Here is a 72089-nt window from a genome sequence, read left to right as displayed (position 1 = left end):
TTAATATGTTTATACTCTTTAATTAAAATATGTTAAATTAATATAATTAAATTATATCTATTTTACTATTTATTATAAAAAATTTGTATAAAACTAATTTATTAATAATTTATATAATTAATTAATGTAAAAAATAAATTAATTAAACAATCAATTAAACCAAACAATTTAATTGATTAACTAAAGTTAAAGTTAACTAATTAATTTTTGCCGTCAAATTTACCGTATATATTAAGATAATATATATACCATAACATTAATTATATTAACAATATAGATTTAGTACAAATTTTTAAATGTATATCTGATGTCAATAGATCGAACATTATGTGTTTTTAAAAAAATACAGATAGGTATAAATTATATTAACAATGATACATGCTCATTTTAAAATATCAATCCTCTTTTGTGATTTAAAACTTTTGTGTTACATCAATTTTACATGTACTTAATTTTTAAAATTGATTGTTTACACTGTGTGTTTCAGGTGTATGTAAGGCTCTACGATGACACAACCCAGTTCAGCCTATTTTAACTAATATATATTATCATATTCATTTAAATATAAAGAGGAGTTAAGATTTAAAAAATGACTCCAACAAAATTCAAGAACGTATTAGAATGAAACATAACCTTCACTAATTACTATTGCTGTATCTTTGCAATGTATTTTATTTTTTGTGTTTTGCTAAAAAAACTCTAACATATTAATTTTTTTTATTTTATTTTCATACTAATGTCAAAATTATTTTTAGTTTGAGATTATAAGTAACCGTCATTTAATTTTCATAATATCATGTACAATAATAAGATTCAAATTATTCTTAAAATCTAAATTACATTAAAAATAAGAAGTGAAATTATATTTCCACTTAACCTGATTTTATCTTAAATTAAATATATTCTTTCTTAATTCAACTCTTACATTATTTACTTCATTCAAGCTTATAGAGAAGTTAAGCTCTAAAATTTGACCCAATTAAATTTAGAGGTAGATTTAGTTCAAAAATAATTTGCCAAATTTCTCTCAATCAAACATGTTGCAAGTGTTAGAACTTATTCCCATTGCACAAATGATGATTATATAGTATTTGCATATACCATGTTATTGAATAAAGCACTTTGAAAATTGATGACTATTGGATATGAAAAGCACTAGTACAATTGAAGAGAGAGAAGATTGTCTTAGAACATTGAGAAACTAAAAAGATGGGAACTGAATGTCTGAGCCACATTTGCCCTTGGGGAACACAGTGCACTCAATCAAGTTTGAGCCAGAAGTGTCCACACAAAGGTAAACTTGGTATAGCTGGCTGTTACCGGATGTGTCCACATTGCACTCAATGAAAGGAGTGAACCCAATTGCATCCTTTATAGCCCCTTTGATGCTGCTCAAGCTGTAGGATTGGCCATCTGGTTGTATTCCTGTCACAAAAAATATGCACACAAAACATGAGTCTAATTTAGTCATACAAAACTATGCATACCATACCTTATTTATGTGTATATTTATGAAAACATTAACCAGTTTAAATATGTATACCTGCACTGTTAAGAGCTTTGAGGAGGTTGGTTTTTTCCCTAAGGCTGAGACCTGCTTGAAAATAGTCATGTTGCTTAAGGACAGACTCAGAACATGTGCCATGTTTATCCCATTCATGGGTCCAGAACTGTATGCCATCGCCACTTGGACAGGCCAGTGTGGGCCAATTACTTTGCAAACTGCTTTTGAGATCAGATATCTGTCATCATGTGTAAAGACAAATTAGTGGCAAATTAATCATCATGCACACACAACACTTTTCATGATTAAAATATATTAATTGAGATTAGGATTTGAGGTTTGGAAGAAGTGTTTTTTTTTATTATTATTTATGCTTTTCTCTACGTAGCAGTTATGGCATGACCATCTAATTTGAACATTACAATAAACTAAAGTTTCCATCAACACATAGTGAATGATGGACACCCTTTTTCTGTTTCTCAATGTGAAAATGACATTTCAAAAAATATTAATAAATAAGATAAAGTTTGTTTTTTTTTTAGAGATCACAATTCTCTTATTAAAAATAATCTTTTTAGATATATAGAGCTAATGAGTCGTAAATTGTTTAAAATATTTAACACAGTATCGATTAAACTGATTAAGCTGTAGTAATTTGTTCTAGTTAATCCACCTATTTAATGATAATTTTATATAATATTTTCTTTAAAAAGAGAAAAAAATCTAATCACTTGTATTTCCTTGATTGAAGGGAAAGACAACAAGAAAGAGAATAAAGAGATAATTTCACACACATGAAATTATAACTGTCAAAATCTTGTTTCAAAGAAAGTTATGACATCTTATTGTTCAACATAGTTGAACATCAGAAAACGTTTTTCTTGTGAGGGGACAAAAGGCAAACATATTTTATGACTTTTAAATTGGATACAATGATTATGGGGCCAAACCAAAAGTCCTTTTGATTCAAATGTAACATACAGAAGAAATTAAAGATAGAAAAAGCACCCTAGCAACTTACATATTATTTATTATATGCATATCAATTAACAAATCCTGGACAAGCTTCATGATGCAGTTTGTCCATTCATTTGAGTAGCAAACAATGTAGAGATATGATAATGACAAGGTTAACAAAATGACAATTTTGGAGGCTACAATACAAGATCAAATGAAAAAATGCAATTGGTGCCGAATGAAGTACCTCAGATTCCTGGAAAGGGTTGTTAGGATCACAATTAGAAGGGTATGATCCATCATTGTAATTAGGCCACAGACCATGAATGCCAAAATCTGCATCAGGTTTACCAGTTGTGGGGTAGCAACAAGTCTTCTGTGTGTCACAGTATGATCCTGGCCACTGCAAAACGCAAAAATTCAAAGTGTTATTTTATTAAAAAAAACTCTTAAAAAGTGATTTTGAAATCTAACTTAATCTTACAAAATTGATTTATAAAATAAAAATTATTCTTCAATTATATACATTATTTTGATCATCATACTAGTCGATGTAGAATTTCTGAAATTTATAACTCAAATCATGAGTGCATGAGCATGATCTTTGAATGAAATTTTACATTACCTGCTGAACAAAGTAGAAGAAATCAAAATCCTCTGAAGCACATAGAACCAAGGAAATGTTTAGCAGCAACAGAAGCTTGGTCAAAGTGGATCCCTTAGACTCCATTTTTCACCTCTGTTTACAAAAGAATTGATGGATAACTGACTAAGGGGTTTGGCTTTTGTAAGTTTCTCTTTTGGATTCTACAATTATGAAACAATATCGTGCATTGATGAATTTATAGACACAAATGGAAGGTAACAAACCAAAAAGGGAGAGTATCAGAGAAGTATATACTTATTCTCTTAATGTCTTACTCGTCTATGATATTGTTTATGTGTGAAACTGCTGCAGAATATTAGTGAAATGTCGGCCACTTCTATCGTTTTATTTTAGAGTTAATCTTTCTATACTGTTAGTTTAAAATTTTTTACATCGACAACTAATCATATCTTTTAAAATTATTTATTTTATTATTATTTCATTAAATAAACAATTGACATGTCACTATTAAAAAAATATAATTGATTATCAGTGTAAAAAAACTTTACACGAACAGTATATAGGTAATTAACTATTTATTTTATTACATTTTAAGAAATGATGTTACATCTTCTTTTCACATCAGTCTTTAATAAATAATGGGTTCTCAATTAATTATTGGAAATCTTTTTGATTCTTGTTGGGAAAAAAAAATATCAATCAATTGAAAGTTAATTCAACTAAAGAGCTGGATATAAATGATTAATATCTTAAACTTAAGATTGAATTATTTAAATAGTATTTAAATTTAATTTCTGATAAAAATAATTTTTAGTCAAACTTTATTTTACCTTTCGTCCAGATTAGTCTAAAGCGAAAAAAAAATGGAAAGATATTTTTCATGATACCACTCTGGTATTATATCAAAATCTTCATTCATAAATGTCATCTTATTTTTGGTAAGGAAGAAGTTTTACTATTTTTTAACATTTAAGTTTAAATTTGTCTAAATTTTACTTTAGTTCCTTGAAGCATTCAATTCGTAATTTTTGCCTCACAATTTCGTAAAATGTATAATTCCGGTTTCACAATTTTATAAAATGTGTAATTTTATTTTAATTTTTAACTGCCAATTTTGAAACACTGCGTATATTATGTCCGTGAATCAAAACACAATGTTTATCTCAACATTAAAATTATAATATTAACTGATATTATATAAATGATGTAATAATAATTAATATTTAATAAAGTAAGCTAAATTTTATTTTGAGTAAATTACACTTTCATATCCTAAGAGATACAATATTACATTGCCTTTTGCTCTTTAAGTTTAAAATTACAGTTTTTTCTCTCAAGAAATTCTAATATATAACACTTTATCCTTTTTAAAAAAAAATTGTTAAAATTTCATTAACTTTCATTAAAAAAAATTTATTATCAAAATACTCTTTATACTAACATCCTCTCACACATATAAATATTAAATAAGCTAAAATAAACATTTTCAACCTTAACAAATTCAAATATAAATATGTTACACTTTAATAATTTATCTCTTAAATTATATATTTAATTATCATTTTAAAAATTTTATTCATTTTTATAAATTAATTATATATCTAAAATATATTTTTCATTATTAATTTAACAAAATATGTTAAAGTTATATATCAAAATAAAAATAATATATATATAAGTATAATAAAATCAAAGACAAATATTAAAATAATATTTAATTAATGTAGTTAATTTCATGTTTTATAAAAATTTAAATAAATAATACTTTTATTATATAGTATTAATTATATATATTCAAAGTAACATATAAGTATTAAGGTATTATTTAATTGATGTTTCTAATAAAATATTTTACAATATCTAAATAAATTAGTGATAAAGTATTATTTATTATATTTAATTAATATAATGATAAAATATGTATATTAAATATATAATTTTTAAATGAATATTTTTATATTAAAAACCTATCATTAAATAAATATAATTATTAAAATTTAATACATAAATATATATATTTGTGTGTCTGTGTCTGTGCGTGTGTGTCTGTGTGTGTGTATGAGTCTGTGTGTATGTGTGTGTGTTTGTGTCTGTGTATGTCTGTGTGTCCATGTTTGTGTGCGTGTTTGCTTCGGCTTTTGGACGTGAAAATTCACGTTCATGAGAAGCAAAAAATTGTAACTTCCACGTAAATTTGTTTCAAAACGTGGAGAGAGTGAAAAATTACGTTTATAAATTCAAACCAAACACACAGTGTGTGCATGTGTGTGCGTGTGTGTGTGTGCGTGTGTGTGTGCGCGTGTGTGTTAATTTATATTATATATAAGTATATATATAATTTACTTTATAGTTTCTATTTTATTTATTATTTTAATAAATTAATTTAAATTTAATTATATATTTAATAATTTTTTAATTAAATGAATGAATGATAATCAACTAAAAATATTTTTAAAATATATTTTAACTAAAAGTATATTTTTTAATGAATGATTAAAATAAAAGAATATTTTATGAATAATTAAATTAAAAAAAATATTACAATGATTATTCTTTTGTGATGTTAAGTTTAATACTCTAAATTAACATAATAGGAGGGTGGTAGTATAATACTTTCATCTTTAAGGGGAAAAATGTAACTTATTTGATATTTTAACGTGTGAAGAATGAACAGTATAATACTTACATCTATTAAGAGAGAAGAGGATAATTTACTTTAAAGACATAAGTTAAATGGACTAAATTGTGTATTTTAATATAAGGAAGTATGTCGTAATATTCTCATATTTCAAGGAAGGGTAGCCTAATTTATTCTTGTATTTTTAGTCCAAGTTTTTATATCATAAAAATAAATAGATAAATTTGGATAAAAATTATGAATTAAAAGTATGATTTCACTTAAATATTATTAAATACTAATTTTTATGTTATTTACTTAATATTAAATCATGGTCAATATTACAATTCCAACTGTTAATTGCCGGATTGAAATTGTAAATTAAATTTGTAAATTTAAAAATTGGAAGCAGACTAAAATTGATGATCGAATATTGTTGAGACCAAAAGTGAAATTTATTCTTTAAATTTTTAAAAGTTAAAATTATTAATTACTTTTAAAAATTATTTCACATTAGGATTTTTTATTATCAAATATCTCAACTTTTAATACTTTTATTAAAATTTTCTATTCAAAATTATATATTAAATTTAAGAATTAAGGAGGTTAAACTCAATGTAATACTATGCATTTTTATTAATTATTTTTGATTTTATTAATTTATGTGTTGTGGTGATTTGTTATTTATTTGATGAGAAACTCTAAGAATTAAGGAATTTCTAATGAGTTTTAGTTAGAAGTTTCTCTGAGTAGAGGTTAAATTTGACTTATTGGAAAAAGATATATAAGATTTTCTTTAATACTTAGAGTTTTATAAGTTCATTATTAAGAAAACTTATAAGAGAAGTTAGAGAGAGAAACTATAAAATTCTTTTTTCTTATTTCTAGCTTTCCTGAGAGTGTAAAAGATTATTGTAGAGTTGTTGAGTAGAGATTTGTAACGCCTAATTATATAATATTAAATATATATTTTCTTATATGTTATTATCACAATTATATCATTAATAATATTTTACATAAAAGACAAAGAAAATTTTGTGAAATTGTTTACAAATAGTTAGCTTATAATTACATTACATACTATTCAAAAAATATTTACAACATCATATTATTTTACACATTATTTATTTCTTCCACTTCTATTACAATAGTTATATTGGTGGTGGAAATAAATTTACAATTGGATTAGTACGGTTGGCGGATGATAAAAAAATACTATAATAAGTCCATTAATAATAGTGAAGTTTTCTTGGTAAAAAAAATGAAGATAATCATATGCCTTGGAACATAACAGAGTTGGAAACAGCTTCCACATTCCAATTCCCTCCAAGGAAGACAGCCGTAATAACAATTGGAAAAAGACCTGGAATCGCAGGTAGATCCATCTATTTTGTAATATATTTAATTTTAAAAATAAAAAAATAAGGAGTGAGAATAAATATCCAATAAATACAAATAATTCAATAGAATACATAATTATTTATAACTAATATTAAATATATATATATATATATATATATGTATATATTTATACATATAAATATATTTTAGACTGTCTTGTTATAATAAAATTTGAATTATTTTAGTAATGACTAGTCAGGATAAATGAGCATAATAATATCAACCAACAAAAGGATATTTCACCTTATGTCCTTACTCATTTAAATCCCAAATGTTAAACCTCCAACTACAAATTAATTCAAACTTCAATTCTTATGGCTATAAAATAACATTTATCTTTATAATGTATGAAGAAATAACAACAAGATGAGCTTAGGATATTTTAACATAATTATATTATAGTTAACATTAATATAAAAATAATTAAGTTAAATAAGTTTGAGTATTTTTAATTATTTAAAGTTTAATATAATATAGTTTACATAAATGGAATGTATTTAAAGAATATTAATCAAGTAAATGGTAGTGATAAATATCATAAAATAATTAAATAACATAAAGTAATAACTCCTTATTAATTATTTAGAGTAAAAAATATCATAGATTAAGCAAGTAAATGAGATTAGGGAAATCTCACTAAGTAAATACACATAGATATAACATAAAATAGATAAACATAATAGTATATAGAATTTAAAAGGATAAAGGTCTTCTCCCCCTTACCTTAGTAGAAAAATGAAATGACTTGGAAGTACTCTAAAATTGTATATTTCTTTTCTCTTTTCTCTCTTTTCTTTTTTTCTATTCCTTCTTAATATTCTTTCTCTCCGTAAGTTCTCTCTTCTCAAATTTTTTTAGTTCTATATTCCCCCACCACATGGCTTATTTATAGCAAATTTGGTAATGATTACTTAGTTTGCATGTAATGACATGTTTTTCCTTTTTGGTTGATTTCCAACCATTGTTTACTTGTAGATAGAATCTTTTTACTAATGGATATGTTTCACTACACAATCTTATCCATACATTTAATGTAGATTAGCTATTTTTTTTTAACTTCTTTTTTTTTCTTCTATAATATATATATATATACATAAATTTAAAATAATTATTTATATTAAACACTTAACAATTTTAAATATTTATTTTTCATAATAGTAATTAAAATATTATTCTAAAAAATATTATAAATAGGATTTTAAAATTTTATAATGTCATTATTGTTGAGCACCGAGGGGATTACCACACATATACACATGTCTCCACATTGGTGAGATATTGTCCGCTTCGGGCCCAAGCCCTCACGGTTTTGTTTTTGGACATCACTCAAAAGGCCTTTTAACCAATAGAGATAATTGTGTGCATATAAACCCATGTTTATTCTCTTGTTTAAACGATGTGGGACTTTGTTTGTATCCCAACAATTATATTTTATATATTTCTATTTTAGTTTACTGAAAATTTGGTAATAAAAATTTTAATGTATTATAATTATATAAAATATTGTACTTATTCTCTATTTGTTTTTAAAATATAATAACTAAAAATTTAGACTACTATTTTAAGAATAGTATAATAATAATAAAATTGAGAATATTATATATGAAAGTTAGGATATTACAAGATTCAAACTCGGAGAGCTTTGATTCAAAAGACCTTGGAGGGTTGGTGTAGAGTTCTTCAGAAGGTCTCAACTTTCTTCTTCCATCTCCTTTTTTCTCTTGGATTCTAGAGGTAAGAAAAGCTAGAATCTTAATTCTTGATAAATTGAACCCCAATTTAGTGGAACACAGTGTGATCATGACAAAAATTTTCTATCTAAATGACGTCAGGTGCTAGTGGAGTAACACTGGGCGTGAGTCAGGCAAAGTCTATTTTCCTGAAATGAGGTAGGACATGGGTTTAGCCATGCTAAGTGTGATTGTCACAAAGGCTCTTTGTCTCATTCACCCCGAGCATCGAAAGATTAGTGTCAGACATGGGTTGTCTAATGAAAAAAATGTGTTATTTTTGGCTAAGTTTTGAATATCGTATAAGTAAGAATGCTCACACGTTATATGTTGTTGTATGATACTAATTCTTTATACATTGATTTGGGATAGTGTATATTGATGATTAAGCAATTGAGATGTTGAGGTGGTTGTGTTGAGAATGCTTAAAGCATTAAGTTGTGTGCTGATTGATTTAGGACTAGAGGAGAGGTTGTTTTAAAAGTTGAATATTTCATTATGAGGATATGGTGTATTGGTGCTCCAAGTGCTTAGTTGCCGACAACCCTTCTTAAAATGTTGACTTTTGAAGTGGATTGTTGGATATTTTCTAAGACATTAGTTGATGTGGTATGGGGGTTAGGTTAGGTCATATTGTCTATAAGTGACTGCAATATAAGGGTTAGGTCGAGTTATAATGATTATAAAGCAGCCAAATGTTGATTCATATGAGGGCCAAGTCAAACCATAAGTATATAAAGTGACCAAACCGAGTAAAGTACAAGGTCGGAGGCCAAAATCCCTAACTAAATCTTAGAAGGGTGTAGTATTTAGAAGGTAATTGATAATGTTATTTTTTACTTACATTCTAGTACCAAATTTGTTAACACATTCAACTCTTTCCTAACTTTCGACTTATGTAATCCTCAATTTAACTTCTCTTTTGTAAGTAAAGACACTTTGGTTACACATACAGGATTATACATATTTAATCCCCATTTTTTGTGCTTTTTTGGATAGGTAATCATGTCGGAAGAAGCCATGTCAAAGAGAATAAGTTTGATTGGACTCCAACGAAGCAAGCTGGCACTTTCAGTAGACCCGCGCTGAGCCCATATCTCAGCTCGCTCAGCGCACTGGATCAGGCTGAGTTGATGGAGATTTGGCATCGTGCTGGGCATGTTCAATCACGCGCCCGGTGCGCCTTCCGTCACGCGCCAAGCGCGTATAGTATAGCGCTGAACGCGTCACTTAAAGAGTTGCATAGATTAATATAATTCTTGGCTGAGCGCGAGAAACGGGAGGCGAAAAAAGAGAACCAAAACGAGAGTAGCAGGCAGGTCTGAAAGGGAGAAGCTAGGGTTCACCTCTTCACCATTGTTTCTCATTGGGTTTCTTCCATTCTCACTCATTTGATGTATCTTGCTAATCTCATGGAAATGAGTTGCTAAAACCCCTTTGTTGGGGTTAGATGTAGCCAACTTGACTCTCATGTAACTTGTTTGAATATATATATATATATATATATATATATATATATATATATATATATATATATATTCTTCATTCAAATGTTAGTATCATGTTTTTGTGCTTAATGCTTGTATAGAATGATCAACTATTAGATGATTGGTGATTAATTTTGGTGTGGAAAAATATCATTGGTATTCTTGTTTGGGAATGTGGTACCTAGTAAACTTGTGTCTAGGAATGGAACATGAGTTACTTGTTGTTTGGAGTCCTTAAATTTAATGCAAGTGAATTTATTGAAGTATTCAAGGGATTGATACTTGGTAATGAAACTTAGGCTCTTTTAACCAAGGAATTGGGACTTGAGAAAATTAGTGGGCTAGCATTAATGTTTGAATGAGAAATAAGGTTTTTGATGCATGAGATTAAAGTTGGTGAAGTCTAGCCCTAACATTTCATTCATATAAGTCAATCTCCAAAACCGCATTTCAAGTGTTTGATGAAAGTCCACTTTAGTTCATTTTGCCTTTTTTAGCTTAAAAATTACAATCCACCAAATATGGAATCATTCTTTAGTCTGTATTAGCTTAAATTCCACATATTGCCATTGTATTACTCAAGTCCTTTGAGAAGAACGATTATTACCTCTACTTACTACTTGTGCGATTGGTTCACTTGCCATATTTGAAGAAAACATTTAACATTAATCAGTGGACTAATCCCATAAAAGGCTTAGTTATGCATGCTAAGGTTGTGGTAGGCTTATACCCAAACTATTCTACCTTAATAGGAAGTTATTAGGTGTAATTTGTGTTTCATGGATGTGATTTTATGACCTGATCTATATTTTGAACGTGTGTTCAAACACACACTAAGTTGTAAGTCAATTGATAATGAATAATAAGATTCAAATAGTTATACTCTAAAGTTAAATATATCACAGGCTTTTTATATAGTAATAGTCTTTTTATAATGAGCTTTTATCACAGGTATTTTATATAGTAACCAACATTTTACAATACATCTTGGTCATTTTGTAATTTGAACATGGCACCTTAATATTTTTTAATGAAAGTGATTATTTGTTTGCTAACCAAAATAAAAAAAAGGTAATGATTTTTTTATAATATTTTTTTTATTCATCAAAATTACAATAATGATATCAAATTTATAAATTTTTGAATATATATTATCCTAACCTCTTCTACCATTAAGCTAATCCTAATGATTTTACAATGTACATTTAAATAATATGAAGTTTTCATCAAATTGAGTTTTTTTTTTTATGATGTATTTTATTTTAGATTAAATTACAATTCTGGTCCTTTTATTTTTATCAACTTGTAATTTTAGTTTTTCTATTTTAAAATAGAGATATTTAATCTTCCTATTTATAAAAATATGAAAATTTGATCTTACTATAAATTTGATGTTAATTAATTATTAAATTTTGACATTTTTTTTATTAACTTATCACCATTTAAGTAGTGTGTTATTTAGTGTTATAATATATAAGAATAAATAATTAAAATAACATATAAAATATCTTTATTTATATATATTTTAATGAGTGATTAATATTTATTTTATTAATACATCTTAGGTGTATGTTTTACTTTTAGTTTTTAATTTTATTTTTAAATGTTAATTCTACTAAATTTTACATCACTTAAGTACATGTAAACATTAAAATTTAATAATTAATAAATATAAATTTAATAAGAGGATCAAAATTATGTATTTTTAAAATTAGAGAGACTAAATATCTATATATTGGACAAAAATTACAAATTAAGAAAAATAAAGAGACAAAAAAAATTAATTTATCCTTTATTTTAGTCAATTTTCTCAATGATTCTAAATGGTGATGCTAAATAAATAAATAAATAAAAATTCACAAAAGAAGTTTAAGATAGGGTGATCCTTTTATTTTATTTTATTTAAAAATAAATAAATAAATTTGTGTGTGGGTCTTTTCATTTAGGGGTGAATAAGGTTGGCAGAATGTGGCGTGGATAACGGTTTGTTTATTGTTTATACTTTGTTTGTTTGGAGTTGATCGCCGAAACCAAGGCAAGAACCAACTTTGTTCATACTGAGAAGTTTCTAAAATTAAACTAATGTATTGATGCTTATTTGTTTCTGTACGGGATGGGAACCTCGTTGACTCGGTCAAAGGCCGAATACGACAAAACCAATCACACCCCTTCGTATGAAGACAAAACTGGGAGCCCCCAAACACCTTCTCGGCCATGGACCTGGCCGAACACTATCTCGGCCATGGACCAGGCCGAACACCAACTCCAGAGGTCAAACGGGGTACCTCCTAAACCCAATCGCTACTAGGCACCACCTCGGCCATGGACCAGGCCGAAGCCATGAACCGAGCCGAACACCTTCTCGGCCATGGACCTGGCCGATCAGTATCTCGGCCATGAACCAGGCCGAACACCAACTCCAGAGGTCAAATAGAGTACCTCCTAAACCCAATCGCTACTAAGCACCACCTCAGCCATGGACCAGGCCGAACACCATCCCGGCCAAGGATCAGGCCGAATAACTCGTCGGCTTCAGGACCGACCGATGGACTTGACAAGAGGGTAATCCACTCAAGACACGTGGTAAATTAAATACCTGTTATGCAACGCATCAACCTTGATTAAAGGAAGCTTAAGGCTAACTAAAATATTACCCATCTCCCAAGAAAGAAGGCCCACCAGGCCCAAACATGTCATTATAAATACACAGGTGATGGGACATAAGTAGGTACGATTTATTCTGTATAAATACATTTATAGCTCTATACCGAACACTTACTTGATCGTCGGAGTACCTTTGCAGGTACCCTCCCCACACTTCCGAGACAACATCTGATCGGGACCGAAGACTCAGAAGCCCAAGAACCTAGAAGAGTAGGTAGAGTTAAGAGGCTAAAAGGAGAGAAGAAGGAAGAACTATCAGAGGAACTATCAGAGGAGTGTTTCTTCGCAGGAACATTTTGGCGCCCACCGTGGGGCCGAAACTATAACGGTTCTCGACCCCGGAAGCAAGATGGTAACTACGAGAAGTCAGCAAGAGAACGCAACCGACTACCCATTCGGGATGCCTCAAGGTACTCCTGTACGCCGGAACGAGGATGTGATGGAGGAGTCGTATGTAGACAGGTCCCAGCAACCTAACCCATCGTCGGCTATCGAACAGCTCAAGGCCGAAATGATGGAACTTAAAAGACTTAGAGAAAAGGACGCTCACGAGTTATCCGCCCTGAAAAGAGAAAACGCAGAACTCCGAAGCGATAACCGAACATGGCACCCGTCGCATGATAAGCCTAATCAGTCAACTAGGGACCAAGGCGAATCATCCGGATGGTACCAGGAAGCTAGCATCCCCCGACCTTCGGGTGTACCAACCATAACGACACAGGATCAACAACGACGGCAAGGAAGGACGCCGTTTACCCCAGACATTGCCGGGACTCGTTTGCCCGACAACTGGAAAAACTTAACTTTGGAGAAGTATGACGGAACCGCCGACCCGGAAGAACATCTAGATGCTTTCGTCACCCAAGTCGGCCTATACACAGATGAAGATGCCATTCTTTGCAAGGTTTTCCCCACCTCGCTTAAGGGGCCGGCACTCAGCTGGTTTACTAGGCTCCAACCAGGGTCGGTCGACTCGTTCCCGACTTTATCCTCTCGTTTCGTGATACAGTTCGCCACAAGCCGGCCTCATCAGCTCACATCCATTGCGTTGGTTAACATACGTCAAGGAAAGAAAGAACCCGAGAGCTTTCATGGAGAGGTTCGGAAAGATGACATTGTCTATTCGGAACTTGGACCCGGCTGTAGCGATGCATCACCTAACCACGGCCCTGCGACCCGGGCCGTTTGTCAATAGCTTATGCAAGAAACCACCCCGTGATCTAGACGAACTGCGGCAGAGGGCTACTAAGTACATGCAGATGGAGGAATTAGCCGAGTTCCGCAATCAAAGTCGGTCTGACCTATTTCTCGCTAAGAGAGAGAATGACAAGGAGCCACCCAGGTCTCGTCCTAGAGAAACAAACGATCGTGAGAAAAACGGTAGCAGAGGTCCGAGGTACATGCAATATACACCGCTCAACACCAGCAGGGCTAAGGTGTTGGAGCAAGCTCTCGCTACGGAAGTCTTAGCCGTTCCTCGAAGAGCCATGACACCCCCACGTGCCGACAAATCAAAAGTATGTCATTTTCACCGAAACAGGGGACATACCACCGAAGAATGCTCGGCCCTTCGCAATCGCATTGAGGATCTCGTCAAAGCGGGACACCTCCAGGGCTTTGTCCAAACAACAAACAACCCCAGACAGGAGAATCGTCCTCTCAGGGGCGAATATAGGAGAGAAAATCAGGAGCGGGCTTCGCGGCGGAATCGATCTCGCGAACGTAGCAGGTCCCGAGACAGAAGCGATCAGCGGGAGCAAAACCAACCCAGACGTGTCATAAACACTATATCCGGAGGTTTCGCAGGAGGAAGAAGTTCCTCTTCGCCCGAAAGAGGCATCTGAGGGCCCTCGGATCAGTCAATGTAGTAGGGCGACCATCCCCCATTCGCATGCCTCCTATAACATTCACTGATCGAGACTTCCAGGGCATTGATCCAGTGCAGGATGATCCCATGGTCATCAGTGTAGAAATTAATAATTGCATTGTGAAGAAGACGCTGATTGATCAGGGGAGCTCGGCAGACATCTTGTATTGGAAAACCTTTGAGCAATTGGGCATTCCCGAACAAGAGTTGACACCATACGATGAGCCGTTGGTGGGGTTTTCGGGCGAACGGGTGGATACTCGAGGAACGATAGACTTGTATACCTACTTCGGAGAGCACCAACGCAGGCGTATCAAAGTACGCTACGTGGTCGTAAACGTCAATACCTCGTATAATATTCTAATGGGCAGGCCTTCTCTGAACAAGCTCCGAGCTATTGTGTCCACCCCGCACTTAGCCATGAAATTCCCGTCAGAAGAAGGAACAGTCATCACCATTCACGCCGATCAGAAAACAGCCCGTGAATGTTATTTCGCCAGTCTGAGGATACAACCAACTCCAAAGCCAACGCGAGATGTCAACGTTATTGCTGATACCCCTCGGCAGACGGCAATCGAAGGTCTAGAGCTTGACCCAAGAGTGGAAGCCGAAGATAGGGTTGAACCTATTGAGACAACCACTCCTTTCCAACTTGGAAAAGATGAAGAACAGGTAACCTTTCTGAGTTCTCAGCTATCCGTAGCGGATGCAAGAGACATTCAGAAGGTGTTACGGGAATATTCAGACCTGTTCGCTTGGACGGCAGCCGACATGCCGGGCATTGACCCAGATTTTCACTGTCATCGACTTTCGGTTTGCCGAGATGCCAGGCCCATCGCTCAAAAGAAGAGAAAGATGGGCGGTGAAAGGGCCCAGGCGATAAAGGAAGAAACCACCAAGCTGCTTCAGGCAAAATTCATAAGGGAGGTCAAGTACTCGACTTGGTTGGCTAACGTGGTCATGGTTAAAAAACCAAACGGAAAGTGGCGGATGTGTACAGATTACACGGACTTGAACAAAGCGTGCCCAAAAGACGCTTACCCTCTGCCTCACATTGACACATTGGTCGACGGAGCGGCTGGCCATCAAAGATTGAGTTTCTTGGACGCTTACTCGGGGTATAATCAAATACCCATGTACCCCCCGGACGAAGAAAAAACCGCGTTCATTACCGATTCGGCCAATTTTTGTTACAGGGTAATGCCTTTCGGCTTGCGGAATGCAGGGGCAACTTATCAACGCCTCATGGATAAGATTTTTCGTTGACAGATCGGGACGTGTTTGGAAGTTTACGTGGACGATATGGTAATCAAGTCCAACACCGCCGAGGACCACTTAAAAGACTTTTGCACAATTTTCAGCGAGATAAGGAGACACCGCATGCGGTTGAACCCCGCCAAATGCACCTTCGGGGTAGCGGGAGGAAAATTCTTGGGTTTCATGCTGTCACAAAGAGGTATAGAAGCCAACCCCGACAAATGCCAAGCCATCATAAATATGAAAAGCCCTAGCAGCGTAAAGGAAGTGCAGCGCTTAGCCGGGCGCATCGCATCACTAGCTCGTTTTCTGCCGTGTATGGCGGATAAATCCAGACCCATTATGTCTTTGCTAAAGAAAGCCACCAAATTCAAATGGAATGAGGAGTGTGAAGCGGCTTTCCAAAGTTTCAAAACAATGCTGGCAACTCCACCCTTGCTTGCCAAACCAGACCCTCGTTTGGATATGATAATATACCTTTCGGCTTCGGACAAAGCCATCAGTACAGTGTTGGTACAAGAGAAAGCAGAAATGCAGCCAGTATACTTCATCAGTCGGGCCTTGCAAGAGGCTGAGTCGAGATATCAATATCTCGAGAAAACTGTTCTCGCCCTCGTGCACACGGCTAGGCGCCTTCGACATTACTTTCAGAGTCACAAGATCCTTGTCCGAACAGATAGTCCCATTGTCAAGGTATTGCGGAAGCCGGAATTGGCGGGAAGAATGGTCGCTTGGTCCATCGAACTGTCGCAATTTGATGTTCGTTTTGAGCCTAGGGGACCAATCAAAGCGCAAAGCATGGCCGACTTCGTTAATGAGTTCACACCGTCAATAATTCCCGAGCCACCAATTTGGAAGCTACATGTAGACGGATCGTCAAATAAACAAGGTAGTGGTGCCGTCATTATTCTGGAAGGCCCCGGCAAAATGGTTATAGAACAGTCGTTGCAGTTCGGATTCAAAGCCTCTAATAACCAAGCGGAGTACGAGGCCCTTCTCGCAGGGCTTCGGTTAGCAGCCGATCTTGGCATCACTAAAGTCCAGTGCTTCAGTGATTCGCAAGTAGTAACGGAGCAAGTCAACGGCAATTTCCAGATCAAAGAGCCTACGTTACTGCTATACTTTCATGCTTTCCAGAAGTTAAAAAACGGCTTTGAAACGGTCCAAGTCAACCACACTCCAAGAGAGCATAACACCAGAGCCGACCGATTGGCCAAACTGGCAAGTAGCAAGAAAACCAGCCATTTGCGCAGCATGATACAACAGGAGCTACCAAGCCCGAGTGTAGATGAAACTGAATGTATGCAAATTGATCAAGGCAATCCCTGCTGGATGGATCCCATAGTTAACCACCTTCAAACTGGGGAATTGCCCGAAGATCCACTCAAGGCCAAGAGAATAAGGATCACCGCGGCAAGGTACATACTAATTGCCGGAGAGCTGTACAAACGGGGCATTTCGTCACCACTATTGAAATGCCTCGCCCCTGAAGAGGTGTTAAGTCTCAATTTTACCTCTTTTTGACGAGACTTATTGAACAAATTCCACTCATCCTTTGAACCATTGCAATATAATTGTTCTCTTTTTGGTTCATTTTGTATGCAGATATAACTAACCCAAATTCATCTAACAATACCTTAATCCACCTCATTTTTTGTACAGGTATTGAGCTAGAGATTTGAGGATTGAAGATCTTTTGGATTGGAAACATAAGGAGCCAAGGAGCAGAGCAGAGTGTCTGCGCCGGGCGTAAGATGACGCTGCGCCGGGCGTGATCGAGGCAGAGAGTACCTCAATACTCTCTGGAACGAATTGCGCCGGGCTTAATAGAGAATTGCGCCGGGCTCGCTCTAAGGCAGAGAATGCTTGAAAGTCTCTGGAAGACACTGCGCCGGGCGTAAAAAGTAATTGCGCCGGGCTTATAACGAGGCAGAAAGTGCTCAGAAGACTATGCGCCGGGCGCGACAACTTATGCGCCGGGCGCAGAACCCTAATCTGACCTCCCAGGCTCGTATTTGAAGCCATTTTCGAGGGTTTCTCCCTCATTCACACATTGGGCACCTCCAGGAGCTGCGGAAGGGATTCCCGGAGCTTGGAGCCGTTCGTGTGTGGGTCTTTCCTTCGGTTCTTCATTTCTCCTTTCATCTCTATTTTGTATTTACCCTCTTTATTGAGTGGTTTCACCCATTTTTGTGGGGTTAGATGTAACCAACGAATTCTATTGTAATCCTTACGGTTTTTATGATATATATACATGTTGTTTCATTCATTGTTGTTTATGTTTCTATTCTTAATGCTTGCTTTGGATTTAATCTCATTGCATGATATAGGTTCCATTGGGTATTGGAAAATAACCCTTGAGACCAGCTCTGAAACAAATGCCTAGTGGGAAATGTATCTAGGAATGGAGCTTAGCCCATTAGTAGTCTTAAACCCTAGCCCGTAATGCGGATGTAGATATTGGGTACTCAAGGGATTGATATTCAATATCCACATCTAGGCTCTTGCTCTAAGGGATTAGGTTTGAGTAAACTATTGGGTTGACTAAGCAATGAATTTAACAAGAGATTAAGGATTCATTAGTTTGACGTTTGGTGAAATCTGACCCCACAATCTCACAAAACCATAAAATCATTTCTACCCTTTCCACTCACAAACCAATATTTATTTACAGCTTTCATTCCAATAGTCTTAACCTTGAATTCACATGACAAATTATGAAATTGGAATTATTTTTTAGTCACGAATAGTCAATAAATGCTTATTTTACCTTCTAATCCCTGTGGATACGATATTTTTACTACTTGAATGGCCGGTATACTTGCCGTGTTTGAGACCGTTGATAGAATTAAACTAAATTTCAATTATAACAAAAGTACTTCAACGGAAATCTCAACAACAGGCACATTACGTTCTCCGGGAAATTCATGAAGGCATATGCGGAACTCACTCGGGAAGCCGAACCCTTGCAGCCAAGGTCGTTCGAGCTGGGTACTATTGGCCAACCATGGTCGCTGACTGCGCTGAATTTGTTCAACAATGCAAACCATGCCAACAATTCGGACCAATAACACACCAGCCTCCCGAAGAATTGCACTCCATCACGGTCCCGTGGCCGTTCTCCATATGGGGAATGGATATACTAGGACCTTTCCCGCCAGCCAAGGCACAAGTAAAGTTCCTCATTGTGGCAGTGGATCACTTCACCAAGTGGATCGAGGCGGAAGCAGTAGCCACAATAACTGCTAGCAATGTCCAAAGGTTCTTTTGGAAGAATGTGATCACGCGCTTCGGGATCCCCTACGCACTAATCACCGACAACGGCTTGCAGTTCACCGATCGGCGTTTCAACGACTTCCTTTCCGGATTGGGCATCAAGCACAAAATGACCTCAGTCGAACACCCTCAATCCAATGGGCAAGCTGAAGCAGCGAATAAGGTCATTCTTAAAGAATTAAAGCGGCGGCTCGCCATGGCTAAAGGTTCATGGCCAGATCACCTTCCAGAAATTTTATGGGCATATCGTTGCACTCCACAAAGTTCTACTAAAGAGACCCCGTTCCGGCTGGCATACGGAACGGATGCCATGATTCCTGTAGAAGTCGGAGAACCCTCACTACGACGACAGCAATTCAATGAAGCCACCAACAGGGAAGCACTCAATATTGAACTAGACATGATTGATGAAATACGAGAGCGGGCCCTCGTCAACATGGAGGCTTGCCGAACCAGGGCAGCTAGAAAAATCCGGACGAAGATAAAACCTCGTCGGTTTCTACCAGGGGACCTAGTATGGAGAGTTACGGGTGAAGCGCGCAAGGACAAAGCTCAGGGAAAATTAGCACCTAATTGGGACGGCCCCTATCGGATACAGCATAGCTTAGAGAATGGAGCTTACAAATTAGAAGAACTCAACGGGAAGACCATACCACGCACTTGGAATGCAACACATTTAAAGCATTACTTTAGCTAGGCATACTCATGTAATTTGTTTCGGAGCACTCTTTTCCTTTCTCAGGTTTTTTCCTCTTTGTAAAATTGTGAAAGAGGTTTTACTGACGAAAGGTTTTTAACGAGGCTCCACGTCAATGAAACAATTCGTTAACAAAATTTCGTATGTTCCCCCGAATACCCATGACTCCCTCCCGAGCATCCCCGCTCGGCTAAGGTTGAGAGAAACGAACTCCCTCCCGAGCACCCTCGTTCGGCCAAGGTTGAGAAAAACACCTTCCCGAGCACCCTTGCTCGGCTAAGGTTGAGAAAAACGAACTCCCTCCCGAGCACCCTCGTTCGGCCAAGGTTGAGAAAAACACCTTCCCGAGCATCCCCGCTCGGCTAAGGTTGAGAAAAACGAACTCCCTCCCGAGCACCCCCGTTCGGCTAAGGTTGAGAGAAACGAACTCCCTCCCGAGCACCCTCGTTCGGCCAAGGTTGAGAAAGACACTCCTTCCCGAGCACTCTCGCTAGGCCAAGGTTGAGAGAAACGAACTCCCTCCCGAGCACCCCCGCTCGGCCAAAGTTGAGAGAAACGAACTCCCTCCCGAACACCCTCGCTCGGCCAAGGTTGAGAAAAACAAACTCCCTCACGATCACCTTCACCGGCCCAAAACTGATCAGGCCAATACCGTCCGATCCAATACCCCCATTCGGCCGGAGCCGATCACGATCAAACCCGACAAGTTGGCCGCTCATTTGATATCATTATTTTTACTTAAGATTTTAGAAGACTTCAGCAAAGTAAAATCCGGATTGACAACAAACATACTTCATTAAGGGCTCTTTGGCCAAAAAATGGCTCTAATGGCCGAAGAGTACAACGAATTCAAGGCCCAAATGGCCGACAACGATCAAAAGAAAGGCAAAAAGTATACCCTATATACATCATAACAAAACAGATGTATAAGCAAAAAACAAAGATCCGAAGCACCCCTCAATCGGCGTTGGTGGTGTGCTCGGTCTCCTCATCATTCACAGTGGTGCCGGGGTCTTCGGGCGCAGCCGATCGGGGAGGCGCCACCGAATCAGGCTCAGCGTCGGCATCGGCATCGGCAAAGTCGAGCAACTGACCTTGGAAAAAATCCTTGCCCAAATCAAAAGAGAAGCCGGGGGGGAAAGACCCGAAATGAGTAGCCTGTCGGACGGCATGCCAAAACCCTTCCTCGTGCTCCTTAATAACATGATTCTCGCACGCGGTCCGGACGGCCACCAAAGTAGCGTCAGCGTCGGCTTTAGCTTGCTCCTCCCGAGCAATGGCCTCTTCAACCTCCCGGGCCCTTGCCCGTTCAGCATCTTCGGCCGCAATAGCCCGGCCTTCCCACTCTCCCAAGGCCTCCTTCAAACGGGCCACCTCGGTTTCCAACGCGAACTTCTCGTTGGACGTCGCCTCGTGAGCCTCAACCGACTGTTGGAAGGCCGACTTCGTCTCCGCCAGATCCTTTTGAAGCTTGTGGACGTCGGCCATCGGTTCCAAAGCCAGTTTCCTAAGTATGGCCATTGTCCTGACCTGCAATTCGCAGGCCATGGCCCACTTGGCCGAAGGGCTCGCTGAGTCCAGCATCCGGTGCCCCTGCTCCGACAGAAGGTCCGAAGACATCATCCTAGACGGTCTGATCTCTCCGGATAAAAAGTCTTTGGCAACAATGGCCGAGGGGATCGCTATCTCAGTGGAGGGGGATTCGGTCCGGCGTTGCCTTGGCCGATTACCTTCACCCGGGGCCTCGTCAGCTTTCCTTTTTCCCTTGTCCCTTCTCTTCTTGGCATTAGGATCCGGAAGGGCTATGACAGGGGGGGAGGAGGCGGTGCAACCATGGTGGCCGGTGGTTGGTCAACGACCACTGTCCTGTGAGCCTCGGCAGACGAGCCCGCAGGTGCACGGTTCCGCATGAGTTGCCGATAAGAGGCGCCGGCGCCGTGCTGAGCCATCCAACCTGTCAAAAAACAGGATTCACACATCAACTTAACAAGAACAGAGAAAAGAGCAAATATGGAACATACCCTCTAATTCAAATCGGGGCCGAGGCAATTTGGGTAATAAGACTAAGAACCGAGCCGGTATCCCCCGGGGCAAACCGTTTAGGATTCGCGAGGCCGACACCTCGGCCTCGGTTAGCATCTCCAACGGATATTCGTCGTACTTTCGCGCCTGCCTCGTCCAATATAGAGGAAACAAAGGCTTCTGCTCGGCATCAAAGAAATAATTCCGACCGACCATCGGATCAATGGACGGCCTCATCAATGGACGGTCGGCATGCCGAATTAGGGACAACCACTTCATATGCTTATTTGAAGGGCGAGTACAAAAATAGTGCAAAAATAAACCTACACTAGGCTCTATGTAATGGTATTTACAAAGCACCCGGAATGCCTGCATATACGCCCACCCGTTCGGATGCAACTGGGTCGGCGCCACATTCAACACTCTAAGTACTCCCATCTGAAAGTCGTCCAGTGGGAGTGACACACCCAGTTCCTGGAAAAGGCACTCATACATATAAAAATATTCTCCCTCGTCCCCCCGCTTCGCAAGGAAAACAAGATCTAGTGGTCCAGGGCTTTCGGCCCGGCACCGACGCAACTTGACCGGATAGGGTTCTAAATCGTCCCACCGAGCCAATGTACAAATACTAAGAAGGTGCTTCACGGCACTCCTCGCATGGAAACGAGAAAAATAGGCGGCTACTTCGCCGTCGACCCACTCGTATCCCGGAACGTCGCAAGGAGGAAACTTTTGCCTATAATCCTTACGACACATCTCGGCGTCCGGAATATCCGAACCGGATGAACTGCCCGACGTTTTACTATCACTATGCCCTACCTCAAGGGAACTCTCCGCGTCGACCTCGACGTTGAATGCCAACACCTCGGCCTCGATATCACCCGACAATACCCTAACATTTGAGGACGACCCAGAGGACAAGTCAACCGGCTCGGTTGCCATTAGAGAAGAACCAAAATCTACCTTTTCAAACAAACTGCTCGGGGGGCTGGACGATTAAGATCTCGAGACAGACAAATTCAACAAGATACGCGTAATAGCAACTTGGTCCTACCACCGCTTATATAGGCCAGCCCCCCCCCCGGAATCCAAAAGGTCTCATTAATGAGCCTATATCTGAAAAGACGCAAGCTAAATGGCTCGAAACCCTAGGGCGGCTACGCATGCAACGGTCGCTATCACCAACAGTCACGGCCCCCTAGACGTGTACGGAAACCCTAAAAATCCACAAACCCCTTCGTCTTTCATCCTTGGGCTTGGGGGGGCAGTGTACGGGATGGGAACCTCGTTGACTCGGTCAAAGGCCGAATACGACAAAACCAATCACACCCCTTCGTATGAAGACAAAACTGGGAGCCCCCAAACACCTTCTCGGCCATGGACCTGGCCGAACACTATCTCGGCCATGGACCAGGCCGAACACCAACTCCAGAGGTCAAACGGGGTACCTCCTAAACCCAATCGCTACTAGGCACCACCTCGGCCATGGACCAGGCCGAAGCCATGAACCGAGCCGAACACCTTCTCGGCCATGGACCTGGCCGATCAGTATCTCGGCCATGAACCAGGCCGAACACCAACTCTAGAGGTCAAATAGAGTACCTCCTAAACCCAATCGCTACTAAGCACCACCTCGGCCATGGACCAGGCCGAACACCATCCCGGCCAAGGATCAGGCCGAATAACTCGTCGGCTTCAGGACCGACCGATGGACTTGACAAGAGGGTAATCCACTCAAGACACGTGGTAAATTAAATACCTGTTATGCAACGCATCAACCTTGATTAAAGGAAGCTTAAGGCTAACTAAAATATTACCCATCTCCCAAGAAAGAAGGCCCACCAGGCCCAAACATGTCATTATAAATACACAGGTGATGGGACATAAGTAGGTACGATTTATTCTGTATAAATACATTTATAGCTCTATACCGAACACTTACTTGATCGTCGGAGTACCTTTGCAGGTACCCTCCCCACACTTCCGAGACAACATCTGATCGGGACCGAAGACTCAGAAGCCCAAGAACCTAGAAGAGTAGGTAGAGTTAAGAGGCTAAAAGGAGAGAAGAAGGAAGAACTATCAGAGGAACTATCAGAGGAGTGTTTCTTCGCAGGAACAGTTTCCATTCAATTTTTTAATTATGCATTCATGTTCATTTGTAAATGTGTTCACATGGAAAATCGATGCCATTAAAGACTCTAACCTACTCTCACTAAAAAAAAGAAGGATTTGCTTTTTTTTTTCTTTTACCATATAAATTTGAGTTTTTATTTTTAAATGAGAGAATAGTTTAATTGTTTTATTTCTCTTATAAAACATGATTTTATTATTATTTAATACTATAATTTATTTCTTACATTGTAAAATATAACTGTTTATTTTTATATAATTAAAATTAACAATAAATAAATGTCTTGCAATATATAAATTATATTGCAAATTTATAATAAACAATTTTTTGTCAAAGAAAAAAAATTAAAACTGTGTAAAATTAGATACTTCATATAAAAAAAAATTGTTACATAATCTAACATTAACGGCTACAAGTATTTGAATGAATGAATATCATGATATATGCCTTTACTTTGTTAACTAATGGATAAATAAAATATTTACATGTATTACTTGTAAATATTAATTAAAGTTACTTTTCTCATATTTTATATATATTTTTTCAAAAAAGATAAAAAAGATTATAAATATAGTTACAATAAATATTAAATCTATGTCTCCATTCTTTTATATTTAACCCGTCCCCTCCAATCCAATCACTATCCCTAGTGGTTTAGGTTCTATTAAATATGTTTTTTAATGTGAAATTTTTTTTCTTATATGTATTTTTTATTTTCTGGATATATCAAGTTTTTCATTTATTTTCCTCATTTTCTAAGTCTTACTTAGTTCTCCCAAAAATAAATATGTCTAATCTAATTCTTTTCTTTTCTATTTATTTTGTCCATTAAATATTTTTATCAAAAATGTAATATGATCCGCACAAAATTTATCAATAGAAACAACAAGATTACCTCATGGTTCTTAAGACCATGAGAAAAATGTTATAAAATGTTGTGAAGAACATAACTTTTTAACAATTAAGAACTACTTGATTATGTGAAGAACATAATAACCACTTAGAGTTAAGTGAAAAAACAAAAAGTGACAAAATTATGTGAAGAATATAACTTTTTAACAATTAAGAACTACTTGATTATGTGAAGAACATAATAACCACTTGGGGCTTAGTAAAAAAAAAGTGACAAAATTATGTGAAGAACATTATTTTATAAGTTAGAGTTATGTTGAGAACATAACAATCTAAAAACAAATGAAGAACATAACAATTTAAGCTCTACTTCGTTATGCTTGTTATATAAATATCATAACCATCTTAATGTAACAACATTATGTGAAGAGTATGACTTTCTAAGCTCTACTTTTTAATTGTGTGAAGAACATAGCCAACTAGGATCGCATGAAGAAAGTGACAAAGTTGTATGAAACAAACATGTCCAAACCAAACTCGCAGAAATCTACTAATGAAATTCTACACGTCTGAGGAAGAAATGCCAATACTACATGATGATTTCTTACATTAAGTATATACCTGATGTTTGTATAATGTTTATATAGCTAACAATTCCCAAATACATCACATGCAAAAGAAAAGATATTATTACAACAATAATAGACAAAAAAAAAAAAAAACCTGTTCTATTAATGAAAAGGACTACAGCGATGAAGCAAAATTATAAGTGCAAAAAGAAAAAAGAAACAATAGGAAAAAGAGCATCTAGGCCACAACTTGGAGATCAAAATTTTATATAAACTATATTGATACAATTTTATTTATCTATAATTACAAGGTTAAACGTACATTTTTTTTATTTACATAAACAAACTTCATCAGCAAAAATACATGAAAATGAACCAGAACCTTCCAAGGTAATAATTTATACAAACGTGTATTATGCACCTCAGGTTACTAATTATCCGAATTTGCCAATCATGAGAATTACCCATGCCCAACATTTCAGGAACAAGCCTTTTGTTTTCTTTCGGGTGGCATACAGTGGCTATTCATTCCAAACAAAAATAATAGGACTTAATCCTGTGTCAATAAATAGACCAGTTTTTTTTTAAAAAATTTTATTAAAAAAAAAATGAATCTTGGCTCAACAACCTCCACTACCAGTAATCCCCACAGGAGCATTTCCCATCTTTGAAATGATGAAATCGCTGGATATCTCTCAGAATTATTTGCCTACCAAAGATCAGTGATATAAATTTAGCAGCATTATGGCAATCCACACATACTCTAAGGTTCTTAACCACACGAATTGTTGTTCCAGGGGGAGTATTCAGAAGACCATAAGTAATGGCCAATTTCTCACTGTGATATCTAAGAACAATTTCTTTCTCTTCATCTTTTATGTCTGCATAATAGACCAGAGATGTGTCAGGTACATACCCAGCCAGCTTCAACTCCTGTACCAATTCATCAAGTGCATGGTGCAATACGGTAGAAGTGGAATGAACTCCATCCCCGGAGAAGAATTCATGCACAACATTGTTCACCTCTATTGAGCTACAGCCAGGGACTTTCATTGCTCCTTTGTCTACCATCATCTTCTTTAAATAATTCACATCATCCCATCTTCCATTTCTTGCACACAAATTTGACAAAATCACATAATCCCCCCCATGGGAATCATCCAGCTCAAAGATTCTCTGAATTACTTCCTTTCCCATTTCAACATTGCCATGACTGCTACAAGCAGACAGCAATGTCCTCCACAGAATTGGCGTTGGCTTGATTGGTAACTCATCTATGAATCTATAGGCTTCTTCCAAGCGTCCGGCTCGACCGAGGAGATCCACCATACACCCATAATGCTTGATACTTGGAACAATTCCATACTCATGAGTCATACTGTGGAAGTACTCATAACCTTCCTCTACCAATCCATTGTGACTGCAGGCATACAATATACCTAAAAAGGTTATCTCATCAGGCTGCACTTTTGCCTTCTTCATTTCATCCAACATTGATATAGCTTGGAAGCCATGCCCATGTGTTGCATAGGCAACAATCATCGCCGACCACGCCTGCGTGTCTCTTCTAGGCATGTCCCTGAACACAGAAACCGCATCATCCAAACTCCCACATTTCGCATACATATCAATAAGCGCAGTATTCACCTTAACATACTGATCAAACCTATTCTTCTTGACATACTCATGGATCCACCTCCCTAAGTCCAACGACCCTAGCAAAGCGCACGAGGAAAGTGCAACGAGCATGGTAACATCAGTTGGCTTGAGGCCACTCTCCTGCAATTCTCTAAACAAGGCCAAGGCCTCATTGGGGCAACTATTCCGAGCGTAGCTCGTGATGATGGCATTATAAGCAACAACACCCGGTTCATCAACCTTGTCAAAGACCCTCCTAGCAGCATCCATGTCATCGCAGGCAGTGTACATGTTTATGAGAGTTGGACACACATACATGTTGCCACTGGCCCCAAGTTTAACAGCAAGGCAATGCAGTTGTTTACCTTCCTGAAGTGCCTTTAGCCTTGCACAAACCTTGAGAAGGGAAGAGAAAGTGTAATCATCTGGAAGGAGGCCAGAGCAAAGGACCTGAGAAAACAGAAGGATTGCTCTAAGAGGGTCATGAAAGCGAGCATACCCACGTGCCATGGTGTTGAAAAGAACAATGTCTGGTTGGGGAATTTGGTCGAACATGCGGTGGGCATGGTCCATGGAAGCGGTTGTGGGGTTAGAAGTGCAAAAATTTATGAGCTTTGTGACGACAGTGTTGTTGTGGAGGTGGGTTTTGATGGTGTAGGCTTGGATTTGCTTGAGCTCTCTAAGGGAGGTGCATTTGGGTATGAGAGAAAGAATGGAAGGCGAAGGTTCAAGTGCAAGTGTAGTGAGTTCATGCTTTGGGGTTTCTGTGTTGAGTTTTGTGGGAGAATGTGAGATGCATTGGATAATGGGTGCTGCCATTGTTGTGAGTTGTGACGCTAATTCCTTACCATAAACTGTGTCTGAAAGTATGGATCAAAAATGAAAAATATGGATTAAAAAAAAAAAAGTGTCTGAAAGTTCAGACATGACATGAAACAGAGGACGAGTGAAGAAATGAATGGATAGAGTTACCAGATTGAACCGGTCGTTTGAATGAAACTCTTCTACTGTTTGAGTTTTTTTATTTAAAAAAAAAAAATCAAGGAAAGATGATGGTTCATCCATAATATATATGAAGTCACTTCTGCACTTTTTTCTTTATAATTTTATTTTTTTATTTTTAAATGATAAAAAATAAGATTCAAACTAGATATATTAAAATTTAAAAATTAAGTATAATATTAGTTAATTTAACAAATATTAATAATTTTTAAATATTTTTATTATATAAAATATAAACACATAAAAGTTCTCGACTCTATTAATATTTAAAGTAATTAAATAATAAAAAAGAGTAATTAGACTAACAATCAAATTTGTGATATTTATCCTTCTTTTTAAATCTATGCAACAATCTCTCTCAATAGAAAAAGTTGATTTAAGAAAGATTCGTGTAACATATAAAGGATGTGCAAGAATATGTACATGGGTTAGTTTGCATATTTAGGTAGTGTTTATTTTCGGGGATGTACTGTTTACGAGCAACGAAAGGCGAGGAAAGTATGTGTTTGTTTCTCGTGATTTGGAACGAAGGAAAGGCGAAGAAAAGGGAGGAGAAACACTGTTGCTCTCCTCGCACAAATGTGAAGAAAGGAGCTGAAAGACACGTAGGATTTGTGAAAACCCGAAAATGCCCCTCCCATGCATGTGCCATGCAGCAGAGGAATCTCTGCCATTTCACGGACCTTCCCTGTATCCTTGTCTCATGCATGCATACTGCTAGGAATCTCTGCCATTGTTGACTGTCATTGTTGAAGAAGCTTTATCGTTGAGTGCGTTTGAAGTAATATTATAAGAGAGTTGGAAGCTCTCTTTGTGGTGTGTCTTCACAGAATTTCGACGCTGGTGGTTGGTGTTGCTCACTGATTCTCCACGTTTTACATGGGCTGGTGACTGATTCTCGACGTTACGGGGCTGGTGCGTGGCTGGTGGTGGCTGGTGGGTGTTGGTGGTGAGTGATTGTGGAAGGAGCTCCTCCATTTGAAGGAAAGTTTGATCTCATTTGGTATATACGAAGGAGCATAATCGATTATGGTTGGCCACATAATCGATTATGGTTGGCCACATAATCGATTATGGCCTTGCATAATCGATTATGGCATAATCGATTATGCAAGGCCATAATCGATTATGTGGCCAAGCATAATCGATTATGCAGGGTATTTTCGCTGCCAGTGAAACCCAGAACAACTCGTTCCAAAAATGCATTTTATGAGAAATATGCGAAAGCAGAACGGGCCGTTCCACTTTTGGAACGGACCGTTCCACTTTTGGAACGGGCCGTTCCACTTTTGGCCTTTGTGGATTACTTTGTAACCCCAGAACGGCCCGTTCTGGTCTGAGAACGGGCCGTTCTGGGTATGTCAATGAGACATGAAAAATGAGTCCAGAACGGTCGTTCTGGATTCGGAACTGGCCGTTCTGGCCACATTAATTTGTTATTAATGATGGTTATTTAATACCGTTTATATATATATATATATATATAAAATATTAATATTTAATATATAATACCTTAAATTAAATATAATTATTTAATATTAATATTTAACTTATATATATATTAAATATTTAATATTTAATATATATATATATAAATTAAATATTTATTTAATTTATATATATAAATAAAATAATAATATTAAATAATAATATTTTTATATTCTCACTTTGATATATATTAAAGTTCGGTTATATATTTTTAGGGTTTATATTTTCGTTTTTAATCATATTTGATTAAAATAATAAATTTGTTATTTCGAAAAATATTCAGATGCTAGACGAAAATATCGATGTTGTTAGTTTAGACAATGAAGAAATGGATAATGATTTGGACTTGAATTTAATTACACAAATACAAAGTCAAATACAAATGCGAACCCAAGTAGGAGCAATGACAATCCTTTGTCTCGTAGCTTTTAGGTTAAATATGTTGTGTACCATATGTTGTCCCACAAGTAACATTAGGGACTTCATTTCTCAAAAAGAACGTCGTAGGAATGAGTTGATGTCATACCTTATTCACACCGAACAATGTCGTGACATTATTCGCATGGGACCTGCGGCATTCATTAACTTATGTGAACGAGTAAGGGCAACTGGATTGGTCAAGGATGCATTCCGATCAACAGTGGAAGAACAAGTGGCTAAATTCTTCCATATTATCGAACACAACGTTAAAAATCGAAGTGTTTCATTTTTTTTCCATCGATCTGGGGAAACCATTAGTCGACACTTTCATAACATGTTGAATGCGGTCATTATGTTGGAGGGAGAAATGTTAGTTCAGCCATCAGGCAGAAATGTTCATCCTTATATCTTAAACAATAGCCAGTTTTACCCGTACTTTAAGGTAATTCAGTGCGAAACTAAAGTATTACATCACATAGACGTATTTGAACATTAAAAATAATGTATTACTATCATATTGTTTGTACTTAGGATTGTTTAGGGGCAATAGATGGAACTCATGTCCGAGTTAAAGTAGGAAGATCAGATGCCCCCCGTTTTCGTGGAAGAAAAGATTGGCCAACCCAAAACGTATTCGCAGCTTGTGATTTCGACATGAAATTCACATATGTTCTAGGAGGGTGGGAAGGAACAACATCTGATTCAAGAATATTAAAGGATGTCCTAGGTAGAGAGGATCCACTTATCATACCACAAGGTTAGTTATTATTTACTTCGTAATTAGTGTATAGTAACGTACTTATGATATTATAATGAGTATAACTTCAATGACTTTAATTAGGTAAATACTACTTGGGGGATGCTAGATTTATGTTAAAAGGACAAATAATTACGCCGTATCGAGGGGTTCGATATCACCTTAAAGAGTATTCTCGAAGAGCTCCACAAAACCCAAGAGAATTGTTTAACCATCGACATTCGTCACTTAGAAATGTGATTGAAAGAACATTTGGCGTCTTGAAGAAAAGATTTCCTATAATAGCTAGTGGAACCGAACCTCATTATTCATTCGATACAATGACGAATATTGTACTAGCATGTTGCATTTTACACAATTTTCTTCGAGGCGTAGACAATGATGAATCGCTGTTAGCAGAGGTCGATCGAGAGTTGATGGAACAACCTATGGATACCATGCTGACTCAAGCTCGTGAGGATGATCATAGGGAAGGGTCAACTATACGGGATGCTATAGCATATGAAATGTGGACAAATTATACTAATAATTAGATCATGTATTTAATAATGTATTTAATAACATGTACTGTTTTAATTATAATAAATTATTCTGTTACAAGTTTTCATTCATAAATTTTACATATGATTATCATCATTGCATGCCTTGTTTTTGCAATAGGTGGAAAATGAACAGAGGAAAAACTGTTGTACTTGATTCCTCGACTATTGTCCGCGAGTTCACCAAATGGACTGATGACATGGACTTTCGTTTATTGACTGCCATGCTTAACGAGGCTAGGTTGGGCAATCAGGTTGATGGTAGTTGGACAACCCAAGCATACAATAATATTGTTGAAGCCCTCCGACAGACTGGATTAACGGGTATCACGAAAAATAATGTTAAAAATAGACAAAAAAGTCTAAAGGATAGATGGCGGGAGGTTCACGACTTGTTTAGTGGACTTAGTGGATTTGCGTGGGATGAGTCCACGAAACGGTTTACAGCTGAGCCTGAAGTATGGCATGACCTGCTGCAGGTAATGTTTTAACATTTGGGATTTATTGAATTAGTGAAACATAGTAATTATGAGTGATAATCATGGTTTTTATTTCCAGGCGAAGCCAGCTGCAGCTAAATGGAGAGTGTCTTACATTAGGTACTATGACTTGATGGAAGAATTATGGGGAGTTGATCGGGCGACAGGCCATATGGCTAGGACTGCGCGACAAGCCTGTAGAAATATCGGTATGCCAAGTGTAACGGTCGACTTGAACGATGATGTCGATGACATACCACAGGACGACCCTTTTCAGGCAGGGTTTGATACAGCATACCGGTCACCACCACACTATGGTTCTTGTAGTCCTGTTGATGGTACTCAGTCAGTGCCATCTGCTGCATCTGGTGGTACTACTAGAACATCGTCATCTCGAGGCACAAAAAGAAAAGCCCCAATGATTGATGTGATGGATGCACAATTTGACAGGCTAACTACGAGGCTCGATGCATTTACAGATTACCTTGGTCAAGGAAATGTGTTGACCCAAAGATTATCTGATATTGTTGAACGACAAGTGGTCGCCATTGAACGAAGAAACGAAATAATTAATAAGCAAGTTAATATCTTGAGGCGAACATCAACAATTCAATATTCAAAATCAAATATTTGGGACATGTTAGTCGCTATGAACCTGCAAGACAAGCAAGTTATGGTTCAGTGTTATGATTTTTTGTGTAATAATCCATCACATGTTAGGCGACTTTTTGGCTTACCCCCACATCTTCGCCTCAACCAATTGTTAAAGTTCATGGGTCAAAGTGGTTGATTTGTGATTCGTAGTTATTGTATTTTTTTATGCATTGTATGTAATGTTTTACTAATGTTTTAAACATTGTAAAATTGACCATAATGTTATAAAAGTATTTATTAATGGTCAAAGATACATTTTAATGTTATTACTTGCAATTATGTTTTATGGAATATGTCTTATGTTTAACATCATATTTATTATTGGTTATTTTATATATAATTTTCAGGTATGGCATCCGGTTCAAGAAAAAGAAGTTCAAAAGAAAGAAAAGAAAAAACTCTTACCACCTCGGACAGAGCAGCTGGTCCTAGATTACCACAAATTGAAGAAGTTCTAAATCAGACACGTTTTTTCAGCCAGCGTGATCAGATGATTAAATATGACAAGGAGTTTTACCACAGGATAGTCCTTCATCCAAAGGTTATGGACTTTAGCTACTTTGCCACATCAGGGCTGTATTTTCACCACCATATAGAATATCAAGGTTTGCAGCATTTTGTGGCTCTCAAATGTGATTTCTTTGAAGATCTTATTAAGGTGTTCTATTCCAACTTGAGAGTATCTGAAGCTGGTTTCCTCTATAGTGAGGTGAACAAAATAAAGATAAAAATAAAATCATCTGATTGGTTAACTCTGGCTGGTTTGAAGTATCAGGGGCACAAATTAGCATATCCAGGCATCCTAGAGGAGATGCAGTTCGACCGTCACATAGCACTGACATCTATGATTAGACCAGAGCTGCAGGGCCGAAATGTCAAAAATGTAGGAAGTCTTAACATTAACGATAGACTCCTACATTATGTCTACATCCATATATTGGCACCCAGATCAAGTAACTTTTCCCAACTCTTGCAGGAAGACATTTTTCTGTTATGAGCCTTAAAGAATAACATTTTGATCAACTGGCCCCATTATATCATGCAACACATGGTCAAATGCAAGGACAATGGGATGCCTCTTCCATACCCCATTTTAATTTCACACATTTTGGCTGTTTATGGCGTAGACTTATCAATTGATGTTGCAGTCGAATTAGGGTGGACACATTTTTTTAATAAAAATACCTTGAAAAAATTAAATGTCGTGAATGTCAACGGGGTATGGATACATGATAGGGATAATCATCATCATGGCCAAAATGTTGAAGATGAAGACCATGCAATGCCTGAGGACCATGGTGAGGAGTAGCCTGCCGACATCACACAACAACCTCCAGTCCAGTATGATGGTCAAATGCTTTCCCAAATATGGACTGACATTCAAGGGTTACAAGAAGGATTAAATAATTTGACCATCAATGTTAACAGAGGTTTCGATCGAGTACATAACAGGCTTGATGACCTCGAACAAAAATTTGATGACTTTCAACGTTCATTTGAATAAACTACGTTATGTTATTTTCTTTTTTATTATTGTAATTTAAATATATTTTATTTAGTTGCAACATTTTTCATTTCTATTATTTTATGTCATATTTAATTATTTTTTACTTAATTGATGATTGAATTATATTTTCTGTTCCATTTTACAAATATGTTATTACCCATCTACTTTGTAATGTTAAAAATTTGTTAATTTTTTAATTGGTAAAAATTAACTTGTACAATTAACAAATGTATCTTCATTTCATTCTAATTTATGTTAATGATTTATCAATTTTTTTAATTTATTAATTAACTTTCAAAAAATTTATTGTACATTTTTTTTATATTAATAAAATTCTATTATTTAAATATTGACATCAAAAAGTGCAAATATAAAAAAAAATAAAGTAATACATGTTTATAAAATTAAAATAATAACACTTTCATAAACATTAATAAAATAATGTTACAAATATAATTATCATAATATATTTTGTTATTATTATTTATTATTATAAATATTATTATTTTCATTTTTATTAATATTATTATTATTATTTATTATAATTAGTATCATTATTATTTATTATGATTCTTATTATTTTTCTAATATTTATTATTATTCTTATCATTATTTATTATCATTTTTATTAAATTATACCTATTAATATAATTTTATTGTAATTATTATTAATTACAATAAATAATATTATACTCATTTTTAATCCAAGGGTAAAAGTGTAAATTATATATTCATCTATTAAATTTTTATTTTTTATCTATCATTAAATTTAAAGCAAATATTTAAATTTATTTATTTTTAAATTAATATTTTATAATTTTTTAGTTAAAATTTATATATTTATCTTTTAATTATAATAATTATAAACTTTTTTTTAACCTAAGGGAAAAATAGTAATCTTTCACAATTATCAATTAAAAAATTTATTTTTATCTATCACATCAATCAATTCATTCACAAACTTTCACAAACTTTCTCTACACTTTTCACTCACTTTCCCTTAATCCAAACAACCTCACTTTCCACTCACTTTCCCTTCAAATCCCTTCTTTTCCACTCCCTCTTTTCCATCCTCAAATCCAAACAAAGCCTTAAGGTTTGGCCACGAAACTTATATTTTTAATGGGTGGAAAAAATTTGATATGTCAAATAAATGGTATTTTTTCTTAAATTTGTATTGGTCCTGCAAAATTTGTGGTTAAACATGTAAGTTTGCAAGTCTAACAAAAAATTTTAAAAGTTGTTTTTTTTTATTTTTTTATGTTAATAAAATATGAAAGAGAAATACATTAAAAAATATTATATAAAAATATAATAACTAAAAATCTAAAATAAAAAAAAATTATAAAATTCTAAACCCTAAATCTTAAACTCATAAATATAAAATGACTAATTTTTATAATAAAAGTAAAAAAATAATCATATAGACAAAATAGTTTCTAAATTATAAAGAATAAATAAAAATTTTCAAGTAATTTTGTGAGGATTAAAAAAGAAGATGAAAAATAAAAATTGTAAATTATAAACTATTTCAACTAACTTAAAAAAAAACATATTAAAAATTTCTAAATTTAACTTATATAAACTCTTTTACAAATTTATTTTAATCAAATTAACTTATAAAATACTAGTAAGTTCTTAAATTTCTTTTGAAATACACTCAAATTACTCTGATAGATAAACATTTAAAATAAAACAATTAGATTTGATGATTTATTGGAGGTGCATGTGGCCCGACCCATACATCTCTAGTTTTTTTTTTTTTTTTTTTTTACACAAGGAGATAACATTAAAGGACACGTTCCAAGGCCTACTAACAAATTGTTGAATTGGTGAAAACAAAAAACAATTTCTTGAATCACCTTGTGCTCTCTAGTACATGAATAATGAATTAATTGGTAATTGGGGTGACATTAATTCTTATTGTTTTGAATTGCCTGTCACCAATGTTTCACCGCATTAAATAATGAATTGAATGAAAGAAAGAAAAAATATAACTGAATAATTTAAATTAGAAAAAATCACATTTGGAAATTTTCAAAGTATATTGATTAAAGCATTATACCACTAAATGTTGTTATATAAAAAAGAAATTAATTAAAATGTATTAATAGAATAATTTTTTTTATTATAATTTAATCTTAGATTGTTTTGTATTTTTTTACTTATAATTACATATATCTTTCTTAGAAGGTTATTATATTGAAGCCGTGTAAAATTATTATGAACATCCTCTAGAACATTTTATACAATTATATGCTTTTTTTACATCCACAATTATAAGTTTTGAAGTAAAATTTGAAATGCCTTTTTATGATTTTTTTTAGTATTTTTATAATATTTTTTTTAAAATTAATACTTTTTGCTACGAATATTTCTAATTTGATTGACAATAAAAAAATTGTTAGACTCGCAGTGATTTATTCTTGTTGTTTCTCCACTCTCACTTTCTTCTTCTTCCATTCACCCTTTTATTGTTGAAATCTTTGTGTTGAACCATTTTCGCTGTGGATTGTCTCAAGGTGCTTGGTAGAGGAGTACAAGAAAGCTTGAAGCCCTAATTGGCCTTCATTGTCATCCTCCCTCATTTTTCTTCTTCCTCGGAGCTCGGAGTTGCCATTTTCGTTCCTCATTCTCCTTTTTCTTTCTCTTTAACTTGGAGCTTGGATTTTCAGTCCGATAAGAGATAATGGAAGCTAGATGGTTTAAATCTTGAGTAGAGTTGCTGAATGTGGAGAGTGTTGTTGGTTGCATGTTGATGAATGAAAGGGATGAGGTTGAAGTTGTGGGTTTTGAGTGTTGGGAAGTATGAGATGATCTAAGTTGAGTTCTTGTTGCATGTTGCTTTTAAGATAATTTTTGTGTTGCATATTGTTGGTAGTGTTGTGTGTTTGCATTTAGCTGTGTTGGATTCTCTTGATTGTTGATGTTTTGATGAAAATTTGGTGAATGGAAGGTAAGATCGAAGGTGAAATCCATGAAAATGCAGAAAATTCCGAGATCCGTAGCCATGGTTGTGGTTCATGGCCATAGCCATGGGCTAAGAATGAAGTGACAAAGACTCGTAGCCATGGTCGTGGTTCATGGCTAAAGCCATGGGGTAAAAATGAAATAGCAGAGACCCGTAGCCATGGTCGTGGTTCATGGCCATGGTAAAAAAAGATGAAATGGTAGAGATCCATAGTTATGGCTGTCGTAGTTGTGGGAGGAAACTGAGCTGACAAAAATCCAACGCTAAAGCACTGCAGCGGTGAGGGTAGATGACCGAATTTGGTCTTGGAGTCTTCATGAAAATTGTAGAAAATCTTCTTATCTCTCATATGAGATAAGAATGAGAGATTGGAGTAGTAGAACTCCCTATGGGTTGTTTTATGTGAAGATTATTAATGTAGGAATAATTGATTTTGATAAATTGCATGTGATACATGTTGTATGATGAGTGATATTGGTGAACATGAATAAAATGTTTGTGTCTATTGCATGTTGTGTGTTATAGGATGATGATGATGAACATTGGTATTCATTATATGAATGATATGCTATGTTTGAATTATTTATGGAGCATTGATATGCTATTATTGTATGAATTATTAAGCATTGGTATATGTTATTCTTGGTTGAGATGTTAAGCATTGGTATGTTATACATGATTGATGTTATTGATCTCTATATGCATTGACTGGATGTGATGTATATAGTGGATGTATGGTAAGGTGCAGATGTTGAGAATGCGGTGTGATAATATAACATGATTGCTAACTTAGGATTTGAGGAGAGAAAATTATTTTGAAAACCGAAGATCTCACATGAGGTATCTTAGAGTGGTGCTTGAGTATGCCACTATTTGGAAAACCCTCCTTGAGTATGTGTGTCTCTTGGAGTAGATTTTGAGGTGTGCTGAATCTCCTCCAAATTTTTAGTTAGTGGTTGAGTAAGGTAGGAGGTCGAGGGCTACAACCCTTAACCAAGTATCTGAAAAGGTTGTGTGGTTCCTTGAGGATAATCAGTGGGCGAATTCCATACGTGACTTGGTAATGCATGTCAAGGTTGTGGTAAGCTTATACCCAGTTGTACTACTCTTGACGGTGAAACCAAACTTTCATAGTGTAAGTAATAAGACTCGAGAAACTAGAGGAGGGATTGGTATCCTATTTTACTATGATCGAGCCGGTGCTTCGGATGTGAAAATGATTGTGTTGTTCGATAGGGTGGAAATCACTTAGACTGCTCATGTTGTTAGGAGATCTCTGTAGGTGAATGCGTGATAATGCATTGTTTGATGTGTTTGCATATGATGTACGTTAAGGTGTGTTCATGTGCATTTGATGTCTTTTGGGACATGATTGGGTGAGGTATATGCTTACTTAGGATGTGATTAGTTTTCATATATGATATCTAGTGTATTGTTGTATATTATAGACTTGTTTCTATATGTATATGTTTTTGAACTTTAACTTACCCTTTCTATATCCATGATGGTTTGGATTGTGATGATTATACATTGTATGAGAGCAGATTAGGACTAGGCTTGAGGATCTGATGCACGCAGGTGTTGTGACTTTTTGATACTACTAATGTACCTTGTATAAGTGTGCTTGACTGACATTAGGATGTAAGATTATTTTGGAATGACTATATATATATCCTATTTATATTAGTTTGACTATTTTATTTATATACTCATGTTAAATATATATATGATATATTTCTTCCATTAATCATGTACATTTTAGTAACTTAGCTTTAGTTGCTAGTAATAGTAATTTCACATAGTGTGACGACTATGGTGGGTCGTTACAAAAATTTCATCAACAACAATTAAAAATCAAACTCTTAAAAAAATAGTTTCTTAAAATTTAAGCTATAGTATTTTTAAGGAGAAATTCAATAATCTAAAGCTTATTATAGTTATTCTTAAGAAAGTGAATTAATAGTCTAATTCAATCTTATAAAATTAATTTGTAAAGTGATGATTGTTCTCTACTTATATACATTTTTTTAGTTATCACTAGTCGATGTGAGATTTCTAATAGTTAAATTTGATACTCCTCTTTATTTTTTATATTACTTTGATCTCTCATTCTATATATTTTTATAAGAAATTAGGTTAGATATATGTGGATGCAATATATAATATAAGAGAATTTTGTGTTTAATTTACATAGAGAGGCAGATTGAGTAAAATTTTATTATAGTTCATGATATATATATATATATAGTTTTTCTTAATTTTTATTATTTAAATTGATGCTTCTATAAATTTTGTTATTTGAATATAAGTTATTGTATGTCTTTTATATTTATTTGACAATCATACATGATCAAGCTAGAGTAAAATACAAGGTTGAGAGCTGAAATCTCTCACTAGATACTAAATGGGTGTAATATTTGAAGGGTAGTTGGCAGACTAATCTAATAGATGACTTAGTTATACTAGCTAATTGCGTCATAAGCTCACATCCAAGTTATTCTACCCTAAAAAGAATACTAGACTTCTTACTTAGTTTAACTGACAAATCCAAGAAATCATGTGTTGTAGATTTTTACCCAAATTGATTGTGGATTTGATCTAGCTAGATTGAAAAGATTAGTTGTAGGTTCGATAGGGTCAAGACATTTACATTACACACATATGTTGTAGGAAATCTCTTAATTGAAATATGTAACAAAAATGAATGATATTTATGTTTTATATAATTTTTTTATTAGTAGCATTTTTTTAGAGAATTTTCAAAATCTATTGTTTTTAAACATTTTTTTAAAATTTATTGGCAAAAATAACATATCATTTTTAATTTAAAATTCATTTTAATATTAGTTTAAAATAAATTATAAATAATAATCATATTTATACAAATTAAAATAATTCTCTTGAACCACAGTGTTTTTTTTAAAATATTTTTAAATAAGAGTATTTTTAGTTATTTTTTAGAGATAACATTTTTAGAAAATTTTCTTAAACTTCAATTTATCATTTTTAATTTTATTTTTAATCTAAATTTTAATATTTTAAAAATAAATTATTGATATTTAAAAATATTTTTACATCACTGAATAAATTAATAGTCAATATTTATTTATTATAAATTTCAAATTTTAATTATAACACAATATAATGCGAAAATATCGATTTCTTTATTTATAATTTTTATTATATGAAATAGGAATTTATCATGCATATTACACCAACTAAGGAGTTTTTTACTCAAATAATACTATTTTAAAAAATATTTACCCAAATAGCAAGTGTGCAAATTTATTTTTCAGATTAGCACTATTTACTGTTCATGTTCCAGAACGGGCCGTTCTGATTCCAAAACGAGCCGTTACAGATTAAAAAATAACACATGACGAATGAATCAGAACGGGCCGTCCGGATTCAAAAAATGCACATAAAAAGTAGAACCAGAACGGGCCGTTCTGAATCCAGAACGGGCCGTTCTGGCCTACAGATTCAGGTTTTTTTTTTCTTTTTTTTTCGATTTTCACTTATCAAATACCAAAACTCAAAGACTACCATCAAGTGATTAAATTTATTGAATATTAACATTGTAAATATAACTAAATAAATTTATTAAAATTGAATACAACAATAAAGATCAATGGTGGCGTGACTAGGAGTGTGACAATAGGAACAATTTTTTACACGATTATGTTATTCTCTAATGTCCATCTCTGTTCTAATCCTGCTGGACTTTGGCCGACCCTTGAAAGTTCTTTTGCGTTCTAGATTTGGCCACAAAGTTGGAAGAAACGCAACATCTGAGAGAAGTTTGACCCGCTGAGAAATTTACAATAAGACTAAATGAAATATGGTATGATTGCAGCATGTATTAGAAATGATACCTTGGGACGGATGTAAAGCTAAACAAATTGCTTCTGCCCCAAGAACAGAGCATTGTGTTGGTTGTAAGAGGTGTGAATCCACTTGTCCGACGGATTTCTTAAGTGTTAGAGTTTATTTATGGCATGAAACAACGCGAAGCATGGGTCTAGCTTATTGATACGTCTCAAAAAGAACCACACACAAGTACGTTTTTTTACCGGCAAAAGCCCGCGCTCAAAAAAAAGAAATTCTTTTTTTTGAGCGCGGGTTTTTCTAGTCTAAGTATATTTTATTTTTATCACGAATTATTTTCCTTGGTTAACAATAGTTGTAGTTTTGCCAATAGTCGGGGGTTCCTTAATTTTCTTATTTCCTCATAAAGGAAATAAGGTAATTAAGTGGTATACTATTTGTATATGTTTAATCGATCTCCTTCTAATAGCCTATGCATTTTGTTATCATTTCGAATTGGATGATCCATTAATCCAATTGACAGAAAATTATAAATGGATCCATTTTTTTGACTTTTACTGGAGATTAGGAATAGATGGACTTTCTATAGGACCTGTTTTATTGACGGGATTTATCACTACTTTAGCTACGTTAGCGGCTCAGCCAGTTACTCGAGAATCAAAATTATTCTATTTCCTAATGTTAGCAATGTATAGTGGTCAAATAGGAACATTTTCTTCTCAAGACATTTTACTTTTTTTCATCATGTGGGAATTAGAATTAATTCCCGTTTATCTACTTTTATCTATGTGGGGTGGCAAAAAACGTTTGTATTCCGCTACAAAGTTTATTTTGTACACTGCAGGAACTATCCCTTACTCGCATGACTCGCTGAGAGATTTACAATAAGGTTAAATGTAATGTGGTGTGATTGCGACAAGTTTCAAAATAGAACGATCCGTTCTGGTTCCACTTTTTATGTGCATTTTTTGAATAACGGCCCGTTCTGATCCATTCGTCATGTGTTATTTTTCAATCTAGAACGGCCCGTTCTGGAACATGAACAATAAAAAGTGCTAGTTAAAGAAATAAATTTGCACGGTTACTATTTGGATAAATATTTTTTAAAATAGTATTATTTGAATAAAAAACTCCCAAACTAAGAGTTCGAAGTAAATTTCTTCGAATATACCAAACATCATAGTTTTTATAATTTAAAAAAATTACACCATAAATAAAAATACTTAAAAAAGGAACATTATATTTTTTGGCACCTATGTTTTATCACACTCTTTATTATATATTACATTTATTAAAAATGACATAATTATTCATAATATAAGATAAGAGATCCACGGAAATTTGTTATTTCTAACCTATTTCAGCCAATAAAAAAAATTCAAAAGACTGCATGTGTATTCTTAACATTTTTTTTCATGTTATTAGATATATATCTTATGTTAATCGTTAAAATACGTTTTTTTTTGCTCATTGATATTTTCATTCAATGTGTTATGATTTGTGGGATGTTTCCAAACCAAAACCGAAACCGTTAAATTTCAAATTCTCAGTACTAAATTAGTTAATTATTTTTATATTAATTATTAATTATTAACTATCATTATAGTACTCATAATCTCATATAACATGAAGAAAGGTTCATTCCTTTAAAACCTTGCCAGCTGCCCCACTTCTGATTTTTGATTCCTCGGAGACTCCCATTAGGGTTGTTTCCTTTTTTATTATTTTATTTTATTTTTATATATTTATTTGTTGTCCTCTTCTCAGTTACCACCTTGTCTCTATGTCTCATCACTTCAGTCCATTTTTCTATCTCAAGTAGACAAAAAGGAGCACAGTACAAAAATTGTACTTCCTTGTTTTCCTGGCAACTGTGTAAGTTCTATTACAACTATCAACTATGTATCCCCTTGAGTTTTTCTGTAATTTTTTCTGCTGTCACTTTCATTTCATCAAATGTCTGCCATTTTATTTATTTTTTTATTTGGTCCCCACATGCATTTTTTCACTGCTTTGCATGACTAAGCTAATTTTATGGTTATGGAAGTAGATTAACTGATGCTAAAATCCACTGTGCTATGCTTACTGCTACTTTTGACACTGTGTAGCAAGGTTTTAAATTGTTGTCGTGGTTTTTGTTTTTGATGCAATCCTTGATATAGTGGGAAATTGCGGATAAATGTGACCCAAAAATATGTTGTGGCCAAAGTTGTGATCTTTAAAACCTTGCTATGTGGCATGTGGATTTTGGAAAAAGTTTGATTGCATGAAAAAACTTCTTTGGGTGCTGCTTGCTTGCTTTTGTCTTTGACTTGTGGTTATAAAGATTGAAACTTTTATAGAATATCAGTATTTAAGTACTTGAAGGAGTTCTATTATTTTATTTTTGTGCACTGCATGCACTCATTTTCGGTTCCATTATGCTGTTTTTCTTTGGATTCACCAGGGTTCGGCCCCACGTGAGCTTTGACCAAGTCGGTGTCTGGTTCAGTGAAACAATGAGTCATGCTTGCTAGATGCTTATGAATGCATGCACAAAGTAACACCTGCATGCACTTCAAAGGACTTGAATGGTGTTTTACCTTTTTACTTTTGGCCGAACGCTATGTGATTCAACTTAACAACAAAACTGGGTTTATTTATGTGTTAGATAGATAAGGAGTGTATTGCTTATGAGGTTAGAAGAACTAACATTGATTATTTAATCTTATATTAATGGTCAGGATTGACTTCCTCACCTTTCACTTGATATATGTGTGTATACTCATTGTTTGATATATATTTTCGAGTAGTTGTTGATATATCTCTGTGTGTACTTTTTGTTTGATATATATGTGTGAGTTATTGGAAAAATCAGTGTCAAATGGAGCTTTCTTTGTTTGTTTTTGGATTTCTTTTGCTTGTCTTTAGGAAGCCTTTCTTGTTTGGTGTAGAAATACATGATTGCAAGATATAGTGCTTCTGTGTTTTCCGTTACTGATCAAATCATTGGAAGATGACAATTATTCAAAATGAACAACTTAAACATGGTCCACAAGAAAAGTGGTTTAAGAATTTTCATGACAACTTTGATCTGAACGTGACTGCTCAAGAGATGGAGCAGCAGCCTCATTTGCAGTGGGAATTATTAGAAAATCACTATAGCCAATATAGTGAAATGTCTGGAAAGATGGAGAAGCACAGAGATAACATTAGTTTGGAAGACCAACAACAAGGAAGTCAGGTACCTAGGACAAAGGCTTTTAAGAGGTGTGTTGGTGACCTGTTGATTCTTGCACAATCTGCTGAGATAGTAGCACAATCTGAATATAATGTGGCTGGGGTGCATTCAAATAACCAAGAAAATACAGGTGAGTACTGTAAATCTAAAAGTTTGGAATTCATTATGATTGACTTCATCTAAGGTATGTTTGGGAGTGGTGGGGGTTTGGAGGGAAAGGAAGGAGAGGGCTATTTTATTTAATTATTTTCCTTTTAAATTAGGAAAGTTATATAATGTTTATATATATATATATATATATATATATATATAAAAGATCAGATCATTAAGTTTATGTTAATATCTCATTATATTTCTTTTACTATGAAGAATTATTAAATTAGAGAATATTTATTAGAAATAAAAAAAAATTGTCCTCTATTTCCTTTGCTTACAAAACCCAACCCCAAACAATGCTTTAGTATTTGCTAATGTTGTGTCCTTTTTCTTCAATTCAGACTTACACAGCGACCTGGTTGATCAAATGCCACAAAAATGTCCTAGCAATATAAATGTGGATGGTTAGTGATGGTACCTTTATTCAATTTTCTCATGCCTTTATGTGCATATTTAGAATACCATTGTGAGAAGAATTTGATAGCTGTTTCTGTGTTGCTTCTTTTATAGATCAGGAATGCTCTCAAGAGCTACTTGATAAATTATCAGCAGTTTCTCATGTAAGTAGTCAATGGTGTGTTTTTTGTTATGTAGTTACCAGAACCCGCTTAACCAAAATTCGGAAGCAAGCTAGATGTAAACATCTTGTATTGGACCAAGAGAGGGCTGAGGAAAGCCCCTTCAAACATTCACAAGGAAAAACAACCCGCCTGAACCAAATAAAGCATCAAGCTCGTTGCAAAAGTAAGAATGATTTGTCACCTCAAATGATAAGCAGACTCAAAGATGAGCAGCCAAAAGGTAGAATACTTCGACTAAGCCAGATGAAACATCAAGCTCGGTTCAAATTTAATTCAACAGTGAAAGATGGGACTGAGGCACAAATAGATGAGAGTCTGCCTCACAACAGCATTAAAGGTGAATAATGAGGAAATTAATAATGTGAAGAGATGGGTAATTCTTGAACTTGGCACTATTTGGATATGTTGAATACTTATATTCATTAACTAGATGTACTTAAACAGTTTAGTTTCTATGGAATAAACTTGAGAAAACTAGTCGGAGAGCTTATTTTTACTTCAAATTAACCGAGTTGGAGCTGAGAGTAAGCATGTTTTGATTGTTTTCCTTAACATTTGTATTGGTGCTGTTTGCCAACCTGTGATTAACTGCTTGCTATCATTGTTATAGATAATGAAAAAGTGATTGCAAGGCAATTTGTGAAGAAAAATATTTGTCAAGGGGGTAAGGCTATTCTGTTCATAAATATCATTAATATATTCATCCTATTACTCCTGATACTTGACTGTTTGTTCTGTCATTGTTACTCAATAGAGGAGGCATAGGTTTATGCTACATATTATGTATTATAGTTAATGGATAGTTTTCTTCAGTCATGGAATTCCTCAATGGAAGCACATGGTGATTTTTTTTTTCAGTTGACAGTTTCTTAAACTAGCAATGACAGATTATCTATACATGAAAGTGCCAGCTTATGTTCTTTGGTAAAAATAAACTGCACGATTTCTTAAAATTGTACTGCACAAGTTGGTTTCAAATTAATATATAATGTGCACTTATTAGTTATTACTTTTTCGAGGAGCTTTATTTTGGAGTTGGTAAATAGATTGAAGTAGCTTTTGGAATATGTCAAAACTACACCCAACCTAATGCTGATAGGATTGTTATGTTACTGTAATGATAAACATCTTTATATTTCAATATAGTGATTGATATTGACTTTCATGCTATTTGTATTTATCTTCCAGATTCCAATCCTTCTGTTGAAGGTGTACCTGCACATAACTTTTACAGAGGAGCCAGTCAATCATCTATTGGTATGTTTCATAGTTTCTATATATTGTACATGTCATATTGAAAAAAAGTTAAAAATCCTTAAAATTCTGGTTTTAAATGAATTTCATTATATAGAAATTAGGCTAAGAATTGGTAGGCCTATGTTCTTACCTAATATAGAAAAGTAAGCTATAATCAATTCCTATTTTACTTTAACTTCCATAGAATTTGTACGGCAGTCTTATTGTACTAGTCATTGTCTTATGTAAAATACTAGGTAATGAACATCTGTACGTTTCTAATTCTTAACTATAGTGTAACTATTATATGGATTGTAAGATAGACATTTTATGGGGTATTTAGCACAAATAATATTTGTTAGACTACAATCAATAAATGATCCTTCATCAATTTGCTTCAGTAAGGTGGGATATTGAAAATCTTAAGGAACATCAACGTACTGCAAGGCGGTTAAGAGCATTGAAGACTAAAAAACTGAGGCAACAGTCAAGGAAAGAGTGTGAAAGAAATTATTCCAGTGCGAGATTGCATGCAATGAGGGCAAGCCTGACTGGGTTAACAGGTATGACCAATTCACAATAGTTGGTAAATAGTGCTACATTGCTGAAATATATTGATCTACTTTCATGTTCACATGCGCCACCTTAAAACTGCTGGATGTATTGTGTTAAGATCTACTTGCAAGGTAAGAGACTTGAGTCCTGCACTAGTATAGGATTCTGGTATGAGGTTTATAAGGCTGCAAGGTAAGAAAGAGACTTGAGTCCTGCACTGAAAGTATAGGATTCTGGTATGAGGTTTATAAGGCCTTGGGCCCTCCGACTACAATGGTTAGATTTTGTGGTATGGTTCTCCCAAAGTTCTTATCAATTGGTATCAGAGTTTTTTTACAGAGTTTGTCAACTGCAAACAAGTATTGCACCAGCCTGCATGGGCACTCTAACTGGAATGTGGTGAGATGTTAGGATCCAATCATAAGGTATGAGATTCTAATGTGGGGTTTATAAGGCCTTGGACTCTCTAATTACAATGGTTTTAGATTTTGTGGTGTGGTTCTCCAAGGTTCTTATCTTATATAAAGTCAGGAGCAAATTTTGGCAGAGAAACTTCAATGATATCCTAGATCCTATGAATCATTGGCAGAACAATCTACTTTCATTCATCAGATTACCTAACAAAATATTCCAGCAATGTGATGCAAATATGGAGTGGATGTTGTATATAAACCGATGGCAGCTAAAGGAATATCACAGGGTTGTTGCACGCCAGCATAGAGCAGAGCATATGGAATAGAAGAGGGCATTGAAGATTTGAAGGTTAAGAAGAAAAAAATTCCTTCACTAGGTAAGACAGCTCCTATGATAGAGTTGTGTCAGGTACCATTTGAACAGGATAAGAATTTTCAGCAGTTACGAGATTGTTTGTTCTGTGAAGTGTGAAGGTTGAACTTAAGAGATTGTGATATATTTTTTCAATTCACGTTGATCTATGTGATAAATGTTATTCTTGTGAAGCAATTAGATGTCCATGCTGATGCTGGTTGGCTGGTTCAGATGCAGTTGATGGTCTTCATGTCCTTATTGGCAAATCGCACATGCATTTTTTATATTATGATGATGAGTTTAATATATGGGCAACAAAATATTTTTATTTTAAATAGAAGTACAAATTATGCATTCATTGATCAGTCTCAAATTCATATGTATCTGACACCTTTTATGTATATTACTAGCAAACTTGGAAGCTCAAAAGGAATTTATGCCTGTGAAAAGATTACGCCTAACTCAATTGAGACACGAAGCTCGTTTAGGGAATCGCTATTCTGCTATGCAAGGACTGCCTGGAAAATATAGGTATATTTTACCCCTTTTAATTTTAAGATTTGTTTTAGACCTAATATATTGAGTTGGCCCTAATCATGAATTTCATGGGATTAGTCAAATGGAACAAGACAAGGTCTTATATTGAAGAGGTTGTAGGTTTAGGTCCTTTGTCTCACTGTGATAAATGTAAGTAATCCATCTATTTGAGCCTAAATACTTTGCTTTGAATTGGGACACCAACTCCTTTCCTTAAAATTTCTTGGAAAAAAAAGAAGAAAAAACATATAGCAAACTTTTTTTTTCTTAAATTTCTCACGTTGTTTATATATTAACTGTAAAACTCTTGCTACGAATGAACATTCTGAATGTAGGCCTTGTTGATTTTGCATGAGTTAGTCAATGCTTTTCCATTTCCCTGCCATATATCAAGCTTTGATGGGAGATCAACGTTTTGTTTTTTGTTTTCTTGTGCAGATGAGATTTGGTAGTAAGCATTTTAAAGGGCTAGGATGTATACAGAACGAGTCCTACAAGGCTGATATGGAAAATTTATGTTGCCATATGTAATACTTTTTTGATGAACATATCTATGTACACCCAATGAGGCCATGACACGCGACAAACTTTTTATTGGCTTTATTCGGTAGAAACCTTGATTAGCTCATATGAATCACAAAAGGATTGCTTCTAACTTGTGTTATCTTGTCTTTACTGTTATCTATATTTGAAATCAAAACAATTTTATATTATATCATTATTTTCTATAAAATATTTTTTTTGTTAAAATGTTTTAATTAATTTTTTTATCAGATCAAGTGTTTTAATATTTTAAAATAGAAAAAAGAAATAAAAAAAAAACACCAAGGATAACACTAATTTATTATATTTATAATTTTTTTTCTTATCTCTCCCTTAGTTTCTATATCCAAATTCATCATCGGCTGTATATTAAATACGAATGTCATCTTATTCAAACAATATTTATTTATATATATATATTTTATTATGAATTTTAGTTGTATATAATAATTAACAAGTACATTACACATGATAAAATGAAATTAATTATTCGTTAATTAAAAATGTCATTTTAGTTTATATACATTATTTTATTTTTAGTTTTTATTATTTATTATCATATAGAATAAAAAATAAAGTGTTTAAGATTGTAAAAGCTATATATATATGAATAAAAATAGAATATTTATTTAATAGAGAAAGGATGGAAGGTAATTAATGTGGAAATTATTCCCCCAAAAAAGGAAAGATAGATTGGGTGAAAGCGAGTCGTAACCCGAACCGAATGTGGTGGTGATGGTGGTTGAAACAATTTTGACACCACTCAACCATTCAACCTTTGCCACAATCGCATTCCTCTCTCTATATTCTCGCTAGAGAGAGAACATCGCCGCCGCCGCCACCCTTCCGGCGATGACATACCACCGCCTCCCCTCATTCCTACGCCGTTGATGCGCCGATCCAACGCCCGCACTCGCGTCAATCGCAACAACAACAGCCAAATGGATCCGATCAAAATCCGCTCCACCAACCTCTTCGCCCGGAACCCTAAGCCCTCTTCTTCGCGCTCTCTCCTCATCTTCCTCCCCCTCGCTCTCTCCCTTCTTCTCATTCTCTCCTACTACGCGTTCTCCTCCTCCTCGCTCCGCGCCGCTTTCCGCTACCGGATAATCGTCGACGGCGGGAGCACGGGCACGCGCGTCCACGTGTTCAAGTACCGGTCGGACCGGGAGCTGGAGTTCGGGGAGGAGGGGCTGGCGTCGATGCGGGTCAACCCCGGGCTGTCGGCGTTCGCGGAGGATCCTGGTGGCGCCGGCGGGTCGGTGGCGGAGCTGGTGGAGTTCGGGAAGAGGCGGATCCCGAGGGCGAGTTGGGGGGAGACGGAGATTCGCTTGATGGCCACGGCGGGGCTGAGGATGCTCGACGCGGAGGTGCAGGAGAGGATTCTGGAGTCGTGTAGGAAGGTGCTGCGTTCCTCTGGGTTCAAGTTTAGGGACGAGTGGGCTTCGGTTATCACAGGTTTTGCTTCAGCTCTGTTTGTGTGTGTGTGTGTGTTTTGCAGGTTTTTTTTTTTTTTTTAATGGATCGGGGGCTTGTTTTTAGTGTGGCTGGTGAGGACCTGGATAACGAATGGGATTTGTGCAGGAAGTGTTGGGAATGACTCTGTGTGTTTTTTGTTGTTGTTGTTGTTGTTGTTTGTGAAATTGTTGGCATTGGGGAATGGAGAGAAGAAATTGTTGTGATTGATTGTGAGGAAATGGGGAGTGCGAATTGTTTCTCCTGTCGAGAAGGTTTTTACTTGGCTGACAGAGGTTTTACTCTGAATAGAGTAAAAGGGTAGACTGTGATGTTTTTGTCTGGAGTTCAATTGGTGTTTGTTGTTAATTTAATTGGAATGATGGGTGATTGAGTGGGATGTTGATGGAACTTTGCGTGTGGGATCTTTGTTGAGGGAATGACTGTTTTGTTGGTGTCCGTGAGGGCGGGGTTTGATGACTTGAGGGGGAAAGGTTCTTGTGCTGTTTTTGTGTGTGCATTTTTTAAGCTCTTTAACTGCAACCACATGGATTAGTTGCAAGTGATGGGCATTGGGCATGCAAGTTAGGGGAATTTAGGGGTTTTATTGAGGTTCTGACAGTATTAGCTTGGTTTTTGTTATGATGTTGTAGCTTTATGATGAACTTCCCTTTGCGTTCATTATGGAATCTGAGAGTTATCAATGATGTTGGTTGTGAAGATAGAAGCAGGATGAAGTCATATTTTTTAGAGGGAAGAATGTGGAAGACTAAGATGGAGAATCTTGATACAGTAGTATTTTTTTTATTAAAATATTAAAGGAAAATTATTTGCATAAAATTGAGTGGTGAAAGGTCATGCTTTAGATGTCTCAAGGATTTACAATGTAGTGAGCCCAATTGTCACGTCATCTCTTTCACTCTTTTGCTTTTGCTTTTTTTTTTTTTTTTTTCCAAGCACAGTTGGGCTGGCAATCATGCCTAAGTTCTTGTTGTCAGCAAAATCACGATGTAAATCTGATGTTTCTTTTGTTTTTCTCCATCTCCTTAATTGTGTAATACTTTGTTATTTTTAGAACCACCACAATGTCAGGATATTTTTGTTGGCTTCATTGCTTATTATGCTATTGTTGTGGATGTAAAGGTTCTGATGAAGGAGTGTATGCTTGGGTTGTTGCTAATTATGCACTTGGCACTCTTGGAGGTGATCCTTTGGATACAACTGGGATTATTGAACTTGGTGGTGCTTCTGCTCAGGTACAACTTCATGTTTTCTGATTACTTGATGTTCTAAAATGTTATTTTGTTGAATCCGAATTATTTATAACGTAAAGTTGTCTATGATTTGACTGCAATTGATTAGTGAGTTTTACAGCTAGTGTTTTAGAAAGGTCCGCCTTTCTGCCTTGGTTCATACTGTTGGGAAACATGACAAATGGATTTCTACCTTATTTTAGGTGACCTTTGTATCAAGAGAAGCAATGCTGCCTTCATTCTCACGAACTGTTAAATTTGGGAATACAACTTACAACCTTTACAGCCACAGCTTTCTTCATTTTGGCCTGGTGATTGTTATCTCTCTCTGCTGTGTTCTTGGCTTGATAACATGTGTGTATCTATAATCTATCAAAGTTCTGCATTGTAAATCACAATTCACAAATGATGTTAAACTGAAAAAAAATGTGAAGTTCAAATTTTGGCACCTATGCTTGAGTTTGACATTCAATTTGGTCCCTTCACAAAAAATACCTACATTTCAGTCCCCTACATGGGAAGACCTTGTTGAATCAGTTTTCTACCACCCCCCCCCTTGAAAATTCTTGCTTTGTCTAGTGTTTTAATCACTTGAATGCCATGTAGCACAAATGTCTGAAAAGTCAGAGATTTTCCAAGTGTTATAATAATAGGGACTGATTATTAACATTTTTTTATGTATGGACCAAATTAAAAAGGGTTTATAGGGACCAAAACTTTAAATTAATAAAAAAATTATAACAAATGATATATTTGTCTCGGTGCTGTCAATTTTTTAGTGGGGATAGTGAGTGATCACCATTTTATTTCTTTAATTTCCTGCCCTTTTGACTGTTCCCTTTTAATTCAATGTGATTTTCTTTGCAAGTAACATGGCTGATCATGTGTTCTATACACTTAGAATGATACCAGTGTTTCTGGCTTCCTTGTTGCTATTCATTTTGCAGAATGCTGCTCATGATTCATGGAAAGAAGCACTTGTATCAGGAGAATTTAACTTAGGTAATTAAATGTGCTGGATTGGTGTACTGATTTCTTTATATTCTTGACTTGATTAATGATATCTTTGAACTTCATTACCATACAGTATGATGGTTGGCAGTGATCTTTACAGTTTTGAAGCATGAAATTCTTCCAAGGCATTTATACTAACAGTATCATTTTCTTTAATAATTAAAAAAATAACAGTATTATACATGCTATAAACATCTTTCAGAAACATGTTCTGTGCTGCTGGTTTGATCTTTAAATTATTTACAATATCTCTGTTTTTCTGTACAACTGATATTAGTTTAAGTTAATGATCAAGTTCATCCCAGTTAAAATATTTGGTCATCCAACTTGATTCTTCTTTCTTATTCAAATGAAGTGCATTTTTCAAAGTTTTTAGGGGTGAAAAATGTTATTTACTTTTGTAGAACTCTATTTTAAATTTTAATGCAATGATGTTCCACTTCCACCAATTCTATGTTCATGCCTGCATATTTTCTCATCACCATGTTTTTGCAATTCAAATCTCATATATGAATTACTTGCTTTATCATTGTTGAACACAGCAATTTTTTATTTTTTATTTGCATGTTAAAATGTTATGATCTTTATAGAAAAAAGAGCTATTTGGTGGCTAACTGGCTATATTTTTATACTCCTTTAGATGTGCTATGTGCCATGGATTTTTTTCCTTTTTTTAGTTTTCAAATGTTTCACTTGGATTTGGCAGCCTGCCTCCTTTTTCTCTGGTGTAACAACTATTTTCAGGCATAGAGCAGAATTGCATAATCTCTTCAGATGGTAAAATGGTTTTGTATTGATTCTTTACTCTCCTCAGTGCAGCTTCTCAATCTCTTCAAGAAGGGTTGCGGATTGATCCTTGTACTCCTGCAGGATACTCTTATAATGTTGAGTCATGGAAGTTTCCTCCTAGCTCAGAGAGTGCAAAAAAACAATATCAATCCACTGTTCAAACAAGGGGAAACTTTTCAGAGTGCAGATCTGTAGCACTTAAAATGCTACAAAAAGGGAAAGGTCATATTTATTACAATTTTGAATTGTTAGATTCTCTTTGAAATGAGATTTTATTCACTGTTGTTTTTGTATTAATGTTGGTTATTTCATTTTTTATTTATGCAGAATCATGTTCCTATCAGCATTGTGACATAGGATCAACTTTCATACCAAAGCTTCAGGGGAAATTTTTGGCCACAGAAAATTTCTTTTACACATCAAAGGTTCTTTTTATGCTTAATACATGTTTCTTTTATTGTGGTCTCTATAATTGTGCATTTTTTTTGGTGTCTTAAAGGGATGCATTAGAGAATGGAGCTAAGAATAATTTACTGTAATTCTATTATTTCTCGAATAGCTGCATGCAGCATGCTCAGTTCTAGTTTTCTTATTTTGATTATTGATTGAAACATCATTATCACGCTGATTTTTTATTCTTTGTTTGCATTAGTTTTTTGGATTGGGGCCTAGGTCCTATCTGTCCAATTTGATAAAGGCTGGGCAACAATTCTGTGGAGAGGATTGGTTAAGGATGAAGGGAAAATATGTATCCCATGATGAGGAAGATTTACTTCGGTATTGCTTCTCTTCAGCATACATTGTTTCTCTGCTTCATGACAGTCTTGGAATTGCTTTGGATGATGAGAGGTATTCCTGCTTGTTTTTCTTTTTAGGTATTTGAATATATAAAGGTTGATAATATCATTGGCATTGAACATTTAGTCCCATTCATAGCAAATCCCATTAATTTTCTGCAATTTGGTTAAGTGAAACCAAAATGCCCTTCTTGTTTGTAGCCATATACTGGTCTCCCTTGATGTGAATTATATTAGCTTCCATTTGTAAAATATTTTAAAATTTAAATTTCCCAATTTAACTACCCTTATTTTTCAAGTATGAGGAAAAGCCCTAGAGACCACTTTCTTTCTTGAATTTCCAATGAAAACCTCTTCCTACTCTCTCCTCCCCATCAAAACCCAACCATGGGGAAAATGATAAAAAGGTATAAAAGGCGATTCAACAAGCCCATGGAAAGCTGTAGAATGGGTTCAAGGCAATTGCTGGTGTGCTAAGCCTGGTTTGCAGGGAAGAGAAATTCAGGGTAGTTGTGTGGTCTGTCTGGAAGGGAGAGTGATGGGGCACCTTCCCTTTTTCTTTTGAAACTGGAGCTCAAGATTTACTGGTTTCTTTCCATGGATTGCAATGCAAGTGGATCAGGGCTGGATTGAGGTTGGTGATTGACCAAATGGGTTCTTTGTTGGGTGGAGGATGACTTTTCAATTCAGGGGCTAGGTGATTTATTAGCGTCAAATGCTAGTAGCCAATGCTGTGGGCACAGCCACCATCTCTCACTTCTTAATCCTAGTTGAAGACCATAATGAGGGGCTTATTGGCTTGATGGAAGTTGGAGTTATTTTGGGCTTGGCTCAATGAATGTTATTGTACAAGGGGATTGAGTCCAGTAATGATTTTCAGATTATGGTGTTTGGGTACTTTTAGAGTGGACAAATTAATAATTTTGGTCGAGGCTTGGTTGTTTACAGAGAAGGATGGTGCTCTGCTGGTTAAATTGGTGTTTATATGCTGTTTTGGTGGTTGAACAGGGAAGAGTCGGTGTTCAGGTTGTGTGTAGGCCTGTAGGCTAGATGGATGGAAGCTTCATAGTTTGGTGACTTGTGAATTGTGATAGTTCAGTGGTTTAACTCTGGGGCAGCAAGGGAAAAGGTTATAGGATGGGTAAGGAGTAGGGAAGTGGAACAAAAAGGAAAGGATAAGAAATGAGGAAACAAGCCTATTTTAAGGACAGAAAGGGTAGTTTAGTCACTTCATGTCATCTACATTAAAATGCAGAGTACGTTTGTGAACAAAGAGGGTATTGTGTTATATTTTTGAAACTTGGGAAGTGAGCAAGATTGTCAAAATTGAGGTCCTAAGTCAGATTGGAAGAGAAACACAACACTATTGTAACATTGATCATTATATCCTACTTGAAATGCACAATTATATTCAAAAATATTATATATATATATATATATAGATAGATAGAGGAGAGATCCGTTTACTCTAGGAGTAAGTCTACCTAGACTTACTCTGTTCAATAACCCATGTTCTACATCAAATTTCAACGATCGAACCGTTGAATTTAAGGTTCTTAATGCATAGATCAAATCTGCAAATTTTTAAAAAATTTGAAAACCATTTGATACTTCATTTCATTAATTCAAATCGACGGATAATCATAAAATCATTTTATATATTGATTTGAATTAATGAAACGAAGTATCAAATGGTTTTCAAATTTTTTAACAATTTGCAGATTTGATTTATGCATTAAGAACTTTAAATTCAACGGTTGGATCGCTGAAATTTGATGTAAAACATGAGTTATTGAACGGAGTAAGCCTAGGTAGAGTTACTCCTGGAGTAGACAGATCCCTCCTCATACATATATATATATATATACACACACACATACATAAAATAACAAAGAAGCAAAGTGACCTTAAAACTACAGCCAACATTTAGTCAATCTTCAATTAGAAATGCATAAAAAAGCCACAACTAATAAGGTTTAACTACCCAAGAGAAGGGAAACAAAATCAATTTTTACTACATACCGTCTGCTTTTAAGCCACACCTGGCAAAATGTAATTTGAGGGAACCACCACCACCAAACCTGCAAGCAACTAAAAGGAGAAATGAGTATTTGACTAAATGTGGAAACAACCAGCAAGGCATAACACCAACTGCCAGCCACAACTAAGTTTGAAGGAGATAAGAGCTCAACTGACTGCAGCTGCAAACAAGTTTGAACCAACCACCCAGAAATTGATGAACTGGTCGTCAATATGAACAACCCCCTCTCCCTGTTGTGGATTAAAAATGAACAAAAGCCACAGATTGAATCACAAAACAGAGATCATGTCAAAATGGATGAAAGCAAAATAGGGCTCCAAGTCCGGTGGGCTTTTGGTTTTTTTTTTTGTTTTTTTGGGAAAAATGACATCACCAATGCATGATGGGTATGTCCTATTCCACCAATCCCATGCCTAAACATGATGATCCCACACAAACTACCTAGATCTTGTTTTGGATATGATCAATATTATTGAGCATCACATAAGTTGAAGAATTGTGTGATCTCATGAGTATGGTTGTGATTTTGACTACCTTGGTAGCAAGTGTAATTTGCCCAAAATTCTTCAATGTTGTGTTCTATGATTCTATTGGGTGTATGTTGCCACATTTGACACCTCATAACTCCGTTACAATTAGATCTCCTCTGCTGTCATCAGATGCACCCATGGTTATATGTATATTGAAATAGAAATCACTGTTTCTCCAAGAGGGATAGATCTGCTCTGATGGCATTTTTCAATTTGGGTGCCTCTATTTTCCTGGGTTCAATTGGTAACTGTCTTTTCATTCATGTTTGTGTGCTTGCGGTTGCTCTTGTCCATTTCGAGTTGGAATTGCATATATGTTTTATAACTTAATGTTTCTTCATGTCAATGCATTTCTGTGTTTTTGGCTGAATCTTACTGACTGGAATTGCTGTTGGCCAGGATCAAGGTTGCTAATCAGGTGGGAAGTATTCCGCTTGATTGGGCTTTAGGAGCTTTTATTCTGCAAACAACAGCTGATGCCGATATACAGAACCATAACTGGATTTCCACCATTTACAGTGATGAATCACCTACTCTCCTCTCAATTATTGGAATTTTTATGATGTTGTTAACGGCATGGTCTATATCTAGGTGGAGGAAACCTCAGTTGAAGACAATTTATGATCTAGAAAAAGGACGATATATAATCACGCGTGTTGGTAGATAATGCTTGAAGTAGAGAAGATTGTGGTTCTTGGTTTCCATACGTGGAGGCACCATTGTGATAATGATGAAAAGTTTTATCCTTTCTAACTTGATGGCCACTTCATACTATTGAAGGCCATGCCAGCGAGGTCTCAAATTGTAAATCATTGGATTTTGGATGCAGTATGTGGAGTTGCGCTTGCTGAGGAACTAGTGTAGAGTAGCACGTTTCTTTGTGTTAGTGGAATCAAGAAATTGAATGTTATGCCACTCGCTTTACTGGATATAGATAACAGTAAGGCAAGAAGTGGAGCAGGTCAGCTTAGGAATTGCGAGGGGGAACTGGATGCTGCATCCAACAGAAGACACCTTGTTATGTCGCCTTTGTACCAAACACTGCGTAAAAAAAATTCTGTATTGATGTTTTCCAATTGCTACATACAAAGAAAGTTTTCTTCATATCATACTCGGAAGTTAGATTTGCAGAATGACTGCCGAGTTTGGAACTCTTATTTTGGATATAAATTAAGGACAATTAAAGCGAATTAGTGTGGTTAATGGTTGTCATTGTTCATGATTTTCTGGACTTAACTTCGAAGTTTAATAATTAGATTAGGTAAGATATTTTCTCATTAGTTTGTGCTGTAAGCAACAAATATGTTTCGTATAACGAGATACGCGTCATGATATACCCTACGATTGGCCGAAAATCAAAAAAATGGTTCACAAAAAATTCGAAAAAGTAACCATGTGAAACAAAACCAATCCGATTTAAAATGGGATCTCAACCACATGAGATCGACGCCATTCGAATAGCATTAGAAAATAGTTGATCCTGTTTGTTATCAATAGAATTGTTGATTAATTAATGGTTCATTTTGGTTGATTGGAGCTTTGCTGAAGTTTAACTGACAAAATGCAATTGTCCTTTTGCTCTAACATCTAATTTTTAAGGGGGCATTCTCCATAATATGCTTCACCCTTCATTGTTCTAACCGTAAACAGTACATCATAGGCTTGTTATCAACAAGTCCTATATTGCTGTTGTTCTATATGTTGTATTAAGAATTTACAACTTGCAAGGTCTATAAATTCAGTATGGTCCTACACTAGTTACACAAACAAAAATGAGGTTATATTTTTATTAATTCAAATTTAAATATTCCAGTTTTTTTTTTTAAAAAAAAGTTTCACAGGTATCTAGGCATCCGTACTGTTAGCCTCATAGGACACTAAAAAATGGACGTATCTAAGCATACAAAATACCTATACATCTAAGCATCCAGAATTTTAAGATTGACCAAATCTACTGTATGATTATTAAACACCTTTAGTGAGGATGCTAACATACACAGCATGAAGTTTTTGTGTTTTCTTTCTTCTATTTTTGTAAATGCTTAGTGTCAATATGTAGTCCTATATTGCTCGAGACTTTAGAGTAGCACTGGCACACGTGGCAGTGGACCTAGTCCAGCTTAAAATTTCTTCTCCGTTTCATTGTAAATCTTGTGGTACCTAGTCTTTCCTAATGTCATAAACAAGTTTTATTATGTTCCTTATTCTTAAAAAAAGTCTGTTAAGTAATTGAAGAAATAGTAACACACATTAACATGACGTATGGGACAAAAATTAAAAATAAGTACCAAACGGGCTTGAGGAAATTACACTTTTGCAACACCGAATAACAATTGACCACTTATATAATATCAATGCTATCAAAGTAAGCACTTATGCATGAAACGCAAGTTCGATTTAACAAACTATGTTCCTTACGGTAGTTAGACAAGAAATGTTGCATTTGCCTTTAGGCCTACAAGATAGGAATCAACTACTCCAATTTGATCATAGAATTTGTAGGAAACGAAGAGGCTATAATTGCATGGTACCTATAGTTTACTACAAAACACCAACCATTTCGTAGGTTAGTGCGATAAATTTTCAAAGAAACCCATTTTTGAATCAGATCATGCAAATAGAAGCTACATAACTCAGTGCAACACTTTATTACCACGTCCAATATTATTTCAAGGCACCATGTGTGTGAGTGTGAGTGCAACGTGTATATATAAGAGTTTCCTTGGTTCCAACATGCTTGAAATTCTAGAAACAACATCCTTAATTTTCCCACTATTGTTAGCTTCACAAAAGCATAGGCCATGTTGAATGTTGACGTAATTGGGAACAAAAAGAGGAAGAGGTGTGGGAGGGTTTTTAGGTTCAAAAACTTTGGTGAACCTGGATACCCCGTTATGTTTACGGGGCCATTTCGTGAGAACGTTAATGCATTACTTGAGTATGCGAATTTGGAGAGTAATTTAAGCATGGGAATGCCAATGTGGTCTTTTCAACTTGAAGTTCATCACCACCCACCTTTGCATATCTTATTGTTTGTGATTGAAGAGCCAATAGAAGCAGCACTCAATCGTCATTGCAAGCATTGTCAATACATTGGTAATGTTAATAAATATATGGTTTTGTATTGTAATTAATAGCATGAAGAATGCTAAAAATTAATTATTGATAACACATTTATGATATATTCTTTTAGTTTGAAGATTTAATGGCCAAATACTATAAAGAATTTTACATTATTGACCAGTAAAAAATTATCATTGATATAATTTTTAAAGTAAATTCGTAAAAGTTAACAAATTTATTGTAAATGATAATTGTGATCAAATGACATCGTAAAATTATATTACATTGATAATAAATATTTTTTTTCTTCCTTTGAAGATACTAATATCTATTGGCCGAAAACTAAAAAAAAAAAGTCTTAATTTCGATTTAATAAATATTTCATGATTATGTATTTTTGATAAATTTCCATTAATAATAAAGAGTACATACAAAACTCTATTTATTATTGACTGGAATTCTTGTAAAACTTATCAAATTAGAAGTAAATTTTAGTAAACAAAATTCAAAGAATGTGTTAGAAAAAAGTACTATAAGAGAATGTGTACCAACTTTTTCCTTAATAGCATTCATTCATGGTTAGAAACTAGTTACATGATGATATGTGTAACTTATTGATATGTTTATTTACATAAATGTATCATCTTAATTACTTCAATTTTTGTTGGATTTGAATTTAGCACAGGCTGGGGCAACCATTTCATTTGCAATAAGAAGTACCACTTCGTGTTGCCCTCAAAGGAGGCACTGGCAACCTGCAGGAGCTGTGAAGGATGCTGTGATGCAATTGCTACAATTAATAATGGTAAGTCAAAATTAATTGAATTACAGGGTCATATGCTGCATGGTGTTTTTCACTCTAATGGATTCGGGCATTTGCTATGTGTCAATGGATTGGAAATGGGTTCGAATTTGGCTGGGAACCAGATCATGGAGTTTTGGAACCGTTTGTGCTACGGATTGCAAGCAAGGTTAATCCACTTCCATCACTCTCTTTGTATGTGAAAGTTTTAATACAAATTTACTGTTGAAAAATTTTAATTAGTTCTTTAACTAAAAAAAACAAAAGTTTATAATAAAGCTTTTGATCTTTTACAATTTTTTTCGGTAACTAGGTCTTTATAATAAATAAAATTGTCACAAATGGCAATTTAAGACGGTCATAATTTTATAAATTAACTTCAAAGGTTCAATTACAAAACCTATATTGATATTATGGTGTAAGTATACCACAATTTTAACTATGAAAAACCAATAATTCTTCTTAATATCACTAGATTTTTTTTACGACTAAAGACTAGTTATGTAATTATAATTAGTTAAAACTACTTATAGTTTAAATTTGTATAACAATTCTTTAATTGGATCTCCATTGTCAACTTTAACATGTCATTGACATCCTATTCAATAGTATTGATGATATTTTCCTATTTTACTACTTTTATTACCAAAAACAAATCCTATTAATTCACATAGTGTTCTCTATTTGTGTATAATATGTAGCATTTACTTTACATATTTTTGTGTTTATTTATATGAAATAAAAAAAATATTAGTAACATTTCATAAATATTTTTAACTAAAATGTATTATATGAAATGAACGAGTCTTGTTTGTTTCTAATAAATTGTTTATAATTTTATAATTTTTAGTAAATTGTAATTAGTTATAATTTTCAAGATCAAGTCTTATTCTTTTTACCAAATTCTCATTTTATCAAGATTGATCATAACTTTCACTTTTTACGATCTATCTTTATATTAAAAGAAAGTGTTACAATCTATATTTAATACTGTTTTTTTTATTGGATTCTATAATTTCACATTTGTATTTTATTGTAACTGTTTTATGTTCTTTGTTCCTTTCTTCCAAGAAAAATAAATGAAGGAAAAACATTGGTATGCTAGTTATGTATTTGCCAAGTGACTAGGGTGTAATAATATGAATGGTAAAGAAAATATGTCAAATGAGTGTTACTTTTTATATCATAAAGACCAAATGAATCGATACTTTTTGAACAAAAATAATATAAACACTTGTGTAAAAAAAAGTGACATGCAAAGATTTAATTTAGTGAGACTAATGAATTTGTACTTTACATGATAGGAAAGTGAGTTTGAATGATATTTCACAAAAGAGAGGAATGGAACTAAGACTTGTGAATGGAATAGCATACAATGAGCCATGGTTCGGTCGTTGGGGTTACAAATTTGGTCGAGGGTGCTTTGGTGTGACTCAATCCATGTACCACAAGGCCATAGAGGCAATAAGAAGCATGCCATTATGCTTGATCATACATCACATTGGCAATTCCAACCATGACATCCCCATCATCTTCTCAAGGTACCAAACCCTTTCAGATCAGTCCCTAGTGACCCTTGGTGACCTATTTCATTACATGTTAGACCTCAAATCTCGCCTTCCTCGTGAAACATGCATTGGTTCCTATAACACAAGTTCCTTATTGCTTGAAACTAATTGTAGATGGTCCCCTAAAAGAATTGAGATGGCAACACGAGTCATTGTTGAGGCACTCAAAAGAACCGAATTTAGATGGGTTTCAAGGCAACAAGTTAGAGACACTGCTCGTGCATACATTGGTGACACGGGTTTGCTAGATTTTGTCTTGAAGTCACTAGGAAACCATGTTGTAGGAAACTATTTGGTTCGTCGAAGCTTGAACCCTGTCACAAAAGTCTTGGAATATTGCTTAGAAGATATTTCTAATGTGTACCCTTGCAATGAAGGCTTGGTCATGAGTAACAAAGTCAAGGACAAGTACAAGATCACAAGAGCTCAACTAATGAAGGACATGATTTTTTTGTACAAGTATATTCTCACAGAACCAAAACCAATGATGGGGTCAGAATTTCTCTCAGCTATATCATTGGCTGCTAGGATAATTCTTGATGCCAAGTTTTTCATTAAGGATTACTTTGGAGATGTTCCTTACCAATTTGAATTAGGCTCGGAAGGAAAACTCACCCTTTATTGTACAATTTTGTTGAGGGGTAATGAGTACCTAAACAAGGCCATTATGCCACCCCATGAATGTATCACACTGAAGAACAATGCTACTATCAATGACTTGAGGCTAGAAGTTGAGAGGAACTTCAGAGAAATCTATTGGGGGTTAAGGAATTTTGTGGTGGAATCAATTGGGAACTTGAATGCCAACAATGGGGTACAAATGGTTTTTGGGCTAATTGAAGTGGGTGGAAAAGTGGTGCTTGAGGGTTGGGATGGTGGCATTGGAATAAACATGATTGAGCAAATATGTGAAAGTGATCCAAACAATGGTACTGTGGAATGCATTTGTGGAACTATAGATGATGATGGTGAAAGGATGGTCTCTTGTGATATTTGTGAAATTTGGCAGCACACTAGATGTGTTCGAATTCCAAATGATGAAGAAATTCCCCATATTTTTTTGTGTATAAAGTGTGAACAAGAAATTGTTATGTTCCCTTCATTGCCATAAATGTTTAATGGTTGATCATTCACATGTTCTTTCTTCTGGGATTGAAACATGTCTTTCATAGTTTCAAGGATGCCTTTAAGGTTGAACAAGTATGAATTATTTTTTTAGTTACATTGATTTTGTGTAAATTTAATCCTTGCTTATAAAATTATTTCTTTCTATTTCAGTTTACGCACGATCATATTTAAAAAGAAAAATTCTTTTATTGTTGTACATTCCTACTTCTATCTTATTTCTTTTTTATTTTTGAGAAATGTTAACAATATTTTGTCAAACACTCTTTATTATTGACCCAAATGTATTAGAAATCACAAATTTTATAGGTTACATATTTCATTTATTGAGTCTTTATCATAATTTAGTGATGGGTTACCATTTTCATTTGTCAATGAAAGATGTATTTCCAAAGCCAAAATATCATGGATTGTTTACCTTCACAAAGTGGAAAATGAAATGGGTCACACCCAAAATACATTGCATTTGGATTGAAGTTTTTGAGCAAGTCACCAAGGCTGGTACTTGGGCTCATGGGCTTCACCAATGTTTCACTTTTCAGTCAAGCACTCTAACATAATAACATTATGATGACATCAATCAATAAAGGCTATTTATTTTATTTTATTGGGCCAAAATAATGACTATTAGACCCAATAATAAAAATTGCTAGGCAGAAAAAAAACATCAACAATGGGTAATGCTAATAAAAATAGATCTTGATGAAAAGAAAACAATCAGTCAGTACATAATAAATTACCAGAGTAATTTTACATCAAATATATGTCACTATTTTCACTACAAATAACTTGTATCAATGGAACAATAAACTGAATACATATTATCTAAGAATGTATTACTACAGTAAATTGTAGAGTTGAACTAATCAATGGGACAATGGAAAAGGTTGCAAATCTGAACCAGTAGCAGACAAAGAGATTCCTTATCTTCCCACATCTTTTTATTTTATGCACAAGTTTAATCATGCATGATTATGGATATTCTGAAAAACAAGGAAACATATATAATGGTTGCTATTAATTATTATTATGATTGTTATATATGGCAATGTCAGATATACCCTTGACCTTGACCCACCTCTCATATGCACCCATGATCTAATTTTTGTTGTTAAGGCTTCAACTTAACAAGTGCACGTGTCTTAAAGGATCCACATAAAACTAGTTGATGCATCACTAGTGTAATCTTCAGAACCAAATGCTATTAGCTCATACACTCACATTAATTAGGGTGGTTTTCATGATCATACAGGCCCCATTCTTCATCACAAAATTTTAACTGTATCATTAATATTTTAAATGAAGAAATCTCGAGAGAGACAAGTGGCAACAAAATAGAAAGCAATTATTGTCTCCTTCAACTGAAATGAACAAAAGAAAAAGAATAAAAAGATAATGAAATATTCTTCATGCCTTGGTTGGCTTTTTTTAATGCTATGGTGGAATTCATAAGCAACCATTTTTGAACTTGGGTTGTTGGGTGCCTACTGTTTTAAATTTGCCTTATTAATAGTGAAAGAAGGTTTCCAAAACAAAATTTTGACTTTATCATCCATTTTGGATCGTACTACCTACCCATCACCTACAACTCTATATATCACTGAGAAGTGTGGGCATAAAAATAAAGGGAGAAAAAGTTAGATGAGAAATAAAACATGGTGAAGGAAACTTATAAAAGTCATGGACATAAAGTTAGAAAATTGGAAAATAAATAATATATACACTCTACAATGTATAATTTTTTTATATTGACTTCTGATTATAAATTTTTGTGTGTGATAAATTTGTTGGTTTTTATAATACGTAGTATTATCAATTAAATCACGTGAGAGTTTTTTTTTTTTTTTTTATGAATAACAATGTAAAAGAAATTATATTGATAATATATATTTATTAAACTCAAATAATCTTCTTATTTTTCATGAAGCTGCTACATTTTATTTTATTTTTATTTTTATGGCAGCTTCTGTCTTCTCTTTATAATTAGAAATAGAGACTTAGGGTTTAGGGTTTAAATTGGTTATTAAACTCAAGCAACTTATAAATTGGCTATTAAACTCAAGCAACTTAAACGGGCCATTAAAGAGTTATTATGCAAATTACTGATATAAATAACTACATAAAGGTTACTTAATTATTAAAAAAAATACTTAATAAGGGTTATTGCGTGAGTATAGAGATCAATTAAGACTCATTAAAAATAAGTTTAGAATTTAAGTTAGTTTTTATTATTTGAGTAAAAAAATAGTTTAATATGATAAAAGAGACACGTTAAAAGAAACTTAAAATTTCAAATTGAATTAAATATTGTATGGAACATTTTGTTTTATTCATAGAAAAATTTAATAATAATAATAATAACAAAGTTTGAACTTAAACTTTATATATCATTTAAACTTTTATCATAAAACTGACTTTAGTAGTTGATATTGCATTGTAGATCCTAATATTTTGATAGGAAGGAATAAATACGGGAAAAATAGAATGAATGAAAATAGAAAATAAAATTAATAAAATAAATAATTATAGGTGAGAAATAAGTATTTGGTTTTAAAAAAATAGGAAAAAAATAAATAATTTTTATTTCATCAATTATATCAAAGGATTTAATCAATTAAAAAGAGGATTTCACATCTAAAAACAAATCATAATTGTTTATCAACCTTTGATAACAAAAGCATGTTCACTGTAGAATTTTCATGTAGATTTGCAGAGAAATAAAAAAAAATGTGTCTTACAGATTTTTTCTCATCTCTTATTTTCACAAAAGTATATATACACCATGTCCTATTTTCTTTCTATTTCTTAGATATCAATCTGATCCTTAGAGATGACAAGAAAATATATACACGAGTGTCGCTAATTAGTGTAAAAGGATATATGGGATCTTTTTCCCCAAAATTGGGATTTTTCCCCCAAAAATAGGTGAGATTTTTTAAATAAAAAATGAATAATTCTTTAAAAAGTATGAAAATGAATAAGTTTACGTGAAAATTGTATTTCAAAATATGATTTCTATTTTCTTACCTTCAAATTAGTCATATTAGTCACGATTTCTTTATATGACTTGTTTCTTTATTTTTGGTTAAATTGGTGATTTTTTTATGAACAAAAATTTTGGAACTATATATTCAATCACAATTATCAAATGGGCTTAAGAATTAATCACTTAAGTAGTAATTTTAATAAGTAGATTCAACTCATGAGATATAAATAAGGTTTTATATCATTAAAATAAATAATAAATGAAGATTTGTAAAGTACATACAAATGTCATTGGTTAAATGCCTTGTAGATAATGATAAAATAAAATAAAATTATGAGAATGAAAATTTAAAGTTCACAAAATATTACCATTATGAAATTGTGTTTGTAAATATTCATCAATATTCATCAATAGACGAGATATGATCCTTTATGTTGATATTAGTCAGAGAGAGATACTACATGTCTCTATTATTTAAAAATAAAATTAAATAATTATTGATTAATTAGGGATTTACAAAATGTACAAAAAATACAATTTAAATAAAAAATAGTGGAAGAGATATAATGAGATAAAATAGTTTGAAAGTTATTATAAGAAAAAATTATCTAGTACATCAAATTAGACTATTATCTTTATATATGTTATAAATAAATATATTCCTATTAAACAACAATTTATATTTAACCCCAAGCGTGTGGTTCAGCGGTAGTGGTTGATCCACACTTAAGCAAGGTCAGGGGTTCGAATCCTGCCTTGTGTATACAGCCACGTTAAATTTTGGGATACTCTCCAGACGAACAAAGAAAAAAACAACAATTTATATTTTAGAATTTTTAAAAAAATATTAATTTCAGCAAAAATTTTCAAAGAAAAAGAAAACCTATTTTAGAAAAAAAAAAGGCTATAGATGGCTAACGGGCAGAATCAAAAACAGAAAGAAACCGACGTTTATCTACCAAGATGATAAATGTATATTGATACATCAACTTCTATATATCATTTTATTTTATGTTTTCCAAACAAAGTTCATAGAAATAAACTGTACGGACAAAAAATCCCGTGTAGCAACTTTGATAGTCTATTATTGTGGATTTTTTTTTTCATCAACATGATTCCCACAGTCTTAAAATTGAGAATTTATAATTTATCAACACTCGCGAAATTTATCAATTAAAACGTGACTAATATTTATTATTTGAAAAGCATAAAAATAATATAAATAATCTTAAAAATATAAATCATTATACATTTTAATTTAAAACTCAAAAAATATATTTGACTAATATTAAGATATATTTAGGAATAAAAATGATTATTTTTAGGAACTTAAATGAAACAATTAAAATTTAAAAAGATTTGTTCAAAATTTTCTTATTTTTCAATAGGGGTGTTCATGAATCGGATTTTTGAAAAATCCAAACTTAACTGAACTAATCCGTTTTATAAAAGTAGATTAGTTAACCAATCTATTTATTTATAAAGTGGATCAGTTTGATTCTTTTAAAATATGGATCGATTTTTTTGAAATTGGATCGATTTAATGCGGTGTAGTTATCCATTTTTTACTCATGTATGAATTGATTTTTTGTTTAAAACCAAACCGAATCAAACCGATCCAATGGATCAGATAACTGAACCGATTTTGTAAAATGGATTGATTTAGATTTTTTTTCAAAATTGATCAAATTTTTCAATACAGATCGAATCGATTATGGATCGATTTGGATCAATTTAGATTTTTTGTACACCCTTAATTTTCATATGTTAAAATGTTGATGACATAAATTTTCAAGAATCCAAATAATATTTTACCTGATTATTGTTCTTATTTAATTTGAATATTCATCATGGGACCTTTTTATCATTAATCTCAATCTATTTTGAGTTTTTTTTTTTGAAGTAATGTTTTAGGCCAAGGTGATAAACTCTTTTGATATTGGGTTTAGTTTTCACAAATAAAAAAAAGGACAAATTGTATTTTTTTTCCTTATATTTTTTATCCACAATTTTTGTCAATCTATTTTGCAATAAAGACATTTAGTCCTTTATTTTTAAAAATATGACATTTTAGTTCTATCATTAATTTGATGTTTATTGATCATTAAATTTTGACGTTATTTGGTTATTTATCACCACTTAAGTGACGTAACATTTATTTATGTGACATCTAGGGATAAAAATGAAAAAATAACATATAAAAGATATCTGTTTATATCTATTTATACAAGTGATTGATATTTATTTTATTAATAAAAATCTAATTTGCATATTTTTATTTTTTATTTTTTAAATGTCATATTACTAAATGATACATCCCTTACGTATGAGTGAATATTAAAATTTAACAATTAGTACATGTCAATTTAATAGGGGGACTAAAATTTTTTATTTTTAAAATCAAAGAGATTAAATGTCTCTGTTTTAAAATAGAAGAACCATTATAAATAGGTGGTTTTGGTGTAGTCACAATGACATAAAAAATTTATTTTAAAAGTTATATAAACCCTAAATAGATTTCATGATCAAATGGCCAGAATGTTAATGAGAAGCGAGAATTCTCCCATATTATAGTTAAATAAAAACCCTTAATCAATTTGTAGAAAAAAAACTAAAATTTTATGGAAAAAAGAGAAGGATGTATAGAAAATATGTCGAAAAGCATGCAGGAATAAAAAAGAAGGATGAAGATTTTTTTGACTAAGTAGGTTCAATATTAAAACTAATTACACAAATAGAATAGTATTGAAACTTTTTCTTATTTTAAGGTAGTTAATGTGGGTGTTGTGTTGGTCCGAGTGTACTAGAATCTAGAAAGGGGTTGAATAAATTCTATCCTAAAATTACTCTCTTTTTCACAATTCTTGAAAATTAACCAATCAAGAAATCTAAAATACAACATTTATGCAATTCGAGTAACAAACAACAGTAGATTACAAGGCTTATTACTGATGTAGCAGAATATCAAGGTATGAGTAGCGAGTTAATCACTTGTAATCAAGTTGATTTTATATTACCTTTCTTTTAATCAGATTCAATTACAAGAATTAAGATCAGAGTTGGTACAGTAATTGAAATTTCATTTTTCCAAATCTTTAAAACCTTTAAAACAAGAATTCAACAAGATTCTTTAAAGATAAGGGTTAGAAGATGAAGAACACATAAACTTATACTGGTTCAGTCACCCACTTGGCTTACATCTAGTTTTCCTTGATTTAGCACCCCACCAAATCAAAGATCATTCACTATAATATTGTTTACAAACACATTGCACACACAATATTACATGAATATCAAACAACCATCAATCTTGACACCCCAAGATTGAAAACAATCAGAATTTCTATATTCCACAAAAATTACTTGAGAAACCCTTCTCAAGATTTCACCATCTCTTGTTGAGAAACCCTATCTCAAGAGATACAACACTAAAAACTAAAATACAAGTTTCAAGATCAAAGTAATATCACCTAATTCTGTGAAGATGTTGATCTTTCACTCTTGAGTCCAGTTCTTAAATTTCTTCTTTCAAGAATTCATGTCCTATCTTTTCACTTCTTGAAATTTTAGAAAGTTTCTTTGGTAAAACACTCTAATCTTGTTTCTGAAAAAATTACTTTTCTTAAGAGTTCAAAAGTTCTCTTGGGTCTCTTTTTAAATTTCAAAAAGATTGGTTATAAAGAGTGCAAGACGTGATTCAATTATAAAGAGTAATAACACTAGTAATTTACTTCCCACGTAGACACGCTGTTACTAGCTCTTTTAATTGAACCAGAACATGAAAACTGTCAAGGGTAATCGATTATCCCTGGTGGTAATCGATTAACCCGAGCTTGAAAAGTCCCAAATTTTCATATCACTCTGTGGTAATCGATTAACACGATGATAACTTTGTTTTTTCAGCCTGATTCCAAGCAAGAGACTTTGTTTTAATCTATTACCAATTTTGGTAATCTGTTACCTCAAAGAGTTCTTTAACAATAGGTTCAGTAACAGACTTGGTAATCTATTAATACAGAGGACATTTGAATATCCTTTTCCAGTAACAAGTTTGGTAATCTATTACCCTGAATGGTAATTTGCTTAACAAAGTTACCTTGAACACTCTTGTTTTGAATCAAGTAATATTTTTATGTTTAAACACTTAGTAGTAAATTACCATTTTCAAGATAATCTATTACTTCATGTTTACTAATGGAAATACTTAAAAAACAAATTCTCAGATTTTAAAAGCTTAACAGATTCTTGAATTAAGCATACATCATCAAACATAAACAAACACACGCACAAGCCTATATCTAATCAATCAATACAATATTCCTTTACATAGGCTCAAAAATCATTTATACAATATCATCAAAACTAAAACTTCTTGAGGAGTCTTCTTGTTATCTCCATGATCTTCATCATTTCAACAATCTCCAACATGTTGTTGGTCAATACAACGACACTCAATTTCACATAATTTTTTTAAAAAAAATCTGGCTCGTAGAAGACACGTGGAGTTGAAATGGTCTCACTATAGTTATGCGTAAGATTACCATTGTCACACGTAACCCTAACAACACTTGTTTTTTTGATACATTTTGTACAAGTGTAGTTGTACTCGATAACACTTATTTTTTATATTTTGTACAAGTACAACTGTATCCGATAACATCACTTGTTTTTTTATACATTTTGCACAAGTGCATCTATACTCGATAACATCACTTATTTTTTATATGGCGTTCAAGTGCTATTGTACCATATAGCGTCACTTTTTTACTTTTTTTTTGTATGTCGCTGGTGGCGCTATAGTAGGTAACACTACATGTTTTTTACTTTTTCTTTTATATTGTCAGTGTTGTTACAGTGGGTAACACCACTTTTTTTTTTTTTTTTTACTTTTTATTAGTTGGTACTGTTGTAGTGGGTAACACCATATGTTTCTTTAACTTTTTCTTTTATATATTTGGTTCCTGTAGTGGTAACACCACATGTTTTTTTTACTTTTTTTTAGCTTGTGCCTCTATAGTGGGTAAAATCACTTGAAATGTGACATTTTTTTTGGATGATATCTCTATAATGCCTTCATCAATCCGAAATAACTTAGGAGTATCACATTCATATGTAATTCCTCTATGATCACTTGTAATTTTTCCATTGTAAAAAATAGTAAAAAGTATAAAATTTATTTTTTTCTTTTACAAAGCAAACTAAAATAACCCATTCAAATTTTTACACCAAAGCAATTAACATTTGTGGGATATATATATATATATATATATATATATATATATATATATACACACAAACACGAGAATAAATATAAAAAATAATTTAAATATTTCCTCAACTCAGTACAATGAGACATTGAAAGTAAAAAAAATAAAAAATAAATAAACATAGTCTCACATATGAAAATAGTGACACACTAGTTATTAAAAATAATAATAATAACAAGTGCTGCTAACGGGTACAACGACATATGTACACCATATAAAAAAAAAAGTGATGTTACCAATTGTAATGGTACCAACTACATAAAAAAAAAAAGTAAAAGAGTGTCGCTATAAAATACAACAAAAAAAAATGTGGTATTATCAGATACAACTACACTTGTAACAATGAGGGATCCAAAAACTTTAGATAATGAGGACAATATTTATTCATATATTTGTATAGTATTCAAAATTTTACATATAACTTTTAAAAGTATAAAATATATATTATAATTATTTTTTACAAGCTTTTATAACTACGATTACGATTAAGGATGAAAATAAACTAGATCAGACTAGATTATATTATAACTTAGTAGGTTTGAACCTAAGTTTCTTTAAAATTACATGTCTTAAATATGATTTATTTATCTGTCATAGACATTTTTTAAATGTTTGGTTAGAACTATAATCCTAAAAACCTACTTTATAATAATTTAACATTGATAAAAATATAAAAATAAATATGTTAAATTGTATAAAAATCAAGTTTAATTTATTTATGATATAAAAATATTTTTAATATTTAATATAAATTTTTAGATGATAATTTATCTTAAAACATTCTTTGGTATAAAAATTTTAAATAGAACATAAATATTCCAATATTTTATATTTTAATTTTTTTAATCAATGTATATAATAAATAGAAAACACAAAAGA

The 72089-nt window shown here is 33.8% G+C and overlaps 5 protein-coding genes and 1 long non-coding RNA gene across 8 annotated transcripts; 4 read left to right on the top strand and 2 right to left on the bottom strand.

The window, feature by feature from the left end:
- Positions 1–1077: 1077 nt before the first annotated feature.
- LOC145949181 (ribonuclease 1) lies at positions 1078–3361 on the bottom strand. Its single transcript, XM_020381169.3, has 4 exons — positions 3087–3361; positions 2709–2864; positions 1544–1742; positions 1078–1425 (listed from the first exon to the last, which is right to left on the bottom strand). Exons 1-4 carry the CDS (start codon positions 3189–3191, stop codon positions 1202–1204), a joined length of 684 nt encoding a protein of 227 aa, XP_020236758.1. The 5' UTR covers positions 3192–3361; the 3' UTR covers positions 1078–1201.
- An 11497-nt stretch (positions 3362–14858) lies between these two features.
- Positions 14859–16100, top strand: LOC145953492 (uncharacterized). The gene has a single exon (XM_083067458.1). It carries the CDS (start codon positions 14859–14861, stop codon positions 16098–16100), a length of 1242 nt encoding a protein of 413 aa, XP_082923584.1.
- A 9780-nt stretch (positions 16101–25880) lies between these two features.
- On the bottom strand, positions 25881–28333 carry OTP85 (Pentatricopeptide repeat (PPR) superfamily protein). Its single transcript, XM_020381160.3, has 2 exons — positions 28252–28333; positions 25881–28139 (listed from the first exon to the last, which is right to left on the bottom strand). Exon 2 carries the CDS (start codon positions 28096–28098, stop codon positions 26275–26277), a length of 1824 nt encoding a protein of 607 aa, XP_020236749.1. The 5' UTR covers positions 28099–28139; positions 28252–28333; the 3' UTR covers positions 25881–26274.
- A 13952-nt stretch (positions 28334–42285) lies between these two features.
- Positions 42286–48632, top strand: LOC109792791 (uncharacterized). The gene is made up of 9 exons (XR_003803450.2): positions 42286–42799; positions 43371–44274; positions 44642–44704; positions 44895–45218; positions 45492–45545; positions 46070–46138; positions 46519–46680; positions 47851–47971; positions 48416–48632. It is a non-coding gene; the product is annotated as an uncharacterized LOC109792791 (long non-coding RNA).
- Positions 48633–49209: 577 nt separating this feature from the next.
- LOC109792790 (GDA1/CD39 nucleoside phosphatase family protein) lies at positions 49210–57602 on the top strand. 2 transcript variants are annotated; one of them, XM_083067575.1, is made up of 9 exons: positions 49210–49978; positions 51119–51231; positions 51432–51539; positions 52176–52230; positions 53062–53253; positions 53359–53456; positions 53684–53880; positions 56799–56917; positions 56991–57602. In XM_083067575.1, exons 1-9 carry the CDS (start codon positions 49411–49413, stop codon positions 57008–57010), a joined length of 1470 nt encoding a protein of 489 aa, XP_082923701.1. In that variant the 5' UTR covers positions 49210–49410; the 3' UTR covers positions 57011–57602. The 2 variants fall into 2 exon arrangements, with proteins under 2 accessions (XP_082923701.1, XP_082923700.1); XM_083067574.1 differs by having other exon boundaries at positions 49212–49978; positions 56799–57602.
- A 130-nt stretch (positions 57603–57732) lies between these two features.
- MS1 (RING/FYVE/PHD zinc finger superfamily protein) lies at positions 57733–63109 on the top strand. 2 transcript variants are annotated; one of them, XM_083067573.1, is made up of 4 exons: positions 57733–59495; positions 60148–60433; positions 61569–61805; positions 61947–63109. In XM_083067573.1, the coding sequence occupies exons 1-4, from the start codon at positions 59201–59203 to the stop codon at positions 62941–62943; spliced, it is 1815 nt and encodes a 604-aa protein (XP_082923699.1). In that variant the 5' UTR covers positions 57733–59200; the 3' UTR covers positions 62944–63109. The 2 variants fall into 2 exon arrangements, with proteins under 2 accessions (XP_082923699.1, XP_020207807.1); XM_020352218.3 differs by having other exon boundaries at positions 61569–63109.
- Positions 63110–72089: the final 8980 nt, after the last annotated feature.

The sequence above is a fragment of the Cajanus cajan genome, chromosome 11, assembly GCF_000230855.2.
Source record: "Cajanus cajan strain Asha chromosome 11, NIPB_CcT2T_4, whole genome shotgun sequence".
Classification (NCBI taxonomy): Eukaryota; Viridiplantae; Streptophyta; class Magnoliopsida; order Fabales; family Fabaceae; genus Cajanus; species Cajanus cajan.
This window is presented reverse-complemented; position numbering and strand designations above follow the sequence as displayed.

Coding starts and splice junctions, on each gene's coding strand:
- LOC145949181 (XM_020381169.3), bottom strand. CDS start 3,191: ATGGAGTCTAAGGGATCCACTTTGACCAAGCTTCTGTTGCTGCTAAAC. Junction 2,865..3,086: donor TCTTCTACTTTGTTCAGCAG/GTAATGTAAAAT, acceptor TGCGTTTTGCAG/TGGCCAGGATCATACTGTGA. Junction 1,743..2,708: donor ACCCTTTCCAGGAATCTGAG/GTACTTCATTCG, acceptor ACATGATGACAG/ATATCTGATCTCAAAAGCAG.
- LOC145953492 (XM_083067458.1), top strand. CDS start 14,859: ATGCCTCCTATAACATTCACTGATCGAGACTTCCAGGGCATTGATCCA.
- OTP85 (XM_020381160.3), bottom strand. CDS start 28,098: ATGGCAGCACCCATTATCCAATGCATCTCACATTCTCCCACAAAACTC.
- LOC109792790 (XM_083067574.1), top strand. CDS start 49,411: ATGCGCCGATCCAACGCCCGCACTCGCGTCAATCGCAACAACAACAGC. Junction 53,457..53,683: donor ATTTCTTTTACACATCAAAG/GTTCTTTTTATG, acceptor TGTTTGCATTAG/TTTTTTGGATTGGGGCCTAG. Junction 53,881..56,798: donor ATTGCTTTGGATGATGAGAG/GTATTCCTGCTT, acceptor GCTGTTGGCCAG/GATCAAGGTTGCTAATCAGG.
- MS1 (XM_020352218.3), top strand. CDS start 59,201: ATGTTGAATGTTGACGTAATTGGGAACAAAAAGAGGAAGAGGTGTGGG. Junction 59,496..60,147: donor CAAGCATTGTCAATACATTG/GTAATGTTAATA, acceptor AATTTAGCACAG/GCTGGGGCAACCATTTCATT. Junction 60,434..61,568: donor TGCTACGGATTGCAAGCAAG/GTTAATCCACTT, acceptor TTTACATGATAG/GAAAGTGAGTTTGAATGATA.